This window comes from Gorilla gorilla, chromosome 3 (assembly GCF_029281585.2).
Source record: "Gorilla gorilla gorilla isolate KB3781 chromosome 3, NHGRI_mGorGor1-v2.1_pri, whole genome shotgun sequence".
Lineage (NCBI taxonomy): Eukaryota > Metazoa > Chordata > Mammalia > Primates > Hominidae > Gorilla > Gorilla gorilla.
Window position 1 is genome coordinate 209,185,721 of NC_073227.2, and position 72,089 is coordinate 209,257,809.

General features: G+C 41.7%; 1 long non-coding RNA gene across 1 annotated transcript; it reads left to right on the forward strand.

Annotated features, from left to right (window-relative positions):
- Positions 1-38,250: 38,250 nt before the first annotated feature.
- Positions 38,251-52,758, forward strand: LOC129533161 (uncharacterized). Its single transcript, XR_008679205.2, has 4 exons — positions 38,251-38,304; positions 41,169-41,310; positions 52,456-52,517; positions 52,617-52,758. It is a non-coding gene; the product is annotated as an uncharacterized lncRNA (long non-coding RNA).
- Positions 52,759-72,089: the final 19,331 nt, after the last annotated feature.

A 72,089-nucleotide genomic window follows, 5' to 3' on the forward strand; every position in this document is an offset into this window, starting at 1 on the left:
TCATTCATGTGGGGTGCTTAAGTCTCAAGTTTCCTTACATCTCAGGAAAAGTGAGTGGAATACTTTCCTAAATTCATTCCTTCATGGATGTTGTGCCGGAGAGTCACAACTGCCTCTGCACATTGTGTATGACTGATTTCCTGATACTGATTTCCTGATACTGATTTTCTTTTCAGAAAAATCCTAGCATTTGGAGGTAACAGTTCTATGGGAAGCTTTCATAAATTCTTCCAGTCAGGCATGGTAGCTCACATCTGTAATCCCAGCACTTTCGGAGGCCAAGGTGGGAGCATCACTTGAAGCTAGGAGTTTGAGAGTAGCCTGGGCAACAAAACAAGACCCTGTCTCTACAGAGAAGAAAAAAACAGGCTGGGCGTGGTGGTTCACGCCTGTAATTCCAGCACTTTGGGAGGCCAAGACGGGTGGATCACCTGAGATCAGGAGTTTGAGACCAGCCTGACAAACATGGAGAAACTCCGTCTCTACTAAAAATACAAAATTAGCTGGGCGTGGTGGTGGATGTCTGTAATCCCAGCTGCTTGGGAGGCTGAGGCAGGAGAATCGCTTGAACCCAGGAGGCAGAGGTTACGGTGAGCCAAGATCTCATCATTGCACTCCAGCCTGGGCAACAAGAGCAAAACTCCGTCTCAAAAAAGAAAAAGAAAAAAGAAAGAAAGAAGCAAAATTCTTCCACCTTCCATTCCAAATGCCTAATACTGTGTAGGTCTGCTGCTATTTACATATGCAGGAGACAAAAGACAGCAGAAATGAACTTGTATTGATGAGCTCTAATTAATCCTAAAATGCTGGTTTATCTTCTTTGATACTGTAACTGGCAGGATAAAGTCCTTCTTTCTCCACAAGGCAAGGAGTGCAGAGAAAGCTGGTGCTTATTCAAGAACTCAAGAGGGTCCCGACAAGCGAAAAACTGTTGTCGACGGTCACTTGAGATTTCTCTTTGACGGTCACTTGAGGGTTCTCTTTGTTTTGCTTATTCTTTTGGGTTTTGTTTTTCTTCTGAAATTGTATTACTAGTTCGGTGCCAAGAACTTTTCACAACTAAGTTTTTGTTCTGTGTTTCTCCCTTCCCCTGAAGTAGCTTTCATCATTCATTTATTCTTTCTTTCTTTCATGTATGTTCTCATCAATGTTTCTCATGATGAACCGACTCCTTCCCAGGCACAGGAATAAAACAGTTACAGTCTCTGATCGCAGAGTCATGGTTCTGTGGAGAGCGAGGGCAAAGAGGCAAGACCTGGGCTTGACACAATGCAGCCATAAGGTTTGGTAAATATTTGGTTAATATCATCCATGTCCAAAACTAATGTAAAACCTGATAGCTTTGCTGCTTCTAGAATAGGATTACGAAGACTGATAGTAGTACCTATTTAATCTTTTTTTTTTTTTTTTTGGACAGAGTCTTGCTCTGTCGCCCAGGCTGGAGTGCAGTGGCGCGATCTCGGCTCACTGCAAGCTCCCCCTCCCGGGTTCATGCCATTCTCCTGCCTCAGCCTCCCGAGTAGCTGGGACTACAGTCGCCCACCACCACGCCTGGCTAATTTTTTGTATTTTTAGTAGAGACAGGGTTTCACCATGTTAGCCAGGATGGTCTCGATCTCCTGACCTCGAGACCCACCGGCTTCAGCCTCCCAAAGTGCAGGGATTATAGGCTATTTAATCTTTATGTTTGCTTCTCAATATCATGAGAATCCTGTCAGACTCTTGTTAGAGAATGAAATTAATTAAAAACATGGAGTTTTAAGAGTCCTTAGGGAATCTTCAGGCAAAAAAATAAAATTTGTTTTTTACAGTAGTTGTTTCACCCTTGCTCTCTAAGTGGTATCTATAATTCGCATTAGAACTTGTAGCCAACCATCGTCTAAACTGAGTATCTCTTGTTAATGGAAGTAGCATATCTGTGTCTCAAGTGGTAATTGAATGAAGAAAAGCACACACCTGATTCTATGAAATTCTATGAAAAAGTTTTCAACAAATAAAGCATATTGTTCAAATTAAGGGAACTCTATGAGGATTGAATTTTTGAGTAGATTAAATGTTGCCTGGGGAAATTAGTGAAGAATATATCACAGGAAGAAATCCTGCTTTGGGAAGTCGGCCCCAATTTACATCGTCTGTTTCCGGTTACCCCCTCATGGAACTGACCTGGGGCAGGTGATAACTGACCCTGCCTCCAGGTGTTCATTCGCTTGTTCGCAAACCCCTAGAGGAATATCCAGGGCACCCATGGATCCAGTGGCCTGTCCCACATAATGATGAGTGTGATAATATGTTACCTTTGAGTTATTTCTGGTATTTTCACTTATACATGAACCTCTTTATTGACTATAAATTCTTTAAGGGCAGGGACAGCAACGTTGGTCTATTTTATACCTCACTTAATAAATTTCAAAAAGCCGACTGAAAACAAGGCTAGGGCCAGGCACGATGGCTCACGCCTGTAATCCCAACACTTTGGGAGGCCAAGGCTGGTGGATCATGAGGTCAGGAGTTCGAGCCCAGCCTGGCCAACATAGTGAAATTCCGTCTCTACAAAAAACACAAAAATTACCTGGGCTTGGTGGCGCACACCGGTAGTCCCAGCTACTCCGGAGGTTGAGGCAGGAGAATCGCTTGAACCCGGGAGGTGGAGGTTGTGGTGAGCCAAGGTCACGCCACTGCACTCCAGCCTGGGCGACAGAGCAAGACTCTGTCCCCTCCGTGGCAAAAAAAAAAAAAAAAAAAAAAAAAAAGGAAAACACGGCTAGATGATCAATATTCAGAAAAATGATTTTACATTTAACCTATGCTTTTTTTTTTCTTATTTTCAGCCTTTTTCTTTCTTCCAAATCTCAGGAATTCGTTAAACTTTATTATTTATGAGCTTAAGTCAAACTTTTACCAGCTCAGCTATAAAAAATACTGAATAATAACTTAATTAAAAGCTTGAAAACATTTTAGAAAATCATGACAGATGGCAACTATTCCACAGTTAAGGGGCATTTTAAAATCACTGACGAGATATAGGGCTAGAAATAGTTTGCAACTTCGATCAATTCTCTTTTTATTTGCTTAAAAGTGGGTGTCAGACTCATTATAATGCTTTTAGAAGGTTGGTAATAATTGATATCTGATTGTAAAAAAAAGCTTGTAAGCAATCTCATTTTATTCAGAAAACAATAATTGTCTGGAAATTCAATTTAATGCTATGATTATAGTCAGAATGCTTTATTTGGAATCGCAGACTCAATAGAAATTAAGATTTCACTTTCATACACTCATTATTTTTTTCTTTAAAAACAAAAGAAAAGCTTTCCCCAAATGTAATGAAGCTATTACAGAAGAGAAGGGGGTAATCAATTTCTAATATATAATGCCATGGCAATGAAATGAACTATAATTTAAATAAAAGCATCTTCTGTTAGGTCAGCAAAAATGCAAAGAAAGCATTTTACTAGCATCCCATTTCTCTCACAGTCAGGAAGATGAGGCTAATGAACAGACTATAAAGGTTAACAACAATCTCATTTTGTTCTATTTATTCTCTCAAAACGTATTGCCATATTTTGACAAAGTCTTCTTGCCCCTTGAAAAAACAATTTCAAAGTAACTTTAGGAAATCAATCAATTTCTCCAGACAAGAAAATTGTATGTTTGGTTTAAAAAAAGCACTTCACACCTTGGATTAATTTGGTTTGATTTGTAACTCTGAAGAGCACATGCCACTTACCTTTTATAATCTCTGAACCTCAGTTCACAATCTGAAGAAGTTTAGAGTGTCAGACCAATAGTACATGTGACTACAGTGGGGTGATTACTGAAGTGAGCGAGATCACCCAGGAGCTTGTGTGCAATGCATTTTAGAGGTTTGTTCATTTTTGGCAGAGATAAGAGGTCACAGTCTTTTTAATACACATTTTTTGTGGCTTCTCTAACATATTTTCCACAGTGACTATTCCAAGCCTCCTCTCCTCCTCAGTTTTCAATTGCATGTTTCTTCTGTGTTTAGCTTTTTTATTTGGAAGAATATAAATTATTTATTTAGGAGGTTACTAAATTTCCCCCACATTATTCTTGGCTTTTTTTTTTGAGATGGAGTCCTGCTCTGTCGCCTAGGCTGGAGTGCAGTGGCATGATCTTGGCTCACTGCAACCTCCACCTCCCGGGTTCAGGCGATTCTCCTGCCTCAGCCTCCCAAGTAGCCAGAATTACAGGTGTGCACCAGCACACCTGGCTAATTTTTGTATTTTTAGTAGAGACGGGGTTTCACCATGTTGGTCAGGCCGGTCCTGAACCCCCGACCTCAGGTGATCTGCCCACCTTGGCCTCCCAAAGTGCTGAGATTATAGGCGTGAGCCACCGCGCCCAGCATGTTGGCGTATTTTTTGTCAGCTATTTTTCTGGTGTCCTTTCTTTAAAAAAAAATTAGAGTGGGGTAGAGGGAAGAGCAGAAATTTGAGGTTGTGCTAAACTTGGCTAACTAAGTCGGTAATTCAACCTTGTAAGCTTCAGTTTTCTCATTTTTAAAATGGGCATAATGGGCTGGGTGCAGTGGCTCACGCCTGTAATTCCAGCACTTTGAGAGGCCAAGGCAGGAGGATGGCTTGAGCCCAGGAGTTCGAGACCACCCTGGGCAACACGGCGAGACCCCCTTTTCTTTGGGAAAGTAAGGAATTAGCCAGGCTCCATAGTGCATGCCTGTATTTCCAGCTACATGGGAGGCTGAGGCTGGAGGATCTCTTGAGCCGAGGAGTTCAAGGATTCAGTGAGCTGTGATCACACCACTGCACTCTAGCCTGGGTGACAGAGTGAAACCCTGTCTCTAAAACAATAAAAATAAAAATAAAAAAGGGCGTAATGGTACCTACTTCACTAGATTGCTGGGAGATGCCTTACAGAAATGCTTAGCAAAATGTCTCTATATAGCTGGTGCAAAATAAAAATCAACATTCGTCCTCTTTTTAATGAAAAAGTACAAATCTCTGCATTCCTTATTACTCCTTTCTTTTGCATCTTAAATCTTTCTCCTGCCCCTGGCTTCTTCCTGTGGGCCTTCAGACATACAGCAGCCTTTCTCCATCCTCCCAACAACCTGCCCCTCATTTGATTCTCTGATCTGATCAAAAGCCGCCATCCTATCTTGCTGCCTTCATTCTCTGGCATGTCAACAGCCACTGCCTCCATTTCTTCCTCCGTGTTCTCTATTCATTCACTGCAATGTATCCTCTTTCCACGGAACTCCTCAGAAACTGCACTTTCAAAGATTTCTAACAATCTATTAAATGCCACATTAAATGACCTTTTCTCTGTCCTCTGACTATTTAATATCTGCAGAAGGGGTATACTCATACCTTCTGGGAGCAATCTTCTTTCTTGATGAATGTGGCTCTCCTTGGAATTTGTGGTTATTCCAGACGATGCAAAAAATATATATATATATTTATATCTATATTATATATAGATATATCATGGCAATAGCAATTTCTGTCAAAAAATGTTTTCAGGGAGAAAGTGAACATGCATTTTAGTACAGAGTATGTACTGGCTTGGTAATGTCATTTATTAGATGATTTAAATCCTCAAATTAAACTCTAATTATCAAAGTAGCAAGTACATTTTCTCTAGGAAATTACACAATACAGCAGTGGATAGAGGTTTTTTTATTTTGTTTTGTTTTGTTTTTAAACTTCACCTCTTCTTCTAGTCTTGCCATATAGCCTCGATTCATCAAATAAAATACTCAGGTCAAGAAATGTGAAACTCTGAGCTTGGCTTGGCCATAAAACTTTTCTTCTCCCAGATCAGGGCTGCTGCAGGCTGGAAGTGTGCTCTGTGAAAGGGGAGTCTGCTTGTCCCCTCCACATCTTTGCCTTGTGCATTTCTTCCTCTCTTCCTTAGCGAACTGGAGCTTCAGCTGGTGCAGCACAGGTGGAAAGGTAGGCAAAGTGGGAGAGGCCAGACCTGACCAGCACCGAGTCAGCAGCACAGAAACGCTCCCCAGTGCCATCACCACTTGTCAGCCATTCCCTTTCCCTCTACATCTTCTGGGCTAGCTCCAGGCCCCAGGCCACCAGCTCCTCAACTAAAAAGCTTGCAACTAAAAGCAAGCTCTCCATTGGCCCCCTTGCAGCCGGCCCTCTCTCTGCAATCTAGAGGACAGAAGGAGGGGGCACTGCCCTCCCCAGGGAATGACTTGGGGTTGGTAACTCAGGGATGCTTTCTAAAGAAATAACGGCACGGATAGTCTCCTCCTTCCTGCCAGATCTCTGAATGTCCTTGGCCCGATTGAAGAGTCCAATAGCTGTGGAGATGGAGCTCAAAAACTCCCTTTGAATGTCTGCACACATTGATATAGGATCTCACTTGGGAGCACCAACATAATTGCCTTTTGGTACCTAGCAAATCATTACTTTAGAAACCTATAGCACATACTCACATGCACACACTCACATACATATACTCACATACACACACTCACATACATATACTCACATGCACATACTCACATACATACACTCACACACACACACTCACATACATATACTCACATACACACACTCACATACATACACTCACATGCACATACATACATATACTCACATACACACACTCACATACACACACTCACATACATATACTCACATGCACATACTCACATACATACACTCACATACACACACTCACATACATATACTCACATACACACACTCACATACATACACTCACATACACGTACTCACATACATACACTCACATACACACACTCACATACTCACATGCACACACTCATACACTCACATACACACACTCACATACATATACTCACATACATACACTCACATACACACACATACATATACTCACATACACACACTCACATACATACACTCACATGCACACACATACATATACTCACATACATGCACTCACATACACACACTCACATACATACACTCACATACACACACTCACATACATACACTCACATGCACACACGCATACATACACTCACATACACACACTCACATACATATACTCACATACATACACTCACATACACGTACTCACATACATACACTCACATACACACACTCACATACATACACTCACATACATATACTCACATACACACACTCACATACATACACTCACATACACACACTCACATACATATATTGTGGACATCTTTTCATCTTACGATATTCTTCTGTTTTTATTTATTTATTTTTTTGGAGACAGAGTCTCGTTCTGTCGCTCAGGCTGGAGTGCAGTGGCACGATCTTGGCTCACTGCAACCTCTGCCTCCTGGGTTCAAGTGATTCTCCTGGCTCAGCCTCCTAAGTAGCTGGGACTACGGGTGCGCACCACCATGCCCAGCTAATTTTTGTATTTTTTAGTAGAAATGAGGTTTCACTATATTGGCCAGGCTGCTGTCCAACTCCTGACCTTGTGATCCCCCTGCCTCAGCCTCCCAAAGTGCTGGGATTACAGACGTGAGCCACCACACCCTGCCTCTTCTTAACTTTTTGTAAGGGAGGATACTGGGTCTCAGAGATGTTAAGGATCTTGCTTAAGTATATACAACTAGAGAAATTTGTAAAAGTGGGATTTAACCCTATGTCTGCCTGATGTCAAAGCCCATGTCTATATCCTAACTGTGTATCTCTTTCCTACATTTATGTAGTATCTCCCAGCTTCTCAAAAATTGCCCCAACCTCCTAGGCAGTGTAGATTTAGGTAAAGCTTACAATTTTTGTTTAAATGTTACTGCGTCTCCAGGGCAGGGCCGTGAATGTTGACACATTCACAGAAAGTATGTAAACCCAGCTAGTTACAAGTTATGTCGCCTACACACATAGGAAAGAAGGGTGAACAGACCGGGCTTCTGCCCAGGAGAGGTTGTGGACCTCTGAGTTTCTCATTCATTCATTTCTTCAATTATCCAGTGAAGGGAACTGAGCACTCTGCCATAGCAATGAACAAGAAAGACAAAGTCTATCATCGAGTTTATTCTTCTGCTGGGAGAGATGAATACGTACAAGAGAATTCAGGTTGTTACAAAGTTAGATGTCTATAAATCAAGGTAATGGGGGTAATATGTCACTGGGATGTTGAAGGAAGCCTGAGCTCCTGCGTGAATGGAGCCAAAGAGCTAGTCCTGTGAAAAGTCAAGGGAAGAACCTTGCGGTCAGGAGTGTGTGGGAGCCGCATTGAGACTGGATGCACGTGGCCCCACTTAGCAATTGTTGGAAGGTGGGTTCAGGGCTCTGGGTTGCAGGCAGCCCATGGTGGACCCCTGGGCTGGAGCCTCAGAGGGGGGTGCCTGCATTGGCTTCCATCATTTAAAGCTCCTGAGGCCAGGTGTGGTGGCTCATGCCTGTAATCCCAGCACTTTGAGAGGCCAAGACAGGAGGATCACGAGGTCAGAAGTTCGAGACCAGCCTGGCCAGCATGGTGAAACTCTGTCTCTACTAAAAACACAAGAAATTAGCCGGACATTGGGGCATGTGCCTGTAGTCCCAGCTACTTGGGAGGCTGCAGCAGGAGAGTCGCTTGAACCCAGGAGGCGGAGGTTGCAGTGAGCTGAGATCAGACCATTGCACTCCAGCCTGGGTGACAAAGCAAGACTCTGTCTCAAAAACAACAACAACAACCAGAAAAAAAACTCCTGAAATAATGGGGTGGGGGCTGTCCACAGACATCCTCTTCCCTGTGCATCCCACCTGTGCCTGGGGGGCTGCTCCGTTCACCCCACCCCTTCACCATCATACCTAGGTAGACTGCCCGACCTTCTCCTTTGTCTCATGTCATACTTCACAACAGTTTTCAAGGCCTGATGATCTCCATGTTTCAGATGAAAATCTAATGCTTGAAGCGGGTAGAGGGACAGGCTTTCCCGACTGGATTTTTGATTCCACTTGCTTGTGATTTCAGACGTAGTGTCTATAAAGAGACTTACGGATTGTGCCTGGCAGAGTTCTAAGATGGACCCCCAAGACTCCTGGCCCCTGGAAACTCCTTCCAGTTATTCAGTCAAATACTCATGTAGTTACTGCTGGGAAGGGAGTGTGAAGATATAATTAAGAGTCTAAATAAGTTGATTTTAAGAACAGGAGATTATCTACATGGGCCTGACCTAATTACATGAGCCCCCTCTAGAAGAAGAGAATTTTCTCTGGCTGGTCACAGAGAGAAAGTCAGAAACGTCCTCCGGCTGGTCTGAAAGAGCCAGCATTCACATACACGCTGCCCGTGGAGTAGGTCATGTGGTAGGAACGGTACCTGCCTCTGGGGCATAGGAGGCATCCCTGGCTGACAGCCAGCAGGAAAATAGGACCCCCATCCTACAGCTGTGGGGAAATGACCCCATCAATCTGCCTCTGGGGCATAGGAGGCATCCCTGGCTGACAGCCAGCAGGAAAATAAGGAGGCATCCCTGGCTGACAGCCAGCAGGAAAATAGGACCCCCATCCTACAGCTGTGGGGAAATGACCCCATCAATGCCGGGGAGGTTGGACCAGGACCTCATGCTCCAGGGAGTGCCACACCTGGCCAACACCTGATTTCAGCCTGGTGAGCCAGCTCCACTTTGCCCAGACTTCTGACCCACAGAAACTGTGAGGGAACCGGTTTACATTGTGTGAAGCCACTATTTGTGGTAATTTGTTACACAGTATTAGAAAATGAAAACACAGGCCAGGCGTGGCGGCTCACACTGTAATCCCAGCACTTTGGGAGGCTGAGGCGGGCAGATCACCTGAGGTCAGGAGTTTGAGACCAGCCTGCCCAACATGGTGAAACCCCGTCTCTACTAAAAATACAAAAAAATTAGCCAGGTTTGGTGGCAGGGGCCTGTAATCCCAGCTACTTGGGAGGCTGAGGCAGGAGAATGGCTTGAACCTGGGAGGTGGAGGTTGTGGCGAGCTGAGATCGTGCCATTGCACTCCAGCCTGGGCAACAAGAGCAAAACTCCGTCTCAAAAAAAAGAACAAGAAAACACATAGACTGTTCACAGATTTTAGGAGCTCAGCTTATATGAAGAAAACTATTATGGCTTTAAAGAGAGGGTTCGGAAGCAAGTCTTCAAGTCAGGAATCAGATGGTCAAATCATCATGTGAAATCACAGTTAAAATCAGTAATGTGATGGTTTATGGATGGCATGTGCAACCCATTCTGTATCTTCTTATAACTCCTTTATTACTGCAAATATTTGAAAGCAAATAAAAATACTGTATCATAAACAATACCCTTGGGCCAGGCGTGGGGGCTCACTCCTGTAATCCAAGCACTTTGGGAGGCCGAGGTGGGCAGATCACCTGAGGTCAGGAGTTCAAGACCAGCCTGGCCAACATGGAGAAACCCCGTCTCTACTAAAAATACAAAAATTAGCCGGGCATGGTGGCAGGCACCTGTAATTCCAGCTACTTGGGAGGCTGAGGCATGAGAATTGCTTGAACTTGGGAGGCAGAGGTTGCAGTGAGCTAAGATCGTGCCACTGCACTCCAGTCTGGGGGGCAGAGCGAGACTCCATCTCAAATAAATAAATAAATAAATAAATACCACCCTTGTTCTGAATGCTTGTGCCCACAAATCCCTTTATTATTTATCAGGAATGCACATTTTATCAGACCACATGTTTCAAGTTCAAGGCTCCACCTAAACACTGACATGTTAACACTCCTGCTATCCTCCAGAAAATGTTAACATTCAGCATATAAAAGATAATACGGCAGCACAGGCATAGATTTCTTGTTAGCCTGCAGAATTGTAAGTATTTAGCTTGATAAGCTGCAGAATTATAAAATGGTAAAATATTAAATAACTCTGAGTAAAGGAGAAGCATCAGAAACATGTACCAATTCTGCCTATCTTCATTAGCTATATGCATACAACACAATGTGAATCACTCTTTGGCAAAGATGCAGTTCATTTGATCGCTGAAGGACACCAGCTTCAGATGGAAAAACTATAAATTTCACCTAAAAATCAAATACATCTGGTGCATCATCAGAGTGTTGAAATGTAAAAGACGTGTCTTATACTGATGTTCATTTTGGGGAAGCTAAAATGGAGGAGCTTGCCACTGTATCCATAGAATGTTGAAAATATACTGGGTGTTACCATTAAGAAATAGCACCTTTCTGAAGGTTCTCCTGAGTTGCTTTCAGTAGCAAGTGAGTACAAGAAAACATTGGCAGGTGAGCAAGGTGGCTCATGCCTATAATCTCAGCACTTTGAGAGGCTGAGGCGGGCGGATCACCTGAGGTCAGGAGTTTGAGACCAGCCTGATCAACATGGAAAAACCCCGTCTCTACTAAAAATACAAAATTAGCCAGGCATGATGGTGCATACCTGTAATCCAGCTACTCAGGAGGCTGAGGCAGGAGAATCGCTTGAACCCGGGAGGCAAAGACTGCAGTGAGCCGAGATCGCACCACTGCACTCCAACCTGGGCAATAAGAGTGAACCTTCATCTCAACAACAACAACAAAAAAAAAGAAAAGAAAAGAAAAGAAAACACTGGCTCCTGTTTCTGCCATCACAAATTGGGAAGAAGCTAGGAAGATGTGCAGAACATTTTCTGGGTAGGGTGGGCTGGGCCATGTCCACATAACAAAAAGGAAGCCGACCTTTGAAAATTATCTAGCTCAGGCGACCGAGGAAGCCAAACCAGATAACTCAGACTCAAAATGAATCTCTTCCAGAGTAATTTGTACTGCCAGTTCGTCAGTGCTTGCACAAAACAGATGTTATGAAATGCAGATTTCAGAGGTCAATAATAAAATATCTACAGGGTATTTCCGTGATCATCGATACAAGATTTGTGCTGAGGAATGTGGAATCTTCCAGGACCTAATCATGCACTAATAATTTCAGCCTATTCTTGAATGTGATTTAACCTAGAAAATAAAATGCTAAATGGAAAACCTTATTCAAACCGAAATTGTACATGATGGAACTGGTCTATTTTCTGTGACAGTGCACTTGCACATTTTAGTATCGCACTTTGCTGAAAAGTTCCTTAGATGGGTTTCAGTCGAAGGTGCTGTAGAAGTTTATTTGTACTGTACTCAAAGTAAATGCATTCTCTCTAGACTGCAAGACTGCAAGCACAGTCAATAAGATGAATGAGTTTCTCGAACTCATTTAGTGCCTTGTCTATAATAGTCCCATTACCAAGTCCCATGTAACTTGGCAACTTTTCATCGAGGTGGCCTCGGGACCGAATAAGCAAGGAGAAAATACAGCTTCTTGCCTTGGCACTTCATGTAGGACCTGATGCTCCTGGCGGGCTGTGATTGAAGGTAGGTCTTACTGCCCGGCCCTCTGAAGACGCCTTTTCTAAAAATGTTGTACTTTGAAAAAGCACTTCCACATTACAACTGAAAAGGCAAAGCTGGACTCAAATATCTAGTTCCGCATTAACCTTTAGGATTGCCTCTGGATTTCTGAACCAGTTAACTCTATTCCCTTTCTACCTGGACATTTTAATGGAAAATGGTTTTGGCTGGTTTCCTGTACTTTGTGTACTGCCCAAGGGATAATAGCTTGACATAGGCAAATAACAACGGAAAGAGTTAACTCTAAGCTGAGGTTCTGTGTTTCGGTTGCCAGAAAGAATGGATTAATTAGATGTGGTTCACTAGAATAATTTATCTAGAAATCTAAAACCTTTCTTGCATAAAAATTCAAGCCCAAAGAGGCTTCTGCCATAAAGAAAAACAATATGGACTTTCATATGGCTTGTGAGGGAGACGTATACATCTGATCAAATGCATCGGGCTGAACCAGCTACTAAGTGTACACAGGCTGCATTTAAATGGGAGAAGTATCTTGACTCTGGCAGTCAAATTTGGCCAAAGCACCACTTTATCTGTTCAGATGTCAGGTTGGTGGAGTAAACTTGACTGGGCTGCGGTCCCTGGTCCACACAGCCACACAGTGATGGAGACGGCCTGAGTCTGGTATCCATGGATGAATTCTAAAGCATCTGTAAATCCCCTTCAAACTAGAAGCAAATTTTTGTATCTGTGTGCAGATGTGGGCTTCTGTGGGAATTAGGTACTTAGCTTTCATCTAATTCTCAGACAGGACAATTGACCTTAAGTGTTTAAATATTTTATAATTTTTTATGACTATAAACACAGACATAAATACACTATTTTCACAGGTGAGCTATCAATGCTAGTTTTTTTCCTTTGTTCCCTTGCTCCTGCAATCTTTCCATATTCACCTGTATTATCCTCCCTTATCCCAGCTGTCATTCCAGGTAACCCATAGTAACAACATGATGTGGATGATTCTGTACTTTTCTCAAAACTCATAGTATCACATGTAAAATTTGTATATTTATACTAATGTATATGCATATATTTGAATTTATAGAGTATTTCTGGTCATTGTTTAAAATGTGTCTTCTATTATATACACTCTGTATTTTATTTTTCTTATTCAGTAATCTGTAATGGAAATCTGTTTAAGTTAGTACAGAAAGCAATTTCTTCGTTGTTTTGGCTGCATGGTATTTAGGGCACGGATGCGACATTACAGTCCTGTGCTGCTTAGTGAGGGGTATATATTTGGAGAAATGTGTCCTTTAGTAGTGATTTTTGTTATATGACCATGATACCGTGTACTCACACAAACCTAGATGGCAGAGCCTTACACACCTGGGCTATATGACATACCTATTGCTCCTAGGTAACACACCTGTACCGCAGGTTACTGCACTGAAAACTGCAGAAGGTTGTAACACAATGGTAAGTACTTGTGTGTTTAAACATAGCTAAACGTATAAAATGTGCAGTAAAAATATGGTATTATAATCTTATTGGATCACGGTTAGATATGTAGGTGGGCCCTATAATCTTATGGGATCACGGTTAGATATGCAGGTGGGCCCTCATTGACCAAAATATCTGTAGTCAATCAGTCCCTGCTGTAGTGGGTGTTCACTTTTCTTCTTGATCTTGTTTTGTCAGTATAAACAATGTTTCAGTAAACATCATTGCACGTATATCATTATCAACTGTTGTTCTCATTGTTTTGGCAAAGATTCCTAAAGATGGCATTCCCAGGAGAAAAAGCATGTTCTAAAATTTAATAGATGCAGTCAGATGCAAAGCTCATATGATACCAGCATTAGATAAGAACACTCTTTTACCTGCCAGGTGCGGTGGCTCACGCCTGTAATCCCAGCACTTTGGGAGGCTGAGGCGGGCAGATCACGGGGTCAGGAGATCAAGACCATCTTGGCTAACGCGGTGAAACCCCATCTCTATTAAAAATACAAAAAAATTTAGCCGGGTACGGTGGCTCACACCTGTCGTCCCAGCACTTTGGGAGGCCGAGGCGGGCAGATCACGAGGTCAGGAGATTGAGACCATCCTGGCTGACACGGTGAAACTCCGTCTCTACTAAATATACAAAAAATTAGCCAGGCGTGGTGGCGGGCGCCTGTAGTCCCAGCTACTCGGGAGGCTGAGGCAGGAGAATGGCGTGAACCCAGGAGGTGGAGGTTACAGTGAGCTGAGATCGCACCACTGCACTCCAGCCTGGGCGACAGAGCCAGACTCCATCTCAAAAAACAAAACAAAACAAAAAACAAACTCTTTTACCTTCTCACAATAGGTTTAATGCTTCTTTTAATTTTTTGCATGCATAGGTGCTATAAAATAATATTTGTGTTTTTTGTTTGTTTCTTTGTTTTTTGAGATGGAGTCTCGCTCTGTTGCCCAGGATGGAGTGCAGTGGTGTGATCTCGGCTCACTGCAACCTCTGTATTTTTAGTAGAGATGGGGTTTCACCATGTTGGTCAGGCTGGTCTTGAACTCCTGACCTCCTGATCCACCCGCCTCAGCCTCCCAAAGTGCTGGGATTACAGGTGTGAGCCACTGCACCTGGCCATAATATTTGATTTTTAATTTAATTTGCATTTTGTGACTACTAGTGGGTTGAAACATCTGGTGAAAGATCTACCGGCCATTTGGAATTGTCTTTTTAGGACTTGCCAATTCATACCCTTTGCCCATTTTCCTATTGGTTTCTGTTGTCTTTTTCATATTAATTTTAGAGCTGTTTATATATTTATTATAGGTTATTAACCATTAAGTATCATCTGCAGAAAAAAGTACAAAAATTATTTTCCAATATTTTAAAGTTGTATGACATATTTTGGTGCAATTTTATTTTTTGGAAATACAATTAAATATGTCTTTTATGGTTTTTTTTCTCTTTTTTTGAGACAGAGCCTCACTCTGTCACCCAGTCTGGAGTGCAGTGGCATGATCTCGGCTCACTGCAACCTCCGCCTCCCAGGTTCAAGTGATTCTCCTGCCTCAGCCTCCCCAGTAGCTGAGACTACAGGCACATGCCACAATGCCTGGCTAATTTTTGTATTTTTAGTACAGACAGGGTTTCACCATATTGGCCAGTTAGGTCTCGAGCTCCTGACCTCAGGTGATCAGCCCACCTCAGCCTCCCAAAGTGCTAGCATTACAGGCGTGAGCCACCGCGCCTGGCTGGGTTTTTAGTTTAGAAGTTTTCTCCAACCCCAGAATATTTTTATGGCAAATTTTTAGGATAAAATCTTTGTAGAAAATATGTGGAGAGTGAAGATGTGGATGAGGAGACTTTCTACCTATTTATCTTGAAGGCTTAATCTGTAAAATGCGTCATTTTATTAAATATTATAATGACTTGCAAAAAGTTTTATCCCAAATTTACTGCCGCTGTCAAAAAATCACCATAAAAATCTTACATATGCCCTAATCAAAGTGAACGCTTCACCTCAGTACTGGTGAGGGGTCCCCAAGGGTGCTATGATGTCTCGTGCTGACATTTTAAAACCTACTGAGGCCGGGCACAGTGGCTCATGCCTGAAATCCCAGCACTTTGGGAGGCTGAGGCAGGAGGATCCCTTGAGCCCAGGAGTTTGAGACCAGCCTGGGCAACATAGTGAAACCCTGTCTCTACAAAAAACAAAAACCAACAACCCCAAAATAGCAAGGAGTGGTGGCAGGCACCTGTTCTCCCAGATTGTCAGGAGGCTGAAGTGGGAGGATTGCTCAAACCCAGGAGGCAGAGGCTGCAGTAAGTCGAGATCACGCCACTGCACTCCAGCCGGGGCGACAGAGAGAGACCCTGTCTTATAAATAAATAAATAAATAAATAGGCTGGGTGCGGTGGCTCATGCCTGTAATCCCAACACTTTGCGAGGCTGAGGCAGGCGGATCACAAGGTCAGGAGTTCGAGATCAGCCTGGCCAACACGGTGAAACCCCGTCTCTACTAAAATCACAAAAATTAGCCAGGTGTGATGGCGCATGCCTGTAATCCCAGCTACTCAGGAGGCTGAGGCAGGAGAATCGCTTGAACCCAGGAGGCGGAGGCTGCAGTGAGCTGAGATCATGCCACTGCAGTCCAGCTTAGGTGACAGAGCGAGACTCTGTCTCAAATAAATAAATAAATAAACCTATTGTGCATTTGTTTATCATCACCCCTGCTTTCCCTAGCAGCTTAGCCCTCCATATGTCTTAGTGTTTGCTTCTGCCGGGCTTTTGGGGATACAATTTAGAAAGTATATTTAGTATCTTCACTCGGGAAATTACATAGCAATATGTGTTTACTGTGGTCGAGAAAGAAACAATTCTGGCCTCTTAAATATAAACTTCCACAGAGGATCACCCATGCAACGGAGTGGTCAGCATCCCCTTCATTCACTTTAACATTTTCACAATTATATAACTTAGCATCACACTCTGTTGTTGTTATAGCTCTTTGGATCCATGTAGGAATTTGTGTGTGTCTGTATCTTCTGAGAATAACTGACATATTTTGCTTGTAATCAATGGCAATGTATGAAATCCATTGAGCAAAACTTGCTAAAAACAATTGTTTGTAAAATTTTTCTTTAAATGTTGAACAGAAAAAAAAAACACACAGAAAATTGTGTTACTCTCTTTCTTTCCCTTTTTTTTTTTGGGAGACGGAGTCTCACTCTGTCGCCCAGGCTGGATTGCAGTGGTTTGATCTCAGCTCACTGCAATCTCCGCCTCCTGGGTTCAAGCAATTCTCCTTCCTCAGCCTCCCGAGTAGCTGGGATTACAGGTGTGCGCCACCACGCCCAGCTAACTTTGTGTATTTAGTAAAGATGGGGTTTCACCATGTTGGCCAGGCTGATCTCGAACTCCTGACCTCTGGGATCAGCCCGCCTCGGCCTCCCAAAATGCTGGGATTACAGGCGTGAGCTACTGCACTGGCCCTCTTTATATATGCATAGATATTGACAATCTCATTTTTCCCCTCATTTTTGGGGGCTTAAAAATAATGACATGGGAAATATAAAGTTACTGGGAAAATAAAAACACCTCAGAAACGTACCACAGAGGAAGGAAATAAAATTGCTCTCCAACTGAGGAATGCTAAGGCTGAGGTCAGCGATCGTTAAAGCTTTGTTTGGGAAGTTAAAGAAGAGTTTTAAGGCCTTTGATTCCCTCTTCCCTTTGAAGACATCAGAGTGAACAGAGACTGTTTTGTTTTAGACCCTAATAAAGGTGACATTTAAAAAGCTGTATAACCACAGAGTTTAGGCTTATTCCTGGGAGTGCAAATGGGATACACCAGTATTTAATGCCTGCATCACAATTATGCCAAGGTCAAGGACAGCTTGACTTCTGGATATTCCCAACCCTTGTGAAATACTACCTACTGGAATTTCCCAAAGCGATATGGTGTGTACTATGGGCATTCACAGGCCAGCCCTTCCAGCATTGTTCCCATGATTGGAGCCACAGTCTCTTCCCAAGCCCCAGGTGGCTGGAGATACTGCCACTGTCCTCAAAGCTGCCTGAAGGAGCAACATCACTGCACTGTTCCATGCATGAGGCTGCCAAGGCCATGCCAAGGTTTCTCCAGTGCCTCCACCTCCATATGCTTCCCTTGACGACAGGGCTGTGAGCACAAATTTCTTGCAGTGATAGGCAGAGAGACCCTCTGCCCTGCCGGGCTGTGCTGCCAGCTGGGTGCAGACCTAGAACACTGGGATCAGAGTCCCCCAGGGCTCTGCTCATGCGCCCGTAGCTTCCTCAGGACTCTTAGCTTCAGATTTTCTACTGACATCAGCTTGAAAAGATAAACTCTTCACTTGAACAATTAATACTTTTTTTTTTTGAGATGGAGTTTCACTCTTGTTGCCCAGGCTGGAGTGCAATGGCGCGATCTCAGCTCACTGCAACCTCTGCCTCCCGGGTTCAAGCGATTCTCCTGCCTCAGCCTCCTGAGTAGCTGGGATTACAGGCATGCACCACCAAACCCGGCTAATTTTGTGTTTTTTTTTTTTAGTAGAGATGGGATTTCTCCATGTTGGTCAGGCAGGTCTCAAACTCCTGACCTCAGGTGATTCATTTGCCTCGGCCTCCCAAAGTGCTGGGATTACAGGTGTCAGCTGCTGCGCCTGGCCTTTTTTTTTTTTTTTTTTTAAGACGGAGTCTTGCTCTGTCACCAAGCTGGAGTGCAGTGGTGTGACCTTGGCTCACTGCAACCTCCACCTCCCAAGTTCAAGTGATTCCCCTGCCTCAGCCTCCCAAGTAGCTGGGACTACAGGCACCTGCCACCACACCCAGCTAATTTTTTTTTTTTTTGTATTTTTAGTAGAGATGGGGTTTCACCATGTTGGCCAGGATGGTCTCGATCTCTTGACCTCATGATCTGCCAGCCTTGGCCTCCCAAAGTGCTGGGATTACAGGTGTGAGCCACCACGCCCGGCCACAACTAATAGTTTCCAGGAGCGCGGTGGTCTCAGTTTATACCTAATGCAAATTTCAGTTTGTTGGTAACAACAGCAACAGTGTGCATAGATGCAATTCAGCCCACTACTCACGCGACTTCTCCCCATGCTTGTGCAGAGTAGTTTTTCTCCTTGGAGCCACAGATATTGCTCCTTTTCATTTGCATAGCTAAATTATTCATTCGAGTGATTTCCCAGAACAAAGGTATGATGTGTGTGTGTGTGTGGGTGTACCGAATGTTAAATATATATATATGCGTGTATGTATATACCTATTATATCTATGTCTACATCTAATAACCTTTGGTCAACAGAGCATTGCTCTCAGTTTTGAAAGTATTTTCTTCTTGTATCTCCATTCATATTTCAAAGATCAAAGTGTTTTGGACTTCTCCACTCTCCACTTCATAATCTTCCTTCATTTGCTTAAGCCTGCTTCACAGATTACCCCTGTGAAGATGGTATGGCAGGTCAATATCCCTATTGAAAAAATTTGTTTTCAGCTTTCTTGAAATATGATTGACAACTAAAAATCCTATCTATTGAAGGTGTACAATGTGATGTTTTGATATACATTCACATTATAAAATGATGACCACAAGCAAGCTAATTAACATATTCATCACCTCACACCGTCTCTTAATGTGTGGATTTATCCTTTCAGCTATTTTCAAGTAGATAATGTATTGTTATTAACTCCAAGCTGTATGTTTCAATGTCCAGAACTTAATTATCTGATGCCTGCAAATTTGTCCCCTTGGACTAACATCTCTCCATTCCCGCCCCACCTCCTGGCCTCTGGTATCACCCTCTGCTCTCTGTTTCTATGAGTTAGACTTCTTGAGGTTCCACGTACAAGTGAGATCAAGCAGTATTTGCCTTATCTCACTCAGCACAGCGGCCTCTAGCTTCATCCCTCTTTTTTTCTTTTTTCTTTCTTTTTTTTTTTTTTGACAGAGTCTTGCTCTGTCACCCAGGCTGGAGTGCAGTGGCATGATCTTGGCTCACTGCAACCTCCACCTCCCGGTTCAAGTGATTCTCCTGCCTCAGCCTCCCAAGTAGCTGGGATTACAGGCCTGCACCACCACACCCGGCTAATTTTTTATTTTTATTTTTTGTTTTGTATTTTGAGTAGATACAGAGTTTTACCGTGTTAGCCAGGCTGGTCTCGACTCCTGACCTCATGATCCGCCTGCCTTAGCCTCCCAAAGTGCTGGGATTACAGGCGTGAGCCACTGCGTGCAGCCGGTTCATCCCTCTTTAAGTGAGTTACCACGTGAACAGTACTTAGGAGAGTGCCTGGAAGCAATGAGTGTTCACATAACTTCAGCTCTTGCTGTTCCCTTTCTCATCTAGGTCTTTGTAGGGATCCCTGCCCCATCCCACCACACCCCTGTTATTCTCTCACACAAGCATTATGTAGAGAAAGAAGACTCAACTAGAAGGCCTTGCTCTGAGATGCATCATGCCAGTTCTGGAATCCAAAGGTCTCTCCAGTCTTTCCCATGTTCCTGGAACTACTGGAAAGAGATACCTTGTCACTAGGTAGCACACACAGCCAGGAAGTCACCGTGCGGGGGTTAGATGACAGCATCGGGCTGTCTGTCCAGACAATATGTTCATGGGGTCAAAATACCGCGCTGTGGTGTGGCTCAGAACGGCAGGTCTACACCAGGATCCTGCAATGAGCATTGTGCCACGGTTCGGCAATAAGGATTACAGGGGCAGAAAGGCATGATCCCTTTCCTCACCTGTCATAACGGTCATGGCTGACATTCCTACAGCAAAAGACAGTTAACAAGGGAGGAGCATAACAAACTTATTTAATCCACCTTTTATGCGACGCAGGAGCCTTCGGAAATGAGGATCCAAACACTCAGGAAAAGCCATTTTTGTGCTTCAGTTAGATGACGGACCGACAGCCGTGCAGCAGTGTGACCGGACAGGAGGGTCTGATCTGATGGTAACAGACGGAGACCTGTCGGTGCGGGCTCTTCCTGGCCTCTTTGCACAGCGCTCCTTCCTCCTCGTGTGGGGCAGGGCCCTCTAGAATGAGGGTCTTCAAGGGAGGAGAGAGAGAACGACTGTTTTAGGTTTTATGACTGTCCTTTGCGGAGAGGGGTCCTAGTTTGTAAGACCTGCCTTGGGGAAGAGGAATTCTGGTTGCTCTGACTGGCTTTGGGGGAGAAAGAGCAGTGGGAGGCAGGAGGACGGGAGAAGGTCAGAGAGCCACTTTGCTGCTGAGGCTGCTCCTGAGGCCTTCCAATCTCCTTCAGTTCAATGTACTCCCAGGCCAAGCACCACAATTGAGGGATTGTTTCCTGAGACCTGTCAGGACAAAAGACCCAGTCCCTGGTACCGCATCACTCCTAGATCAAAAGACAATATAACAGCCTTCACTCATTCCAACCCGTTCAAATGCCAGTCCTGCTTCTTACTTATGTGTGACCTAATGCAGTGTCTAAACTGTTTCCTCCTCTGTAAATAAGGGATGTTAACAGTGACTACTTCACGGGGTTGTAGTGAAGATTAAGTGTATGTTATGTATGTAACATGTGGTGGATTGGTGCATGGCATGTTGTGAAAGATTAACGTGTTAACATGTCAAGTATGACAGGGTCTTAAAGAGAGCGGGGACGCAGGGCAGGGGAGAGAGCTACCAACCCGGTCATAGGATAAAGGTCTGGATGGAAGAGGGGGGCAGAAACTTTGTGGAAGGCTGCAGTTGGGCAGTGCTGCAGTTGGGGGAGGCCGGTTCACAGGGGTGGACCCAGGCAGCGGTGCATTTCCTGCATTAACCATGTTTACTTAAGGAAAATCTTTATCTTAGGCACCTGCTGATGTGAACCAAGGTCCCCTCACGGAGCCCTTCCTGCTCCCCGTCTGAACTTCAAACAGGCCCTGTCCCCAGCTCCTGCGGTTTGTACTTCCTACCTCTGCGTTAGGCACTTCTTGCACCTGCCACTAACCTAATATTTATTTTGCCCGTAGGACGTGTTGATTGACTGCACGGAAGCTTCACAAGGAGAGGATTTTGCATGTTTCGTTCACGGTGTTGTCACTGCCATCATCAGCTGTATAATGGATGCTGGCACAGAGTAGATGCTCAGTATGTCTTAACAGGGTGCGTGGCTGTGTGAATTAGTGGGAGAATTGTGACAGGACTCTGAGTCGACTTAGGGAGGCACAACTATGCCCCTCGCTGGAAGAATTAGGGAGGGCAGGTAAGATAAATGCACTCCTCTTCTGAGAGGGCTTATCTGTCAATGGAAGAGATGCCGTTTAGTTTACCATATTTCTTTTCAGCTCTCTCCACCCAGAGTTAAACAAGCTGGTCCTCATAGCCACCATCCAAGATTCCAAGTTTCAACTGCCCCATCTCAGGTGTGATGTCTGTGGAATATTGAGCCTGACACATTGAGCCTCCAAACCCAAACTTGAAGAATGATGATGGCTATCACAGGAAATTACATTCTAAATGGAACATGATACAGAGGAATTTAAGTCTGTCTCGCTGTCTTGACACATAGATGCCACCAGTATCTCCTTCAGAAAATGTGCACTTCTAGGCTCTAAGCTTTATGAGGGCAAGCACCACATCTGCGCCATCGTGACTTTGGTACCTGGTCTCCTTCGCTGCTCATTACATAGGAGGTGACAGGAATGATTTGATTAACGAATATATGCATTTTAGTGGGTCATTTAACTCAGGTGGTATATTGAGAAAAAGATATGTCTTTTTCATAGCAGGCTATTAGTGGTAAAAGCCTGGATTAGACATCAGAAAGAAAACTTTGGCTTTAGTCAAACCAATTATGAGAAGTTGACTACATTCCTCAGTCTCTTCAACACTTTTATGTTTGTGGTATAAATGAACCATAAAATTATAGTTCGTAATTTAAGATGGAAAACATCACTTATTTTTGTTCCTTAAGTGAGTCAGAATGTAAGTGACCTAAAGCATTGAAAATTATCACTTTTGTTGCATAAAGGATATTTTAAAGAACGATTAAATAGTTTATCTGTAAAGTAGTGATAATTTCTGTTTTACCTTGAGTATAAAAGTAACGTGAATTTCGTAAACTGGGAAATACTAATAAAAAGTAACCTGTTATATTACATTTCAACTTTCTTTATCTGTCCAGTGATTAGTGCAATTGCAGAAGTTTTGCTTTAATACTCTTTCACCTTTTTATTGGTTTTGTTTTGTTTTTGCCTTTAGTACTTTGACTTTGTCGCTTTGTAGTTACCACACAGTGAAGTTTTTCTTTGTGCTGTTGTCTGTACTAAATGTTGGTGAACTCTCTGTGCAGTCGTGGTTGTAGTGGTTCTTGGGTTGTTAAGTTTTTCTTTGTGCTGTTGTCTGTACTAAATGTTGGTGAAGTCTCTGTGCAGCCATGGTTGTAGTGGTTCTTGGGTTGCTATAGTTAAATACTTTAGGCCAAACACTTTATGGGATACGCTTATTCCAAGTAAATAACTCAGTAGGAAGCTCATTTCTGCATATTTCTTTACTGCTTGCTCATCTAGTGTGACAAATGCCCTTTCAGAAGATGAACAACACCGAATGCTTAGTACCTTGGGCGAGGTGAGACCAAATTAGCTGGAACCGCAGATTTTGAATATTTAATAAAGCATTAATGAACAACCTACCAAATAAGAAACATACAGTTTGTTGTTTTGACAGACCTCAAACCAAAAAACTCGTTTTAAATTGCTGCAGTCTTTTCATTTTCACCATTATGGTTAAAAATCTACCAGTAATTTCATTATAAACTCTATTTCCAGAGAGATTCTATTTGGCAATAAAAATTAATTCTGATTTAAGAAGTTTTTTTATGTTGCTGTAATATACCACAAAATTACAGTTTCTAAATTCATATGACTGTAGGGAATATGAGTCTGCTAGCAATTCCCTCCCCTCCCCACTTTTTTTTCTCCCACAGTATGGAAGACAAATGACCAGAGAGATTTTTAAAATTTTTCTTTCTTTGGGGCTATACAAAATATTTAATCAGTGATATCGTTTGTTACTCCTGGGCATATATAAATATTTGATATGCTTTCTTAAAGGAAGTAACAACCTGATAATAATTACTTTCCTGTGTAAGTCTTATCTATATAAATAAATTCAAATTATTAATATAATCCACAAGAATGAACACATTTTGCATAACTGGGAGATACTACTCTAAGCCTTGGATATTTCTGATCCAAATCCCTACATAATTGTGTGCATATGTTAGTCATCATAATGCTAGCTGCTGCAACAAAAAAATCCTCGCACAGAACAGTTCATCTGAAGCTCATGAAGCAGTCCTGGATGGGGACGTCTATTGGGAGGCTCTCTCCTACATAATCGCCTAGGCAGCTGGTGTGGAAGAGACTGTCATCTTCAAAGACTGTCATAATGGCTTCAAAGATTGCCCTAATTGCCTTCATCCCTAGTATCTGGAAGAGAAAACAAACATGGGTGAGTGTGCTTGTGAGTTTTATAGACAAGATCTGGAAGTGGAATGTGTCCCTTGCACTCAGATGTCATTGACTAGAGCTCGTAGCCGCAAGGGAGGTTGGGAGATGCAGGCTCATTTCTTACATAAAAAGAAAATGGGCCAGGCATGGTGGCTCATGCCTGTAATCCCAGCACTTTGGGAGGCCGAGGAGGGCGGATCACGAGGTCAAGAGTTCAAGACCAGCCTGACCAACATGGTAAAACCTGTCTCTACTAAAAAAAAAAAAAAACAAAAAAACAAAAAAGACCTGGTGCGGTGGCTCACGCCTATAATCCCAGCACTTTGGGAGGCTGAGGCAGGCAGATCACCTGAGGTCAGGAGTTCGAGACCAGCCTGACCAACATGGTGAAACCCCATCTCTACTAAAAATACAAACATTAGCCGGGCATGGTGGCAGGTGCCTGTAATCCCAGCTACTTGGGAGGCTGAGGCAGGAGAATCACTTAAACTCAGGAGGCGGAGGTTGCAGTGAGCAGAGATCATGCTATTGCACTCCAGCCTGGGGGACAAGAGAGAGACTTCCTCTCAAAAAAAAAAAAAAAAAAAATTAGCCAGGCATGGTGGCGCACACCTGTAATATCAGCTACTCAGGAGGCTGAGGCAGGAGAATTGCTTGAACCCAGGAGGCAGAGGTTGCAGTGAGCTGAGATTGCGCCACTGTACTCCAGCCTGGGTGACAGAGAGAGACTCCATCTCAAAAAGAAAAAAAAAAAGAGAGAGAGAGAGAAAATGACAACACAGATTTGGGAGAAAAATGATTAACCTTTGCCATAGTATGCATGCTTGATTCACTAGCTAAGATCAAAGTAGTATTGCTACGTTTAAACTTTCGATGTAAAATAAAGGCATTGCTGTTTCCTGTCTGTTTTCTGTAAATTATCTACTGTGGGCAAATGGGTATCTAGTCCAAACTTAAGCAAAGTTGAATTAGAGAAGAAGTCTAGTTAAATACTGTTTATTTGAAAATATATTCAAAGTTAATCTTTTTCCTAGGAATACTGATTTAAAAAATTAAAGTTACCATGATTGAATGGATATCTTTGAGGAAACAGATAATTTAAGATGTATTTCATCAGCCTTCCAATACTCCTCTGTAATCGATCTGAGCCATACGACAGTGACTGGTCTCTAATACACTTCACTTGTCATAGTCAATGTCTTGGAAATCAAAGTCTTTGTTTATGCTATAGCTTCCTAAATTAAGTATTATAATGGAAGTCACATGGGATGAGACAATGATCCCTAATTTATAAAATATGAAACCAATAACTATCTCTTTAAAAAAATTGATTGGCCAGGCATGGTGGCTCATGCCTGTAATCCCAGAGCTTTGGGAGGCCAATGCAGGTGGATCACTTGAAGTCAGGAGTTCGAAATCAGCCTGGGCCGCATGGTGAAACCCCATCTCTACTAAAAATACAAAACAGCTGGGCATGGTGGCAGGCGCCTGTAACCCCAGCTACTTGGGAGGCTGAGGCAGGAGAACTGCTTGAACCCAGGAGGTGGAGGTTGCAGTGAGCCAAGATCATGCCACTGCACTCCAGTCTGGGTGACACAGCAAGACTCCATCTCAAAAAAAAAAAAAGATTATTATAATATGGTTTTGTCAAGTAGATCATTTCAGAAATCGTGTCTCTAGTGACCTTGGTAAATCAAATCCTTATTTTTAGCAAATTCATTAAGACCAGAAACAGACCTTGGAAGTCCTGGAAGCTGCTCCATTTGCTTCTAGGGCCTGCATGTCACCATGATCCATTAACCTCCTCTGTAACATTAATGAGTGGCTTGTATGCATCAGAAATAGGGGCACAATGATGAATAGGAGCTTACAGTCTAGTGAAGGGACACACATATGGCACCATCACCCTCTTCCACTGCAGAGCTGGCACTGCATACATTCATAGCAAAGCAAAAAGCAAAGGATGCAGGGTGGGCTGCCTACCTTTAGTAGCAGAACTGAAAATCAGTTCGTGAGTAGATGGATTGGCGAGAATGACACCTAGCTTTGACTGGCGAAAGATTCTCAGTCCTGGGCCCATACATGCTGAACAAGGCATTGTTGTCATCCTGAGTTCGCTAACCCAGTCAAGCATGCACTGGCTGTTTGGTAAAAATTAAATATTCATCATAGGCAGAGCCATTTTTAAAGAGCTAAATGATAATTCCTATGGAAAACTGTAATTGGCATTTCTATTCTTGAAGCTCTGACACCACTCATCTCTCTCTCTTAGCTTGTAGAGTGGGGCATGATAAAGAAGCTCCCCCATGGTTCCAAATTCTACCCATCTAATCACCAGTGACAAGCATAGAGGCACGAGTGGCAGAAAGAAATACTAAGGGACCACGGCCAAGCTGGTTTTAGGGGTAGCCTTATCCTTCATATCTTGGCTGTATCGGACAGTCAATAAAGACTTCAGGCTACCTCTCCTCCCATTTCCCTTCCTCTCCATAGGCTATGCTCCAGGCCCATTCTCTCAGCCACCATCTCGTATTCCATGATACATATTTTTTTTTGTCTCTGCATCTCATCAAAGGTTTTCTTTCCTGTGTCCCACAGCTTGGCACTTCCTGGAGAGCTAATAGTCTAACCTAGCCACTGTAGTATACTTTCATAATAAAGGTTGCCTTAGAAAACGCAGGTTTACAGTGCTCCAAAGCGACTCCACTAGTCAAGGTCTTAGAGAGCATGGATTACTGGTGGTGAAAGTAACTGTGGGATGGAGATCATTTTAGTGCCTTTGGTAGACAGACTCCTAAAACAGCCTCCAGTAATCTCTACCTCCTGGTATTTACGCCTGTGTAATCTGCCCTTGTGGGTGGACTGTAAGTAATAATTCAATTCTAAACCAATACATATAGCAAAATAAATGAAATGTTGCTTATGTGGTTAGTTTATGAAAATCCATGATTTCCAGCTTGTTAGCAGGCTTTCTCTCCCGCCTTCTTGGCTTGCATGTAATAATGAAGAAAGCTGCTGTGTAGGAGGGGCGCACATGGCAAGGAACTGAGGGTGGCCTCTGCTAGAAGACAGCAGACACTGCAGCCCTCAGTCTAGGAGCCCACAGGAACTGAGTGCTGCCAAAAATCACTGAGTAAGCTTAGAAGGGAATCTTTCACAGTTGAGTCTTCAGATGAAGCTGCAGGCCTCGGGCTGACCTTTTTTTTTTTTTTTGAGATGGAGTCTCACTCTGTCACCCAGGCTGGAATGCAGTGTCATGATATCAGCTCACTGCAACCTCCATCTTCCAAGTTCAGGAGATTCTCCTGCCTCAGCCTTCCAAGTAGCTGGGATTACAGGCACCTGCCACTGTGCCTGGCTAATTTTTTGTATTTTTAGTAGAGATGGGGTTTCACCATGTTGGCCAGGCTGGTCTCGAACTCCTGACCTCACGATCCACCCGCCTCAGCCTCCCAAAGTGCTGGGATTACAGGCATGAGCCACCTTGCCCAGTCGGGCTGACGTTTTGATTGTAACCTTGTGAGAGACCAAGACACAGGACACTGCTAAGCCATGCCCTTATTTCTGACACAGAGAAACTCTGAGTCACTAATGTGTGCTGTTTTAAATGGCTACGTTTTGGTGTGATTTGTTACTCAGCAATTAATAGCTAACCCATGCCTTACACTGCTGCATTGAGATGGCTACACACTCTGCTAACTTGGGAGTGATCTCCTAGAGGCAGGAACAGTGTCTTTTGTATTTTAATATCATTACTACCTAACAATAAATACTTGTTAATTGAATGTATGAACAAATATATTTGTGTATGTAAAGCCACTGATCTCCAGTCCTCCGTACTGTTCAGCTTGGGACAAAAGTGTGTTCTTGTGGTCTCCTTTTGCTTGGCGGGGGCAGGTGGAGGGGAAAGGCTGGTAATTCCATTATGTTGGAAAGCTAAAGGGATATGACCATGTGGTCTTCTATGTCTTCATACCAGTTCCTGTCAGAAGCCGTGGCCCGGCTCCTGTTGAAGCTGTTCTGCAAGCCTGTGTCCTGTAACTTCTCTGCACAGCAAAGTTCTTCACTGTGTAGTTTCTATCAATCTAACTGTCTTTTATAATTCACAATGTTTTAGATTCCAGAAGCACTTTATTGGCTGTATATATCAGTGTTTTATCTGCTTAATTATATAATAATTACAAAGCTTTATCACTCTATAGATGTATTATATGTTGTATTACAGCAAAGGAAAAATTGTAAATTTGGAGGCACAATAAATGTGCAAGTGTAAAACCTGGGGCCTGTGCTTGTGTTACTTCATGTTTATTGTTAAACAGTTAAACTCTAAAGCCCACTCTGCTGATGCTGATAGAGTGTGTAAATTGATAATAACGAATAATAATGACAAAAATCAATCGCTAGGCTTTAGGGCTTGCCAAACAATGGAAGCTCTTGATATTTTGAAATGAGGGTATGCAAGAATGAAGCAAATTCAAACCGATGTGTTTGCTTTCAGCATGAAGAATATGAATTGGAAAAATCTGGAGGTGGAGAAATGGCATTTGCTGCCTCTCTCTGAAGTTAATATTCATTCAGCAATAAACCACTCCATTGTAAAGCAGATGTCTGGAGGAACTGAGAGATCCTCTGGTTTTCCAAGCATGGTGTGGACACATGGGCATTGTGAGATTCTTAGCTCTTCTGTTTTTCTTGTATTTTGTAGCTGTTTTGAAATACTTTATGAACAAAGAAAGTAAAAATAGAAATAGGTAGAATATAAGAGTAAAACATCCAATAATTATTGGCATCAAGGAATTGAAATATTTCCCAAAGTAGAAAAGCTAGAATGCTCTCTGGGGGTTTAATTTAAATTATAGTTTTAGTTTTTTTAAACCTGTAATCAGTATACCTAAAGCAGGTGTTTGTTTTGAAGATAATAGTTTAAAAAGGCTTTTCTCTGTGCATCGTAATCAGGGTAATATTTGAGTCATTTTAATTTATGTTATATGGTGATTATTAGCACATTACATGAACGTAACACAGACCAGGTCTGTATTGTTCTTTTTATTATAGATTTAACTTTGATATAACAAATTTTGAAGAAAGAAGAGGGTTGCCAATTACTTTTCTCATTGAAATTGAACATTTAAATTTCTAGTACTTAATACCATGAAAGCTGCATAATGGCAAAAAGCTTCATTATTCACCAGAAAGAATCCGAGAGCAGAATAATACATCCCTTGAAAGGATAATTATTTCAACAGAATTAGTGCATATTTTGTCTCTAAATTGAGGATAGCGGTAGAACTTAACTCATACGGCTGGAGTGCTAGATGATACTTGGTATTAAATCAAATGGGGGTTATAAACTGCTTAGAGCAGTGCTAGGCACACAGTAATGGCTTGCTCACTTCAGATGCCATTCTTCTGCACAAGCGTCCTCATCTTGCTCATGCAATACTCAGATACACACAATTACACCTCTGTAGCTCATCTGATCTTCTCTACGAACACTTGAGTTCATTTTCCAGTGCTTCTGTAACAAAATACCACACGTGTGTGGCTTAAAACATCAGAAGTGTATTTTCTGACAGCACTGGAGGCCAGGAGTGCAAAAGTTAGTCATCAGCAGGGCCACACCCACCCCCAAGACTCTGGGTAGAATCCTTCCTTTCTTCTTCCTAGCTCCTGGTAGTGCATGTTAATTGGGGGTGTTCCTTGACTCACAGCCGCATGACCCTAATCTCTGTTTCTGTCATCCCATAACGTTCTCCCTGTGCGTCTCTGTCTTCTTATAAAGATACCAGTTAATTGGACGAAGGTCCATCCTACTCCAGAATGGCCTCATTTTAACTAATTACATCTGCAACCACCCTATTTCCAAACAAAGTCACATTCTTAGGTACCAGGGTTTAGGATTTCAGCATATCTTCTTGGCAGACACAATTTAACCAGTAAGATCCCCCATCTGCTGACAAATATTTTAAAGCATATATGAAAATATAAAGTACTTTTGGGTCAGGCACAGTGGCTCATGACTGTAATCCCAGCACTTTGTGAATCTGAAGGGGGAGGAGTGCTCAAGCTCAGGAGTTGGAGACCAGCCTGGGCAACATAGTGAGACCCTGTCTTTACCAAAAGTTTTTAAAAATCGGCCGGGAATGGTGGCATGCACCTGTAGTCCCAGCTACTTGCGGGGCTGAGGTCTGCGTAAGCCTAGCAGGTTGAGGCTGCAGTTAGCCATGATTGCACCACTGCACTCCAGCCTGGGTGACAGAGTGAGACGCTGTCTCAAAAAAAATAAAAAGAAAAAAAGGAAAAGTATGAAATATTTTGGTAGAGTAAATACAACCCTTAGCAATGAGGAAAACATCCCCTTTTTGTAAAAGCGCATTCTCTTTGGGTAATTACATAGTCTCCCAAATATTCTTTTTTGCTCTTGCTCTTTCTTTTTCTTTCTTTCTTTTTTTTTTTTGAGAGGGAGTTTCACTCTTGTTGCCCAGGCTGGAGTGCAATGGTGAGATCTCGGCTCACTGCAACCTCCACCTCCCGGATTCAAGAGATTCTCCTGCCCCAGCCTCCCGAGTAGCTGGGATTACAGGCATGTGCCACCACACTGGGCTAATTTTGTATTTTTTTTTAGTAGAGACAGGATTTCTCCGTGTAGGTCAAACTTGTCTCAAACTCCTGACCTCAGGTGATCTGCCCGCCTCGGCCTCCCAAAGTCCTGGGATTACAGGCATGAGCCACCGCACCCGGCCTCCTCTTGCTCTTATAGAAGAGGTGTCAGGTATGTGGTAATGTGTCCCAGTGAAGGAGGGGGTCCTCAGAGCTTCGTGGTGTCTTCTAAGACAGCAGTCCCTGCTGCAAAATGGCTGGCCTGGATGGAACCTCAGACTCAGCTCACTGAGACACAAGTGGTTCTCTCCGTTATTTTAGGGTGGCGTGTGATATATGTGTATATTTATTTATTTTATTGTAATACTATAATTTTTATGTTGTAACAAACATATAAAATTACCATTTTACCATTTTAAAGTGTGTAATAAGTGGCATTAAAAACATTTACAGTCCGGGCGCAGTGGCTTATGCCTGTAATCCCAGCAGTTTGGGAGGCCAGGGCAGGTGGGATCACGAGGTCAAGAGATTAAGACCATCCTGGCCAACATGGTGAAACCCTGTCTCTACTAAAAATACAAAAAATTAGCCGGTCGTGGTGGTGTGCACCTGTAGTCCCAGCTACTCAGGAGGCTGAGGCAGGAGGATCTTTTAAACCTGGGAGGCAGAGGTTGCCGTGAGCTGAGATTGCACTACTGCACTCCAGCCTGGGGACGGAGCAAGACTCCATGTCAAAAAACAAGCAAGCAATCAGAAAGTCCTCCTAGTGAGCATGAAATGGCAGCACACTGCTGTGATTTGCATTTCCCAAGAGATCAATATATTGAGCTCTTTTTTGTATGTGTCGGTCATCTTGTCATCTGCATGTCTTTCTTTGAGAAATGTCTACTCAGATCTCTGACTCATTTTTTAATTGGATTGTTTGTCTTTTTATCGTTGACTTATAAGAATTCATTATATATTCTTGTTACGCGTCCTTTATCATACACAGTATTTGCAAATCTATTTATGTATTTATTTATTTGAGGCGTGGTCTTACTCTGTCACCTGGTCTGGAGTGCAGTGGCACGATCTTGACTCACTGCAACCTGCATCTCCTGGGCTCAAGAGATCCTCTCACCTCAGCCTCCCAAGTAGCTGGGACTACAGGCGTGCATCACCACGTGCAGCTAATCTTTTGTATTTTCAGTAGAGACGAGGTTTTGCCATGTTGCCCAGACTGGTCTTGAACTCCTGAGCATAAATGATCTGCCCGCCTGGGCCTCCCAAAGTGCTAGGATTACAGGTGTGAGACACCACGCCTGGCAGTCTTTTTACCTTTTGATGGTGTCCTTTAATACACTAAAGTCTTAATTTTAATAACAGCCAGTATAGCTATTGTTTTTCTTTTGTTGCTTGTGTTTCAGTGTCATACTGCCAAATACAAGCCATGGATATGTACTCCTATGTATTATTTTAAGAGCTTTATGGTTACTAGCTGTTATATGTAGATCTTTGAGCCGTTTGAGTCCATTTTTGTGAGAGAAAAGCTCGACTTTTTTCTTTGGCATTGGGATATCCAACTGTCTCTACAGCATTTGTTGAGGAGACTCTCTCTTTCCCCATTGAATCGTCCTGCTGAGAATCAAGTGGCCACCGATGGATGGTTTATTTCTGGACTCTGAGTTCCTTCCACGAACCTGTATGTCTATCCTTGGTTGGTGTGTGACACTGACCACTGGAATGGTGACTCTGGCTATTAGTCTCCACTCCTAAATCCACATAAACTGCAGTCTCTTCTCCCAGTCTCAGCCATCAGTCCTCAAAGTCTGTATGCACCTTTTTATTTATTTATTGATTTTTTTGACAGAGTCTTGCTGTGTCATTAGGCTGGAGTGCAGTGGCGCGATCTTGGCTCACTGCAACCTCTGCCTCCCGGGTTCAAGTGATTCTCCTGCCTCAGCCTCCCGAGTGCCTGGGACTACAGGCATACACCACCATACCCAGCTCATTTTTGTATTTTTAGTAGAGACAAAGTTTCACCATGTTGGGCAGGATGGTCTCGATCTCTTTCTTGACCTCGTGATCCACCCCCCTCAACCTCCCAGAGTGCTGGGATTGCAGGCATGAGCCACCGCGCCCAGCCTGTTTGCTTTGCATCTTTTTTATAAGAAAACATGCCTTTTTTTTTTTTTTTTTTGAGATGGAATCTCACTCTGTTGCCCAGGCAAGAGGGCAATGGCACGATCTTGGCTGACTGTAACCATTGCCTCCGGGTTCAAGTGATTCTCCTGACTCAGCCTCCCGAGTAGACGGGATTACAGGCACACCCACCGCACCCAGCTTTTTTTTTGTATTTTTAGTAGAGGCGGGGGTTCACCATGTTGGCCAGGCTGGTCTTGAACTCCTGACCTCAAATGATCCACCTGCCTTGGCCTCCCAAAGTGCTGGGAGTACAGGTGTGAGCCATCGTGCCCAGCCAAAATATGATATTTTAGATTCATTTATTTGTCACCCTTTGTAACCAACTCTTTGTCCTTTGTTTCAACATATAGAGATGAGCTGGGATCTAAGTAGATCTGCAGCCTCCCTCTTGTACTACCTTGGGAAATTGAGCTGAAAATCCAGAATGCCTTGTTTTTCCATTCCTCACTGGATGTTTCTAAAGTTTTGACTGCCTTTCGAACAATGACATTTTCCTCCTGTTCTACTTTCTTCTTTTCCTCTCATCACTTTTCCTACTCCACAACCTGCCATGCAGAGTGGAAGATATGGATGGAATATTTTTAATTTGTTTAGAGTGCTTATATGATTTAGTGTTTAACAGCTTAGGTCTGTAGCTAGTCACCCTAGCGTAGGAAACTGACTCTGATATTTTCTAGTTGTGTGTCTTGGAACAAATTATTTAACTTCTGTTTTCCAGTCTTTCATGGCGAACTAATATTAATGAATTCAATGAAAATATAGGAGCAGTAAATGATTCTGTACATGTAAAGCGCTTGGAAGAGCCCTGGAAAATGGTAAGTACTCAGTCACCTCAGGCTGATACTAACTAGCATTTCTGAATGCAGCTGAGCTTCATAGCCTCGCCCGGGCTTTGGCTTTTTGCTGTCTTCACAGCAGATCTTCCTCCTGACTCCGAGGTATTCATTGTCCAGTTTTATTGGAAGACAGGGTAAGCGTAAGAGAGACGGAACGGCTAACTGTAAAGGAAAACTAGATCAGGAAGTTATGTGATCAAGAATACAAAGCTGTTCTCCACCGGGTCTGGTGGCACGTGGGAAAAGTACAAAGAACCAAGAAGAAGCCTTAGAGTCTAGAGCCACGGGAAAGGCTGTGCTGATATATTCAGAGGGAAATCAGTAAAGGGAAAGAGTGGGAAAGAGTCTACATTATCTTTAAGGCTCTTAGACTCTTTTTAAAGACGTGCACATACAGTCAGCGATAGGCCACCTAAATAGTAATGGTCCTATACGATTATACAGAGAGCTGCACATTTTCTATTACCTCATGGCATCATAGCTGTCATAATGACATATCACAAAGCATTACCTGTTCTATGCTGAGATATGGTAATATGCACAAATATTTACCGCTGTGTTACAGTTACCCACAGTGTTGAGTACAGGTTTGTAGCCTAGAAGCAGTAGGCTGTAGCACGTAACCCAGGTGTCCAGAGGCTGTACCATCCAGGTTTGTGTACACTCTGTGATGTTCACACAAGGACAAAAATTGCCTAACGATGCATTTCTCGGAATTTGTCCCCATCATTAAGCAATGCATGAGTGTATATGGTGTTGAATTTTTTAACTTCTTGAAGTTTGCAGTTAAGCATAATTTATAAAATAAGAACTTTTCGACTCAGATGAATTATCTATGCAACATAAGCAGCAAATAGTTAAGGTTTCATAAATAGCAAACTCAATTGTCGATATTTTTAATGTTATATACGTTTGTTTTTGTCTCCATTCAGACCCAACGTTTGGAATTGAGGAAGACTCATTAAAGTTGGAAAAAGTTCTAAATGATTTGTCAAATATATTAACATGAACTGTGGTGAATAAGAAGAATTATATCTTTATTTGTTGTACAAAGGGCCTTAGAATAGATCAGTAGAGGCAGTTATCAGGAATTGGAGTCACGTCTGAGTTTCTCTTCTGAGGAACTTGCTTTTTAGGAGGGCTTGTCCTAAAGCCCTCATTTAGCCACATTCTGTGATATTTTTATTTGAATTCCAAGAGTACTTGTGTAATCAGATGCCTGTGTGATGGTAAGAACTCTGGGTTTTCATTAGTAGTATCAGGACGTTCTTTCAGAAACAATGGTACTTGGAGTTAGCAAAGTAAAGACTGAAGCCTATCTACTCTTCATTTACGTACGGTACTCCCCCATCCTCATGCTTTCACTGTGGTCTCAAGACACAAGCAATGTGACATCTTAACTTACATAAAAGGATGGTAGGGAGCATTGTTGGAATAAATGGAAAGTGAGTAGCCGCTGCAAATGACTGTGACTTTAAGTTGGTGACTCTTCAGAACAGAGGTCTCCTTTTATCTTCTTTTTATATTACTTGGCATTTTGTGCAACTACTTAGCACCTGTCCATGAGGACTGAAAACTCTTGGCTTAACATTGAAGACCAGATTTATGCATGACCCATATCTCTACTTGGGGAAAGCTGGAAAGTGTCTGAAGATTGTTACTGGGAGGCTCTGTTCGATAGATAAAAAAATTCAAGCTGCATATTGAAGAGCTGGGGAGAGGAAAATAAAAACAAAACAAAAGAACACTCTAAAAGATACAAAATATTAAAAAAGGAATAGAAAGGAAAAGAAAAATGCAGGCTGCAATCAGGCTGGGACATTCCCTTGTTCAGGAGAGTAATGGTCATTATCAGTATCAACCGCAGTAGCTATGGCTCTCAATACCTCACTTAACTGGGAAGTTTAATCCAAATGTTTGCAACCCCTTTATTAAGCCAACTTAGAAGCATCCTCTTGAACTGGAAAGATTGCCAAAGAATATTGTAATTTTTCGATTGAAGGAAAGTTTGTATACAATTGTTTCCTTATGTTGATCTCAAGGCACATACTAGATGGTATGGATATGTCAATAAAGCATTCCTGGCCGGGTGCGGTGGCTCACGCCTGTCATCCCAGCACTTTGGGAGGCCAAGGTGGGCGGATCACCTGAGGTCAGGAGTTCGAGACCAGCCTGGCCAACATGGAGAAACCCTGTCTCTACTAAAAATACAAAAATTAGCTGGGCATGGTGGTGCATCCCTGTAATCCCAGCTACTTGGGAGGCTGAGGCAGGAGAATTGCTTGAACCTGGGAGGCAGGTGTTGCAATTAGCCAAGATCACACCATTGCACTCCAGCCTGGGCAACAGAGTAAGACTCCATCTCAAAAAATAAAATAAAATAAAATAAAATAAAATAAAATAAAATAAAATAAAATAAAATAAAAAAGCATTCCATGTATCCCTCAAGTAGAAGGCAAACTTTATTTAGTGTCAGACAAATGAGCTACATTACTTTTTCCCTTGATTATTCTGTGTGCAAAGATGTAGGGAGAAGTTATTTTTATCTAGTTCAATCTCAAGTCACAATGTAACGCACTTTGTCTCACAGCTATGTGCTATTTATTCTGTGTATTAAGTTCTTGTAAACCACGACGTGACTCCTAAACTAAGCAAAATGCAGCATGAAATCTCTAGTGCCTTTCTCATTTCTACGACTACAAGATTCCAACTCTTCACATTTTTCTGTTGGGAAATATTCGTAGTATTCATATTTAGCTATTTGTATAAAAATAGCACAGCCTCTCTTGAGAGTTTCAATCAATATTTTTTAGCTATAAGTTTCCAAGAATGAAATCCTTTACTTAACAGAAAATGTTTTCAGGATATTATACCAAGTTACGTGAACATAAATTTCATGGCTAAGTCCTGGTGGTACAAGGGACCTCAGATAGTATCCAACTCAATTCCCTCCTGGTTTAGGGAAAGAAACTAGACCACAATAAAATAACAGCATATCCTTAGGTCACATTGCCAGCTGAAAAGCTAAGGCATTTAAAATGAAATCTAGAGTGGTACTTTTTGGGATTATTTATTATTTCTATGTTTAATAATTTCCTGCCTCATTTTTGCCTTTGTCTACCCAAGCATTTTATAAACAAGAACATATGCAATAAAATATTAAATTATAAATGAGTAAAAACAAAAATATAAATAGAAAGTCAAAACCAAGAAAAAGAAGAATATAAAATGCATGCTGAGGTCAAGAGTTTGAGACCAGCCTGACCAACATGGTGAAACCCATCTTCACAAAAAAAAAAAAAAAGAAAGAAAGAAAAAAAGAAAACAAAAGGCCGGGCGCAGTGGCTCACACCTGTAATCCCAACACTCTGGGAGGCCGAGGCGGGCAGATCACGAGGTCAGGAGATCGAGACCATCCTGGCTAACACGGTGAAACCTCGTCTCTACTAAAAATACAAAAAATTAGCCAGGCGTGGTGGCAGCCACCTGCAGTCCCAGCTACTCGGGAGGCTGGGGCAGGAGAATCGCTTGGACCCGGGAGGTGGAGCTTGCAGTGAGCCGAGATGGCGCCACTGCACTCCAGCCTGGGTGACAGAGAGAGACTCTGTCTCAAAAAAGAAAAAAAAAAAAAAAAGGAATTATCGTCCCCATCGGGGCTCCCAAACGGGTTTGCTGGAAGCTCTTGCAAGGCCATTGCAGTTCCTCCTGCCATCGCTCACCCTCGCTGCTCTCCCTGCGACCGCTCCCCTGACTGCTGCCTCCAGCGGTGAGTTTGGGCTGTTTCAGAACTTTATGTGTATGGAATACAGAAGTTTGCTTCCTCTTTAGCTGGGCTGCTGTTGCTCAATAGTGTGCTTTTGGGGATCATGTGCAGCAGTGGTTCGTTTTCGTTTCTGAATAATATTTCTATTGCATGGGGTATCTAAGAATCTATCGACAGTATTGATGATGAATAGAGAGCTTTCCTCCAGTTTCTTTGACTGTTATGCATAATACTAGCATGGATAACTTTTGTGCATTTCTTTGCGTTCCCATTAGCACACAACTCAGTTGAGCATATCCCTAGGACTAGAACTGGTGAACCACAGGAAATGTATATTTTACTTTGGTAAACAATGCCAACATTTTCCAACATATAATTAGCCTTCCTGCAGCAGTGTAGGAGATTTAGTTCTACCACATGCTAGGCAGCACTTGGTATGACTTTCTTTTACATTAGGTATTCTGGTAATGGTATTACATTGCGGCATTGGTTGACATTTTACTGATCCCTAATTAAGTTGAGACTCTTCATATGTTTGCCGGAAGGCTGCCCAAGAGAGTTCCGTTGACATCAGTTGTCATGGTAAAATAATCTACCACTCCTCTTTCCAAGTCCTAAAGTGTCCCTGATTGGCCATTTCGGTCTTCTCTTTGGGGTCTAGCCAGGTTTGTGTCTTTCGTTTATTTTTATATAAGGTTGTTTGCATTTTTCTTATTGATTTGTGGGAATTTCTTGTATATTCTGATAATGAACTTTCAGTTATATTGATGACATATATCTTCTCCTACTTTGCAGCAGGATCTTGATAAACAGAAGGTTTTAATTCAATTCTAATTCTCAGTAGTGATTTTTGGGTCCTGTTTTTGTCCACTTTATGGACACATGATATTTTTCTATTTTCTTCTCCCTTCAAATTGAGGTCTTGTATTCTTCTGCTTATGGCTAATGTAGAAGTCAATATTAACTTTTTTCACACAGATTTCCAATTTATGTCCACTTATTAAAACACTGCTTTCCCCCACGATACCATCTTTGCTATACATTGAATATCTATACCTGTTTTTTGTGTGTGTGCGTGTGTGTGTTTTATTTTTTGAACTCTCTCTTCTGTTCCTGTGGTCTATTTATTACTCTTTCACCAATAACCCACTGATTTGAATAGTTCAACTTTAAAATAAGGTCTGATCGTCAGTTTTGTAAGCCTTCCAACTTTGTTATTCAAGATTCTCTTAGCCATTCTTGGCCTATTGCATTGGGCATTTATATTTTAGAATCAGTTTATCCAGGTGCACAAAAAAGGTGGAGCTTCTCATTGGCGTTGCGGTGAAATTTGTAAATCACATTGGGAACATTGATATTTTGCAGTACTGGGTCTCCCAGCCTAGAAACAATGTATATCTTTGCATTGATTTTGGTCTTCTTTAATATCTCTCAATAATATTTTGCAGTTTTCAGAGAAAAGGTGTTTTATACCTTTATTTTTAAAATTATTTATTTATTATTATTATTTTTTGAGATGGAGTCTCACTCTGTTGCCAGGCTGGAGTGCGGTGGCGTGATCTCGGCTGACTGCAACCTCCACCTCCTGATTTCAAGCAATTCTCCTGCCTCAGACTCCCGAATAGCTGGGACTACATGTGCACACCACCACGCCCAGCTGATTTTTGTATTTTTTTTTAAGTAGAGACGGGGTTTCACCATATTGGCCAGGATGGTCTCGATCTCTTGACTTCGTGATCTGCCCACCACACAGTCCCACAGTGCTGGGATTACAGGCATGAGCCACCGCACCCGGCTGTTTTATACCTTTTTTTTAAAGCCCATCATAGACTGCATGTATGACAGCAGTCCCATAAGATTTTAAAATACTGTATTTTTGCTGTGCCTTTTCTATGTTTAGATCCTTTTAGATACACAGATACTGACCATTGCGTTACGAGTGCTTACAGCGTTCAGTGCAGTAACCTGCTGTACAGGTGGGTGTGTAGCCTAGGAGCAATAGGCTGTACCACACAGCCGAGGTCTGAGGTGTGTAGTGGGCTACACCATCTAGGTGTGTGTAAGTGTACTCTATGTTTGCACAATGACGAAACTGTCTGATAGTGCATTGCTAAGAACGTATCTTCATGGTGAAGTGGCACAAAAGTAGCACTGATATTTTCAATGCTATTTTTAATGAAATTTAAGAAGATAATTTTCTAATTGTTAATTGCTGGTATACAGCAGTCACTTGGTTTTGTCTATTGACATATCCGGCAACTTCTCCAAAATCACTTATTAGTTACATGTTCATCTGTAGAGCCTTTTGATTTTCTATGTGTATAATCAGTCAGAGTTAAGCATGCCAACACCAGGAGCTTGAAGCGTGGGTATTAGACCGGAAGTGTCTAAAGACGAGCCGCCTGCTGCTGGATAGTGCACGGTTCAGGAAGTTTGCCTGCTCTCACTGCTGAGGAAATCCACAGCCCCTGGCGTGGAGGGTAGAACAGTCCTACGCACCTATTATGTGATGGGATTAATCACCTTGAAGGGAGCTAGCAAGTGCTCAGCACTGAATTCCTTTATGACACACAGACCTGTATTTTCTGTTTGAATCATTACAGAAAAATGTTATTTCAGTGGAAAGCTTGAGATTAAGCAACTTCTTCTGTTGTTTGTGTTTATTTTAAGTAAATGGAACTTGCCAGAATGTTTTATTACAGAGGCCCAGTAACTACCAGACTAGTAAATAAATTTCGTGACGATCACTGTAGGAAAGTCTGCAGTCTTTGAATGAAAAATTGTCATTTTTACAATGAGAAGCAAGAATTTTGAAACATTAAGTCACAATTTTCCAGTCTATAATCATCGATCAACTGCCTAATTAATAAATAACCTTTTAAATGGTTTGGACTTCATTTTGGTTAGAATCACTTAGGCAAATGGCAAATATTAATGTGAAATTAGAGCTGGCAAGTAAGTAGTTATGAATAATTTGATAGATTATGACAGCCCTTTTGTAATATTTTAAATCACTCTTATTGCAGTTAGCAGACAATAATTGTCAGAGTATTTGCATATTACTTTAGTTAACACATGGGCTGTTTTAAAATGAAGTATTTTTGCTCTTATCCTTCCACTGGAATTAATGGGTGATGTCATGTATTTGCTTTGCTTCTTACCATTGTATTGATTTTATCACCTGATTATATACTGTACAACATAAAATTATTATTATTTTTGCCATCAATAAGAAATTTACTTGTTTTAAAAAAATCCAAATGCTTTTTAAAACTAGCGTAGGGGAAGAAAATATACCTAATGATGCCTGCTCACTTGGAACCTGCTTTTTAGAAAGCAGCACATAGGGTTGAGATAAGCTGCTGTGACTAGAATTTGTAATCTTACTCAGCTGGTATTCAAAGGCGGTAAATGTGAAGGGGCTACTGAAAGCAATGAACTTAATAACCACATACCAGAGAGGACATTAGCTGTGATATTACAGATGAATGCAGGCTGCTATGTAACTTTGTGTCTTTGCTTTTTAAAGTGATAAATGGAAGCCCTGCGAAAATCCGTGAGGTGAGCACGTGATAGCCGCTGACTCTAGAATGAACAGTATTAACCCCACTGGTTTGGCGCATGATGAAATGAAGGACAGATCCATTGTGTTTTCAGTAAAGGACAGGATGGTATGTAAATTCAGTGTCAGATCTTGATATTTAACTCAACAGCTAAAATATTTCCACAACAACTTCAGCTCTCAGAAAAAAAAATGTAATCCTAATATTTCCTTCAATTAATCTAAATTCTTCTTTAAGACAAATATAATTTAAACTTGCCATAAAAATGATGGGTACTTGTGGGAACATTCAATCACTCCTATTTTAAAATTTTGTAATTTTTTGTGTCTTATTATTTATAATCACTTTAAAATAACTATAATTATTTTTCTCAAGGTTTGACACGTTATAGCTATTTTTAACATCATTCAATCTTTACTGTCAGGTAATTTTTGTAAAATTGAATAATATACAACATATGAGCTCAAGATATTGATTAGAAAACTAAATTATTATAATTATGGTTACTCGATTTGTAACGAGATGTTAAATTTCTTCTTTGGTATTTAGTGAGACTTTAAATATTCTGTGTTCTGTATATGGTATATTATAGCTCACATGTCTTAATTTTATTGATAGGTTTCAATACCTCTGTTTCTTTTTTTGCCTGCTTGATATACTACTTTCTGAAAAGGGTATTTTGTAATCTCCAACTACAATTGTTGATGTCATGATTTCTCCCTACAATTTAATTGTTGCTTGATACAATGTAATCCTATAGTCAGTTACATATGTGTTTGTGGTAGGCATGGTGGAGAATCTGTTCTATTATTCCCTGAAATATTTTATACATATTTAACATTCTTTTTTCCAGCATGACATTTTTACTGTAAAATCTTTGTCAGATACTGAGATTTCTACTCCTGCCTTCTTTTGGTTCGTATTACCTTAGTCTCTCTTTTTCCATCCTTTGAGCCTCAGTTATCCTGTTTTTGATATCTACCTCTTCCTTTTCCTGAATCAGAAAATACTTTAACATATATTTATGTCCTACGGTCTACTGGTCCACACCCCCACCACAGCCATATCATATTGATAATGTCTTCATTTTAGTTTTGGATTAACTTGAATACATTTTCTTTTATTTTGTCCTGGCTTTATTTTTTTTTTAGACAACAATTTAAAAAATAACTTCTACTTTCCATATTACTGCGTATAACCTCTACTTTCTATATCACTTATAACATACTTGAATATTGTGTTCAATTTCTTGAGGATACTCTTAAGTACATATCTGTCCATTGCAAACATTTTAAAAACTGTATGCCTGAGAATATTTTTATTACAATCTTACAAGTAATGGACTATTTAGCTGGGTAGAAAATTCTAGCTAAAATGATTCTCCTTCAAAATGGTAAAAACGGGTTTCCATTATCTGTTTGCATTCAATGTGTTGGTTTGCTCATTTGTAGATGATCTTTTCTATTTAAAAGTTTTTTTGAAGTTTTTTCTTGTATACAAATATTTTCAAATTTTCCTAGAATTTATCTGAGTGTGCTTTTTTTTTTCCTTTCAGTTGTTTGGTCCTCTGTGAGCTCTTTTACTTAAGATCATTCATCTTTCTTGAATTCTGAGAAATTCATTTCCATTATTTCTTATATACTTCCTAAGCTTCATTTTTATTTCTCTACTCTTGAGACTCATAATTTCGATGCTGGCACATTTATTTCTAGCCTGTATTTCTCTTAGATTTTCTGTTCTATCTCCTCTGTGTCCTTTATTGCTGCCCTCTGGAAGGTTTCACCACTTAGCTTATGTCTATCCTACTATTTATATGAACCATTTCTTCTTCATTTCAACTGTGACGTTGTTCATACTTCCATTTTTACCTAGTTCAGGTTTAGAGATGCTTTGCTCCTGTTTGATATCGTTATTGTCCTCCCTATCTCATAAGCATATTTACCATGCTTAGCTGAGCTCCTTAATCTGTGTGTTCTTGTAATTATGTTTCTGATGCATAGATTGTCTCAAGGATCAGTTTTGAACTTCTCCTTCTTTCTTTTATTTTTTTTTTAGACAGAGTTTCGCTCTTGTTGCCCAGGCTGGAGTGCAGTGGCACGATCTCGGCTCACTGCAACCTCTGCTTCCCGGGTTCAAACGATTCTCCCGCCTCAGCCTCCTGAGTAGCTGGGATTACAGGTGCCTGGCACCATGCCCAGCTAATTATTTTTTCTATTTTTAGTAGAGATGAAGTTTCATTGTGTTGGCCAGGCTGGTCTTGAACTCCTGAACCTTAGGTGAGCCACCTGCCTCGGCCTCCCAAAGTGTTAGGATTACAGGGGTGAGCCACCGTGCCTGGCCTGAACTTCTCTTTCTATCTATACTCTTTCTCTGGTGATCTCATCGTGCTTCATGGCTTTAAATATTATTGTTATGACATGATTCCCACATGTTTACCCCCAGTTGGAACCTCTCACTGAGTTCCAGACTCAGATATCCCACTGCCTATTTCTTATCTCTGCTGTCTGTATAACAGGCCTCTTCAACCTCAATGTGCCAGACTGACATCCATGCATTCTGCACACGTGCCAGCTGACCTGTCGTCTTCTCCATTTCAATGAAGACATTTCATTCTTCCAGTTATTCAGACCAAACGTCTTTCTACCTTCCACATTCTTGATTCCTTTCTTTCGTACACATTCTGCATCCAGTTTACCAGAAAGCTGTTGGCTTTACACTCACAATATATCCAGGATGTGACCACATTATACCACTCCACTGCCTTATCTCTGATCCAGACCACCACCTTTTGCCTGGGTTGGCCCTGTAGCTGGTCTTCTTAGTGTACTTTTGCCTCTTTCTACTCAACACAGCAGACAGAGGAGAGTCTGTTAGCAGGCAGGCCAGATCATGTCAGCCTTTTGCTCCAAACAGTCTAACAGCTGTGTCTCACTCACAGTGATTGTCAAAGCCTCGCTGTGACCTACGGGGCTCTACCTGATGCCCATCCCCCTTCACCTCTGACTCAACCCTCTGACTTCAGCCTCTACCTCTCTCTCTTACTCACCCTGTTTTGCCCACATTGATCTTATTCTTCCTCAATATGCCAGACTTCTTTCAGGACTTCTGTTAAAAGTCATATTTCTTCCCTCACCCCCATCTAAAATTTCACCAACATTGTTGACCATTTTAGAGCTCCCCTCCCTAATTCACTTTTCTTTCTTAGCATCCATCACAACCTAATATTATATATACCTGTTTATCCTATTTATCAATTAAGGTACATCTACATACAGTAAAATTCTCCCTTTTTCGTATACAGTTTTGTGTGTTTCGACAGATGTATACAGAAGTCGAAACACCATCACAATAATGATATGAACAGTCTCATTGTCATAACGCACTGCCAGACTCTTTCTGAAACTGGCTGTACCATTTTGCATTTTTATACAAAACGTGTGAGTTTCAGGTGCTCACCGCTGACAGCTGCAATTGGCATTATGAGGGTTTTCTTTTTTTTGGCCATTCTAATTGGTATTTAGTAGTATCCCATGGTTTTAATTTGCATTTCTGTAATCATTAATGATACTGAGCATCATTTCATGAGCTCGTTTGCCATTTTGATGTTTTTCTTGATAAAGAATCTGTTTGAATATTGTGCCCATTTTCTTACTTAGGGTTTTTCTTATTAAATTTGAGAGTTCTTTATATGCTCTGGATGTAAATTCTTTATCAGCAAAATGATTTGCAAATGTTAGTTTTCAGTCTACAGATTGTATTTTTACTCTTTTTTTTTTTTGAGACGGAGTCTCGCTCTTTCGCCCAGGCTGGAGTGCAGTGGTACGATCTCGGCTCACTGCAAGCTCCGCCTCCCGAGTTCATGCCATTCTTCTGCCTCAGCCCCGAGTAGCTGGGACTACAGGCGCCCGCCACCACGCCCGGCTAATTTTTTTGTATTTTTAGTAGAGACGAGGTTTCACCATGTTAGCCAGGGTGGTCTCGATCTCCTGACCTCGTCATCCGCCCACCTCGGCCTCCCAAAGTCCTGGGATTACAGGCGTGAGCCACCATGTCTGGCCTGTATTTTTACTCTTAATAGTAATTTTCAAAGAATGGAGATTTTTACCTTTGATAAAGTTTAATTATCACCTTTTTCTTTTATGGATTTAGTCAAAGTTCAACCACAAATGTAAACACAGTAGAAAATCTATCTATCTATTGTCTATCTATGTATCTATCCTCTATCTTTCTATCTAGATCATCTATTCTCGACAGCAAGAGAGAAAGAGATTTATTACAAGAAATTGGCTTACCTAACTGTGGAGGGTGGCTAAGCTAGTTCAATATACGTAGGGCAGACAGTCATGAAGATGAAGCCCCTCATCAGGTTGAACCGTGGGCACGGGCGTGGGCAGTATTTTTACAGAATTTCTACTCTCCAGTTGTTTATTCCTGGTATATAGAAATCTGATTGATGTTTGTACATTGACCTTGTGTTTTGCAACCTTACCGAAGTCACTTATTTTGTTCTAGCAGCTTTTATTGCAAGTTCTCTGCGATTTTACACAAAGACAATTATGCTGCCTACACATTGTGACGTGTTTCTTCCTTTCCAATCTGCATGCCTTCTGTTTCTTTTTATTCACTTACTGTGCTAGCTAGGACCTCCAATGTCATGTTAATTTGGAGCGGCTTGAGTAGCGTCCTTCTGTTGTTATATATCTTATGTACTGACTTCCCCCGTTCCTCGCCAGGGTTAGCACCACGGGGCGGGATGTGGAGGTAGGGCTGTTTCTTTTTAGGATTCTTGGCTCTTTCTCCAATGCCAGTAACAATGCTCTAGTAAGCAGTCAATAAATAGCTGATCTTTATTATGCTGTTTAGTTTGTTTTCTTTCTCTTGAGGGAGTTTTAGTTCTTGTCTTGGAATTTGGGCCTGTGAACACATATTTGCAAGGCCATACCACGTCCTAAAGACCAGATCCCACTTGGTGGGTTTAGGAAAGAGAGGGAGGGTGAGTCCCAGTGTGGAGAGCCCAGGCCCCTGGAACTCTGGTGGACCATTGCCATCTGCTGCCACTGCTTCCAGCACATCACGGCCCTTGAGAAGAAGTGGTGCTGGAGGAGGCTCCGCCTCAGGGGAAATGCACCAGTCTGGGGACTTGGAGGAAGAGGATGGAAGGGAAAGGTCTAACAGCAGGTGGCCATTCTCTTTGATTTTTGCCCCAGGTAGGATTTCCTAAACCTTCACGTTACCCCAAGGACACCTGCATAGGTGGTGTGGGCTGTCCTTTGCATTTTTGCAGTGTAGCGTCACGCAGGAATCATTGAAAAGCATTTTCTTCCACCTTTTGACTGCTCCGTCCAGTGACTATGCCCAGACTACCACCTTCAGCCTTCCACCCGCCTCCTCCCTCCTCCCTATGCCCAGGCTACCACCTTCAGCCTTCCACCTGCCTCCTTCCTCCTCCCTGCCACAGCTTTTACTTTTCTCAGGTATTCTCTCTCTTTCCTTTTCTTTCTTAATAACTTTTTTTTTCTTTTTTTTTTGAGATGGAGTCTCGCTCTGTCACCAAGGCTGGATTGCAGTGGCGCGATCTCGGCTCACTGCAACCTCCACCTCCCTGGTTCAAGCGATTCTCCTGCCTCAGCCTCCCGAGCAGGTGGGATTACAGGCGCGCGCCACCACGCCCGGTTAATTTTTGTATTTTAGTAGAGATGGGGTTTCACCATGTTGGTCAGGCTGGTCTTGAACTCCTGACCTCATGATCCGCCCGCCTCGACCTCCCAAAGTGCTGGGATGACAGGCATGAGCCACCGCGCCCGGCCTTAAATAACATTTTTAATTGCAGGAAGTTCCAAATCGATGTGCAGAGAATATTGTCATGCCCCCATGTCCCCTTCCTCCCAGTTAAACACTATTTGCTCGTGGCCAACACTGCTAGGCTCCTGATCGATGCTGAAAGCCACCTCCGGGCATCACACCAGTGGTGAATTTGCATCGCGTCAATTTAGCAAAGTCGCTATTGCACTTCCTAGAATTTCTTCTGCGGCACAGTTCCAGGGAGCCTGGCCCACAGGAGAGCTGCGTGAGATCCGGAAGGCCGCAGAGCGCTGGGCCAGGTTGATTTGATGCGTGGGGGGTCGGTCCGGGGCATGAGGCTGCCGCCTCCAGACATGCTGTTGCTTCTCTTCCGTCACAGGCAGAGCGGGCCTTGCCGCTCCCCGAGCTCCGTGAGATCCTCCTTCGGCTTCTCTGGTTTCTGGTCCAGGCCAGGGTCTAGCTCCATGTGAAAAGTCACCTTCTCCTGCAGGCACCTGCGCGTTGAGGGTGAAAGGCTGGAAGGTGGCGAGAGATGAACCCGGCTCACAGCTTGTCCTTGTGTGGGCTCTGGCCCATTCTCCCAAGTTCCAGTGTCGCCCCTCTTCACCCACTGTACATCGCGTTCCCTGCCCAGCTACCCGCCTGAACACTCAGTCTCCAGCAGCAGCAGCAGCAGCAGCAGCAGCAGCACCAGCAGCAGCAGCAGCACCAGCAGCAGCATCAGCAGCAGCACCAGCACCAGCAGCAGCAGCAGCAGCACCAGCACCAGCAGCAGCAGCACCAGCAGCACCAGCACCAGCACCAGCAGCAGCACCAGCAGCAGCATCAGCAGCAGCACCAGCACCAGCAGCAGCACCAGCACCAGCAGCAGCACCAGCACCAGCACCAGCAGCAGCAGCAGCACCAGCACCAGCAGCAGCAGCACCAGCAGCACCAGCACCAGCACCAGCAGCAGCACCAGCAGCAGCATCAGCATCAGCAGCAGCAGCAGCAGCAGCAGCAGCAGCAGCAGCAGCAGCAGCAGCAGCAGCAGCAGCAGCCTGGCATAAATGGTGTGACCAGCTCCCCTAGGAGCTGAAGGTCAAATCTCCAGAGTAACCCCTTACTGTTTACCTCTCCTAGGGGTTCTGCTTCTCTCATTGAACCCTTACTGGAAAAATATCATTTCATCTATAAATATCAGTATGTATCTCCAAAAACTACAAACTCATTTAAGTAACGAAACTTGCATGTCCTTTTCTAAAACACACACAAAATTAAAAATGACTTCTCTCGAGTCTCTTTCACCCTCCCAAACACACTTTGAGAATCTATTTTCTCAGAACTGATCTTTGGGGGAGAAACTCATGTAACTCCCATCTTCCTGGCCCACTAAAATATACCATCTGATGAAATCTATTAGCATATTATTGTTTTAAATACTGGTATCTTCGATAGAGAGCAGATATCTTGTAAAAAGATAGGCTATTATAAATTATTTGTGAAAAGCACTGGCTTGTCTAGAATATCTTTTGATTGTCTGTTTTATAGTCACTTTAAAGTCACTTTTAAATGTATTTCTTTCTTTCTTTTCTTTTTCTTTTTTTTTTTTTTTTGAGACAAAGTCTTGTTCTCTTGCCCAGGCTGGAGTGCAGTGGCACAATCTGGGCTCATAGCAACCTCTGCCTCCTGGGTTCAAGCAATTCTCCTGCCTCAGCTTCCTGAGTAGATGAGATTACAGGCGCCCACCACCACGCAAGGCTAATTTTTATTTTTATTTTTAGTAGAGACGGGGTTTCACCATGTTGACCAGGCTGGTCTTGAACTGTTGACCTCAGGTGATCCACCCACTTCAGCCTCCCAAAGTGCTGGGATTACAGGCATGAGCCACCTTGCCCGGCCTAAATGTACTTATTTCCCAATGATATTAGAAAGTTTGTATATTAATGTGTTGGCACAGAGTATGCACCTATGCTAGTATAGGGACAATTATTGTGATGGATATAATTTTAAAAGCCCTTTTATGTATTAGGGAATCTAATATATTGGTATTGGTGAAATTTCTTGACAAAATTTCCTGGATTTTACTCCATCATCCATTAATATTTGACTGAATTTATGAGCCACTAGAAAAGTAGGTAGATTATATCTGAACCTGTTGACGTAATGATTGTGAATCTGTTTAGCATTGGAAGTGACTTTTGAGCAAATCAGATTGTAATTACTAACTTGGTAATCAATTGATCATTGTTCAGGGAGATTAGTGTAACAGGTCCTTCCATAATCAGAAACTGAAGTAGTCATTTTCCCAGCATTTATTTTTATCAATACTAGTAACACCAAATGATGCTTTATAGCAGAAATAAGTAAAGAAAAGAGAAAATATATCCTTTTTGGAATTTGAAGAGAGTTTTAAAGTTAGAGCCCATGGTTGAAATAGCCATCACAAAGGAACCGAGGATGAAATTAAGGAGTAGGTCAGGGATGACATTAAGGTTGTGATAATAACTGAAAATTCGAATCCTCGCCCTGCAAGAAACATTCCCACACACAAGCAGGAAGACTGCTACACAAAACCCATTTGTTGTTTTACAAGACACACATCTGCTAACATATTGTATTTGGTTGCCAGTTACCAGGAATAGTTTTCTGTTTGTTTTATAACCAAAATGTGATGATTACTCTGAATTAAGGTAGGAAGAAAGCTTGTTGGTTCAGGTTTCATGACAAAGAAGTTGGTACTAGTAGTTAAGGCCCAGACTCCTAACTCATACTGATAATTCTTACCTTGTCTATGTGTGGTAAGGAGATTCTTCCACAGTCTTAGAATTTAGGATAGGATTACAACACCAGTGTTCTGACTATAATGAGCAATCATTTATTTTTCACCAGAAAGGGAAAACAACCTTTCTGAGAAATATTTGCTGGAAGCCTGGAAATTAAAATCTTATGGGACAAAGTAAGATAATTATTTTCCTCCAATATGCAGACTTGATTATATTTCTAGTCCTATTTAAAGGTATGAAAAATCAGTCATGTTATTAATGATTATTTCAAGTTGTTCCATTTTTCAGTTAAACTGATTATGTGTAATAATTTTAGAAGAGTGGCATCATTACCACAGTTAAAATTCATAGACTCTTCCTGTTTGCCTGAACATTTCTAAGCATATATTTTAAAAAATAAAACTATTCAAGTTTTTGCTACAAAGATGTTTTTCTAATTGATTGTCTTGTTTCTGTATTGTAAAAGCATTTTGAAAAACATTTTTTAGAGTTAGGTAAGTTTAGCTGTATATTCTATTATTTACTTATTGGCAAGATGTTAAAAAAAGTTGATATTTCAGAATTATTGAAACATAGCTTGTGTTCTTTTTTTTTGAGACAGAGTCTCGATTTGTCACCAGCCTGGAGTGCAGTGGCACGATCTCGGCTCATTGCAACCTCCACTTCCCAGGTTTAAGTGATTCTCCTGCCTCAGCCTCTCGAGTAGCTGGGACTACAGGGTGCGCCACCATGCTCAGCTAATTTCTGTATTTTTAGTAGAGACGTGGTTTCACCATGTTGGTCAGGCTGGTCTCAAACTCCTGACCTCATGATCCACCCACCTTGGCCTCCTGAAGTGTTGGGATTATAGGCATGAGCCACCGCGCCCGGCCCATGTGTGTTCTTTAATAAGTGAATAAAGCAAACATAATATGGTTTTTAGAAAGACATATTTGTTTAGTTTGTAAATTAACTTACATGAAAGCATTGCTTAAAATGTCCTAATGTCATGTAAAAACTTCAAATCCATTTAGTTATTAAATTCTTCCATAAATATTTAAATTATATTAATGTATAATATCCAACACCCAATCCGAGAACATTTATATATAATTGAATACAAGCATTGAAAATGCTTTTGCAATAAAGTAAAAAAAAGTTTTTGCACATTTTCCAAGGCTAAGGAAAACTTACATAGAACTGGAGAAGACAATGTTAAGAGGTGCAGGTGAACTAATATAAAACTGAGTTGCAGTTGTCTTACGTTTTCCATCCTTCCTCACTCAAGGCTAGGGGAATTGCAGCCACTTAATTGAGATTTATTTGCAACACACTATTGCAAGGGAAATAAAGAGTTTAGCTGGAGTCACCTTTTAGTTTCACAGTTTAATCTATTGTTGTTCACATGATATGTCTTCTCCAGCTCATGACGTGTCCTGTTCTTCCAGGTCCTAAAGTAGGATCCCCAGAGAAAAACAAAGGCAGTCCGGGCACGGTGGCTCATGCCTGTAATTCCAGCACTTTGGGAGGCTGAGGCGGGCGGATGACGAGGTCAGGAATTTGAGACCAGCCTGACCAACGTGGTGAAACCACGACTCTACTAAAAAATGCAAAAATTAGCCGGGCGTGGTGGCGGGCGCCTGTAGTCCCAGCTATTTGGGAGGCTGAGGCAGGAGAATTGCTGGGACCCGGGAGGCGGAAGTTGCAGTGAGCCGAGATTGTGCCACTGCACTCCAGCCTGGGTGACAGAGCAAGACTCTCAAACAAACAAACAAAAAAAGCAAAGTCAAAGAAGATAAATACCTATGCCCGTATTTGCACATGGGTTAAATTCCTCCTGGGACAAAGGGAGATCAGTCAGTCTTCAACAGTCTGGAGCAGTGTGTTAACATTATAGGGTGGCAGTCATATTTATGCTACAGGTCAAAAGCTAATAGCCGCTGTAGAATTCTATCCATTTCAACGGAAAACTTAGTCCCATAATATAATATGATGTAACCTAGCACAAAATAGCATAGAATAACACAACGTATCAATCTAAGATCCAAGTAATAGCCAACAAAACTAAAGAGTTTACAATCTTGTTATATTTTTCTTACAAACATAAAATAATTCAACATTTCTAATATTTTCAAATAGCCCCTTCTAGTGAATAGCAGCTATTTCAAATACTACACTCTTATTGCAAAGTGTAATTTTGTATTACCTAATGTCATAAAATACAGAAACTTTTGACTAAGCCTGTCAGCCAATTAAAAAAATATATACACCTAGTGTTTTCATTATGTACAATGGAGTTTAAAAATAAATATGTAATGAGAATAAAATTTAACTTCACAGTTTGCTGAACTTTTGACCAACTGTTTTTGGGTAATTTGGATATAGACGATCTCCTCATTATTAAATTCATTCAAAATAAAAATTAACTAAAAGGTATAAAAGTTATTTATTCATTTAACTGGCATACGTGTATGCCCATGACTGCCAAGCGGTCGACTAGGTACTGAGTATTACACAATGGTAAATAAACAGGCAAAATTGTAGTTTCCTGTGTGGAAATCAGTCTAATGTAGTGCACTTACCTATTGTAATTAACTAGTAGAGTGTATATGTGTGTTTTGTTTTCCTTGTTTTTATATAGAACAAAAGGAAAAATACATCACCATGATAAAGACCAAGTCTTTCTTCTCTCTTTCCCCGTTTCCAGAGGATTCCAGAAAAGTGATGAGGAACTAATTTAGGGAAACATGGCTTCATCGCAGGAAACAGGTGAATACATCCCCATCCTGTGTGGGAAGGAAACAGGACAGCCATTGTTGGGTGGCAGAACCTACAAGGGGCATTACCCTGTTGATTTACTCACTACAGGCAAGAATCCCAAATGCAGGTGGAAAATTTTACTGGGCACCGATGACTCAGAAGAGTTCATTGTGGTTAATAGAAGTAAAGCCAGAAGTCACCATAGATCATCTACTGACCACATGGGAAAAGCTGAAATAAAATTGATAACACTAGAAACGCTTTACTCAACCTCTGCTGATCTGATTTATTGAATCAAAGCTTTCATTTGCTTGAGATATGAAACATACTGATCTCAACACACTGACCACGGTCTACGCAGTGGTGCATACCTGTGGCTCCTAGAACACGTCCTCTCTAAGACTCCCCCACATCCTTCCATTCCTGCCTGGTGACAATGCTTAATAAGAATGGTTGCTCCCAAACTGATTTACGTTGGTTATATTTCATAATTACAACATTTTATTAAATATTATGTAAGTAGGCCGGGCATGGTGGCTCATGCCTGTAATCCCAGCACTTTGGGAGGTCAAGGCGGGTGGATAACTTGAGGTTAGGAGTTCGAGACCAGCCTGGCCAACATGGTGAAACCCCATCTCTACTAAAAATACAAAAATTAGCCGGCTGTCATGGCGCACACCTGTAATCCCAGCTGCTTAGTAGGCTGAGGCATGAGAATCACTTGAACCCGGGAGGCGGAGGTTGTAGTGACCCGAGATTGTGCTACTGCACTCCAGCCTGGGGGAGAGAGCGAGACCTTGTCTCAAAAATAAATAAGTCAATAAATAAATAAATATTATGTAAGTAACAAAATGAGTGTGGAAAAGAAAGTTGTTTCTATACCAGCTAAGTAAAATGTATTGGAAATATTTGATAAAGCAAGTAGGTAAGAAAATCATGAGTGGTGTAGAAGGCACGTGTTACGAAGGAGGGTCAAACCCCAGATGGGTTCTGCATTCAGATCGCTTCTCAAGTGGCTCCTTTCCAAAGGAAGCTAAACTTGAATTCATACATCAAGAATTACGGTTTTAGTTTAGGTCAGAAAAATAATACCTATTGCCAGTCAGAATCACATATGCAAAAGGCCTCAGCCCTATGACAAATGTTTGGCAAATGATTGCAAATTTATTTGTTTTGAGTTAAAATAACATGTTTAGGAAATGTAGGTATATATTTTAAAAATAATCAATTCATTTAACCACAGATCTTGATAGTTTCAAATAAAGCTATTTCTCATATTTACATAAATCCTTGAGACAGTCTGAATTATTATAACTTAAACGGTAAAAGAAGTAAATAGATTAGAAATGTGTGAACAAATGAATGGGTGTAATGAATAAATGTTTCTATTCTAAAATTCAAACTTTGGCAGGGTGTGGTGGTTCACACCTATAATCCCAGCACTTTGGGTGGCTGAGGTGGGCAGATCACCTGAGGTCGGGAGTTCGAGACCAACCTGGCCAACATGGTGAAACTCCATCTGTACTAAAAATACAAAAATTCGCTGGGTGTGGTGGTGCACACCTGTAATCCCAGCTACTCGGGAGGCTGAGGAAGGAGAATTGCTTGAACCCAGGAGGTGGAGGCTGCAGTGAGCTGAGATTGCACCAGTGCACTCTAGCCTGGGCAACAGAGTGAGACTCTGTCTCAAAAAATAAAAAAAAGTTACTTTCAAATAAGAATTTTAAATTATTATTTTCTATAGGGACAATAGAAAAAAATGCCTTGCTTCTTGCATGGTTGATCAAAATTTGAATTTCAAAAAGAATTTTTTTGAGACATTCTAAAAAAAATAATTTTGCATGAGTTTTCTTAAAGAGGACCTCCAAAATTGTACAGCCTGGGCTGAAGTTCACTGTTGCAGTCACGGCTTATTACAACTTGACCTCCTGGACTCAAGTGATCCTCCCACTTCAGCCTCGTGAGTAGCTGGGACTACAGGCATGTGCCACCACACCTGTTTAGTTTATTATTTTTTGTAAAGATAAGGTCTCACTCTGTTGTCCAGGCTGGTATTGAACTCCTGGGCTCAAACAATCCTTCTGCCTCGAGCTCCTAAAATGCTGGAATAACAGGCATGAACCATCGTGCCCAGCCTAAAATAATTATTTTAGCTTTTTAACTCTTTATTGGCAATGTGAAATTTTTAGGATTGTTGTCAAAGTTTGGAAACTTCTATCAACTTGCTTTTGCATAAGCACTGTAAGATCGAGAGCACTTTTGCTGTGTTAGTGACAATTCCACACCTCTTGCAGTATGAGGTAGGCTAAGATATGTGACCGGAAACAGTGGGCTCTGAAAAGCATGTGGATGCTCATAGAGTCACGCAGCTATGCCTGCTGACCGTAGTGTTGCCACAGTGCTTCACGGTTGCAAGAATTCAGGAAGTCACGCTTCACCTGATTCCTTTAAAAAAAAAATCATAACGTGTTTATATTGTTTATAGTTGGCTTTTTTTTTCCCCCTGAGACAGTGTCTCGCTCTGTTGCCCAGGCTGGAGTGCAGTGGCACAATCTCGGCTCACTGCAGCGTCTGCCTCCCGGGTTCCAGTGATTCTCCTGCCTCAGCCTCCCGCATAGCTGGGATTACAGGCATACGCCATCACGCCCAGCTAATTTTTGTATTTTTAGTAGGGATGGGGTTTCGTTATGTTGACCAGGCTGGTCTCAAACTCCTGAACCCAGGTGATCTGCCTGCCTCAGCCTCCCAAAGTGCTAGGATTACAGGCGTGAGGCACCGCACCGGCCTATAGTTGGCTTTTGGAAGCAGCTTATGCAATAGATGGTCCTGACGCTTAAATTTGATTAGATTCACAGTTGACCTAGCTGGAAGAACCAATCATTCACAGATAGGTGAGGGAAGGAACTGGGTCCAGAGGAATAACATCCAAAGAAACTTCATGTTTTCACAGAGAAATATTCGCTCATGCTGTGTGCCAAACTGTCTAGGATTCTGCACTGCTGTTGATGGCCACTGCTGCACTCCCTTCTACTCTGTGTGCTCAGGTGTCATTGTTTATTGATGTTTTCATCTTTATCATAACCATAAGACTACCTTAAGTTACACAGTGCTTTTGATTTTTGAGGAATGTACACACACACACACACACATACACACACACACACACACATTATCTCATCAGTTTTTGCTTTTTTGTTACATCCCCATCAGGCAAGTGGAGTAAGTAGGGTTGACTCGCCCAGGGTCACCTGTTTCAACTAGAACATTGTGATACCACATATTCAGGGTTTGCTTCAGGCTGTATCAAGTTCTTTTCTGTATCGTATTTATGATATTATGATATTTGAACACGCTCATAAGTCTGCTAGCATTTTAGGTTAGTTAGTGAGAACCGCTGCCACAGATGACCTCTAGTTGTAGTAATTACAGTAAATGCTTATTTCTCAGTCCAATATCTTAAAGGCCAATGAAGGTACTTCTGATGCGATGGCTCTCACCCTTCCTGAGGGGCCCAAGCTGCTTTTGTCTCATGGTGCAGCCATCTGAAATGCAGTCTCCAGTAGAATGAGAAGGCATCCAGGAGAGGGCACGCAGGCATCAACCCCGCGACACAGATGGCTGCTGTCACACGCTGCGGTAGTGGTCACATGGCTGTGCCTACATGCTGTGAAGTAGGGAAACATATTCCCTGGCTTGGTAACAGCTTTCTGTGCAGGGAATAAGTAAGGAAAAAATGTACTTTATTTCAAAAATCAGTTATTTCAGTCAAGTTTTTAAAAAGACAAGGCCAAAAGAAGAGACAAACTTATAAATAGTTTCTTCTTGGCTACCACACCAAAACCTTACTTTTAAGCTTAAACCATGAAGAAAGATGCTCAGGATATGAAACTAAAAAGACATTCAGAGGGCAGAGTACCTATATATAATTCTTTTACATTTATATTTTCCATATCCACATCTTGTGTGAATGCATTTTTGTTTGGAAACCTGAAATATAATTTATTATAGATTTCTATTCTAATGTATATTCTGATTTAACCCCCATATATTTTTAGAAGCATATTATTAAACATTTTGAATTCATTCAGGAGCATTTTTTTGTTTTTTCTTGTGTGTTTGTTTTGTTTTGTTGCATGTGGTATTTCAGAATACCTTATGGGACATGAATCCCTTTCCAGGGGGCTGCAGTTTAGTGGGCAGATAAACCGCATTCATGAAGTCAAATGCAGTGGGAAAATGCAAATGCCTGAGAGATGTATGTAGAGTACTTGGGAAGTCTGGGCAGGAGGAAGCAGGAAGGGGGTTGAAATTTGAAAAACTTTGGTGATAGCAAGATAGGCTTGTCCGTTCAATTTTTATGTTTTCCCTCATTTAAAGAAAAAGTTAATAATCCAAGTGCATTTTTAACTACCAGAAAATAGAAAACGATATAAATGTTTTTGACAGAGTAAAAAGCTATTTCTTGGCAAAACAAAGTTAGTATTAATTTTTCTTTTGTAGAAATCATTCTCAGTAACCAAAACAGTATGGTACTGGTACCAAAACAGAGACATAGACCAATGGAACAGAACAGAGACCTCAGAAATAATACCATACATCTACAGCCATCTGATCTTTGACAAACCTGACAAAAACAAGAAATGGGGAAAGGATTCCCTATTTAATAAATGTTGCTGGGAAAACTGGCTAGCCATATGTAGAAAGCTGAAACTGGATCCCTTCCTTACACCTTATACAAAAATTAATTCAAGATGGATTAAAGACTTAAATATTAGACCTAAAACCGTAAAAACCCTAGAAGAAAACCTAAGCAATACCATTCAAGACATAGGCATGAGCAAGGACTTCATGTCTAAAACACCAAAAGCAATGGCAACAAAAGCCAAAATTTACAAATGGGATCTAATCAAACTAAAGAGCTTCTGCACAGCAAAAGAAACGACCATCAAAGTGAACAGGCAACCTACAGAATGGGAGAAAAGTTTTGCAATCTACCCATCTGACAAAGGGCTAATATCCAGAATCTATAAAGAACTTAAACTAATTTACAAGAAGAATTGAAACAACCCCATCAACAAGTGGGCAAAGGATATGAACAGACACTTCTCAAAAGAAGACATTTATGCAGCCAACAGACACATGAAAAAATGCTCATCATCACTGGTCATCAGAGAAATGCAAATCAAAACCACAATGAGATACCATCTCACACCAGTTAGAATGGTTATCATTAAAAAGTCAGGAAACAGCAGGTGCTGGAGAGGATGTAGAGAAATAGGAACGCTTTTACACTGTTAGTGGGAGTGTAAATTGGTTCAACCATTGTGGAAGACAGTGTGGCAATTCCTCAAGGATCTAGAACTAGAAATACCATTTGACCCAGCGATCCCATTACTGGGTATATACCCAAAGGGTTATAAATCACGTTACTATAAAGACACATGCACATGTATTTTATTCTAGCACTATTCACAATAGCAAAGACTTGGAACCAACCCAGATGTCCATCAATGATAGACTGGATTAAGAAAATGTGGCACATATACACCATGGAATACTATGCAGCCATAAAAAATGATGAGTTCATGTCCTTTGTAGGGACATGGATGAAATTGGAAATCATCATTCTCAGTAAACTATCGCAAGAACAAAGAACCAAACACTGCATGTTCTCACTCATAGGTGGGAACTGAACAATGAGAACACTTGGACACAGGAAGGGGAACATCACACACCGGGGCCTGTTGTGGGGTGCGGGGAGTGGGGAGGGACAGCATTAGGAGATATACCTAATGTAAATGATGAGTTAATGGGTGCAGCACACCAACATGGCACATGTATACATATGTAACAAACCTGCACGTTGTGCACATGTACCCTAGAACTTAAAGTATAATAATTAAAAAAAAAAAAGAAATCTTTCTCATTTGCTCACCAAAAAGATTTAGTGGAGATATATGTATCTCCACTATAATATATGCAGTGGATATATTTCTATTTCCTATATACATATAATAGGAAATAGAAAAATATGTTGATAAGCACAGAAATTATGTATTATGAAGAGTTTCAGATAGTTTTCACTAGTTTTATAAATTACTATTGCCTTCTCACTGTCTAAGAATTTAAACTCCGTAGAAATATTTCTTTTTTTTCTTTTTTTTCTTTTATTTTGAGACCGAATCTCGCTCTGTCTCTCAGGCTGGAGTGCAGTGGTGCGATCTTGGCTCACTGCAAGCTCCACCTCCCGGGTTCACACCATTCTCCTGCCTCAGCCTCCCGAGTAGCTGGGACTACAGGCGCCCGCCACCACGCCCAGCTAATTTTTTTGTATTTTTAGTAGAGACGGGGTTTAGCCGTGTTAGCCAGGATGGTCTCAATCTCCTGACCTCGTGATCCTCCTGCCTCGGCCTCCCAAAGTGCTGGGATTACAGGCGTGAGCCACTGTAAACTCCGTAGAAATATTTCAAACATTTAAAAATTCAAAGTGACAGCAATTAGCCCGGCAGAAACAAATCTGACTGTGCTTTCCTTGTCCCTTGAAAGTGTCATTAGAGCTCCTGTCTAATGAAGATTGTGGCATCAGTATTCAGGCTTGTCACCTGCTCCTCGGAAGAACAAATAGGGATACTTAGAGGGAAACAGTTTGCTGCATGGTAGTGTTCTACCAGAGAGACAAAATGCGAGGGCCGAGTTGTATAATCAGGTGTGCTGAAACTCCACGGGGCACTGCTTAACAACGTTGCTTTTTGTTTTTGGTTTTCCTCAGTGTGGTTAGCAAATTAATTGACTGGAGAAAAATGCACATTTAGAAACAAGCTAATGTGCGCGGCATGCAAAACCGAGCCTTCTGCACCTGCCAGTCTCTCCTCCCCGCTGCTGCCGGGAACTCCCCGCGATCCCAGATCGGCCTGCGCTGCCTTCCTCCTTCCCTATCCCCGGGACTCCCGCGCACCCTCAGCCTCCCGTGCACGGTGCACTCCCGCCAGGGCCGCTCACGCCCTGATTTCTGTCCCGGCCCTACTCCCCTCCCGCTGAGTAATTAAACAGGTGATGGCTGAGCACCTGCCAGGGCGCCGGCGGTGTGCAGGGCCCCGGGCTCCAGGCCTTGCTAAGCGGGCTGGCCCGCTCCCGGGGCTCGGTGGAATGAGGGGCAGGACTCGGTGGCCCGCACCGCCACTGCCAGCTCCTTGTTTGCAGACACTCCTCTGCGAGTCTGACGATTGTGCCCTTGCTTAATCCTCGGACCCGTTCTCCGTTCTCCTCCGCAGTAGGAAACAGGGATGCCGCAGGCCCCATCTGCCCGTGCCAGACACGGACGAGGCCTTCACGCAGCCCTGGCCCTTTCCATTTCCCAGGGACTTGCTTCTCGTTGGCTCAGCCCCAGGGCCCTGGATTCCTCTGTCCTCGCGCTGGCCCGCGGCCAGGCCGCTCCCTTTGCTCGCAGTGGGTCTTGTAGCTTGCTGCTCGGCTGTGACGGCCACCTTGCACCTGTCGGTGCTGCAGGGCGCTCTCCCTGGGCCTGGGACATCGGTCTCTGCTTCACTTCACCTCACGGGTGGGCCCGGAAGGCTTCGTCCTCCTACGCCTCACCTGAAGCTAGGCTGTGATTTTTTAATGAGATCTTCCATACATTTATGGAGTCCCTGCTACAGGCTCAGAATCGCTCTAGGTGTCAGAGATGCAGTGGTGAAAAAGAAACGAGTCTTATCATCCAGCCTGTGTGTGGACAGAAAAGATTTAAAGCCAGGCCCTGTTGTGCCTCATTGCTCCAGGAGACGTTTTCCTGGCTGAGTCAAAAACAGAAGCTGCCTGGATTGCACCTATCATAAGAATAAAAACTAGCATTTATTCTGTATTTACTATGAATCAGACTCTTGTGACTGTTATATGTATTAATTTAATCTTCTAAAAGTCCCACAAGGTGGATACTCATGCCATCCCATTTTACAGGTGAGAGCACTGAGGTTCAGAGTGGTTTAAGGCCACCCAGGTAGTAGGAAGGGCCAGATTCAGTGTTTCCTCTTAAGCAGTCTTCACAGATGCTTTATGCCTAGTCAGTGCCTTTGAGGACAAAAGAAGAGAGAAGCGGGGAGCTGTGAAGAATAGAGACGTGGCCAGAACAATTTCCCTTATGCTGGGAAGGGGCGGTAGGCTTGTGAGCAGGGAAGACCCACATGCCACATGCTGGTGGTGCCTGGGAAGTTGACAGGACCCCAGAAAGAGGGTATGCCCAGGGAGACTGCAGGCTGTCAGCTTCTCAGCACTGGCCACCACTCTCATACATCACGCGAGGCACAGAAATAGAGCCGTCAGATGCAAGGGTCCTCCTGATCCTGAACCATGCAGTTGTCAGTGGTGAACAATGAGGCTGAAGAATAATGGTCCTTTCCCATTTATTTAGGTGGTCACAACTGGGTCCCAGTATGATCCTTGGAGGGGGAGAGGGCCCTATAATGTTTGTACTTAAATGTCCTGACATTCCCAGGGATGGAGGCTCAGAATGAGGACTGCATTCTTTAAAGGAATAAAGAAATGGTCGTGTCTTGCACCTGGGTTTCTGGTTTGATTCATAGCTACAACATAACCAATGTCAATGAATACAGACCCTGTGTCAAGGGGTGTGCTATTTCCTTGATGCATTGTGGTGAATAAAAAAGCCTGACTTGGGCCGGGCGTGGTGGCTCATGCCTGTAATCCCAGCACTTTGGAAGGCCGAGGCGGGCAGATCATGAGGTCAGGAGTTCGAGACCATCCTGGCCAACACGGTGAAACCCTGTCTCTACTAAAAATACAAAAATCAGCTGGGTGTGGTGGCACGCACCTGTAATCCCAGCTACTTGGAAGGCTGAGGAAAGAGAATGACTTGAGCCAGGGAGGCGGAGGTTGCAGTGAGCCAAGATTGCGCCACTGCACTCCAGCCTGGCGACGGAGCAAGACTCTGTCTCAAAATAAATAAATAAATAAATAAATAAATAAATAAATAAATAAATAACCTGACTTGGCTGGGCATGGTGGCTGACACCTGTACTCCCAGTACTTTGGGAGGCTGAGGTAGGTGGATCACCTGAGGTCAGGAGTTCAAGACCAGCTGACCAACATGGTGAAACCCTGTCTCTACTAAAAAAAAAAAAAAAAAAAAAAAAAAAATTAGCTGGGCATGGTAGTGCATGCCTGTAATCCCAGCTACTTTGGAGGACAAGGCAGGAGAATCACCTGAACCTGGGAGGTAGAGGTTGCAATGAGCCGTGATCACGCTATTGCACTCTAGCCTGGGCAACAAGAGCGAAACTCTGTCTCAAAAACAAAAACAGAAACAAAAAACACCTGACTTAATAAAGTCCACAGTTGAATGGGCAAAGCCAATATTAAGTAAATACAAAATTTAAATACAAGTTGTGCATTATAAGAAACCAGGATGCTCTGAGAGGAGATAATGGGGAGATCCACCATGACCGGGGTCAGGGAAAGTCCGTCCTGAAAACTTCACACAGAAAGTGGAGGTGAGGTGCTCAGGAACACAGGGTGGGGAGGAGAGATTCTGAGCACAGAGGACAGACAGCACAAGCAAAGAGTAGAAAACAGTCACAGAATTGAAAAGACACCTGGGTGCCCGAGGCATAGTAAGGGAGGGGCACGTGGGATTCAGCTGAAGATGTAAGTCAATCGGGTGGGGGTCAGTCCTATCCAACCCATGGCCCGTGGGCCGCATGCCACCCAAGATGGCTTTGAATGCAGCCCGACACCAATTCATAAACTTTCTGAAAACATTATGAGAATTCTTTGCGATTTTTCTTTCTTTGGCTCATCAGCTATCGTTACTGTTAGTGTATTTTATGTGTGGCGCAAGGCAATTCCTCTTCTTCCATTGTGGCCCAGGGAAGCCAGAAGACTGGACGCCTCTCATGGAAGCAGCAGCCGGAAACTGAAGAACCTCACGTGTCTCATCAAGGGCTTGTAGTTTAATCTCACCTGAAGCTGGAAAACATTGAGGGCTTTACAAAATAGAGAAAACAATTAGATTTACTTTATACAAGATCATTTGAATGGAGAGAGGAAATGGCAAGATCAACTGAGAAGCTATTGCTATAGGTGAGGAGAAACATGGAGGTGGCTTACGGTGGAGACAGGCAGCGCAAAGAGAACAGGATGCACCAGCAATGGATTTTAGAAGCATAACTGATAGGACTGGGGGAAGTGTGGTGTGTAGGGGGCAATGGAGAAGGTGATGTCCGGGAGATCCCTAGCGTGCTGGAGGTGATGTCTACCGAGATGGAGTAGAAACAGATTTAGGATCAAGATTAAGAATTCAGATGTGCGGCTGGGAGAGATGGCTCAAGCCACTTTGGGAGGCTGACACAGGCAGATTATCTGAGGTCAAGAGTTCGAGACCAGCCTGGCTAACATGGTGAAACCCCGACTCTACTAAAAATGCAAAAATCACTGGATGTGGTGTCATGCACCTGTAATCTCAGCTACTGGGGAGGGTGAGGCAGGAGAATTGCTTAAACCCGGGAGGTGGAGGTTGCGGTGAGCAGAGATCACGCCACTGTACTCCAGCCTGGGTGACAGAGCAAGACTCCATCTCAAAAAAAAAAAAAAAAAAGAAATCAGATGTGTGAGCTCCAAGAAGACATTTAATCACACTGAATATCTGGATACTTACTTGTCAATTTAAAACCCACACTTAATTTACAGATAGATAGATAGATAGATCTAGATAGATCTTATATACACATAGATAGGTCTTTTATAGTAGATCCTATGTATATTTTATAGTGGATCTTTTATATGTATCGATATATATCATATATATCTGTTGCTATTTGTCTAAAGCAGGAGAAATCTGAAGATTAAGCTCATATGTGCTGATTTTATCTTGAGGTATTGACATAAACAACCGGAATGAATGCAAATAAAGTCCACAATGCTTCTGGAATGTTCTATAAAGGCAGATCTACATCTGCAGAATAATATGCTTATGTTAGTCAGCAGAGCTTTAATTATTTAATTGTCTTACCACACTAGCCCAAGAAAGATTTTAAGCCTAAGCCTTTAAAATAAAAATAATTTACAGATGCTATAGAGAGAGAAGTAAAGTCGTCCACTATTGATCCTGTGTCCTTGATCTGCCTTACCCTCATGATCATAAAATAGAAAGTACATAAATTAAGGTTTTCAAATAAATATTAACGGCATGGTGATGTCTAGGCAAATTTCTTTGAGTAGAAAAGCTATACACTGGCTTCCTCTAAAATATTGAGAGGCTATGGTCACGAGCTGGAGGGAGGCAGTCCTCCTGTAGGTGATCAGTGATTTTTTTAATGCTACAGACTTGGACACCATTTTCATTTTGATTGTAAGGATTTTCATTTTTCCTCTGTGTTTTACATATTTTCTCTCGTTTCTACACCCTAGATACCAGACTGAAAGCTGTGAGCAAATGAGAACTCTAAAGTTCTACCTTTCACTGTCACACACCATTTCTGTAGCCTAATCAAAATGCGGCATCTTTTTCCTAAGGCAATGCCATATTTTTCTCTCATCATGACACTTAATTTAAAGGTGGCAGACTGGAAGATGCAGTGTCCTGTGACAAATTTGTAAGCCGTGAATTGATCCCTGCTCCACACACAGCAATATCCAAGCATGGTCTCTGGCAACTTACCATAAATCATCTTTTACTTCTTTGCTCTTAGACTTTCTGAGAGCTGAATGGCAATGTGGAGATGGATGGGGGTCAGCTCTTCACTGTCATACATAGCTGCTGGTAATTTATGGGCAATATAGAACACCTGTGAGTTATGGTGTCTTTTGTTTGCCTGAGTTGTCCTTTGCTGAGGACTGCAATGCCTACATCATAATGTTTGAGTGTTTACTATCATGTACTACAAAAAAATACCTAAGTCATAGAAGCATGGCATTATACCCATGAGCTTTAAGGTTTATCCAATCAAAAAGCCATTTCTCTTTTGGCTTGATGCCCTGCATCTGATGTACAAGGATGCTGGAGGAATATGAATGCCAGTAAGCCACATAGAGCTACAGCAAGCTCTTCATTTCATGGTCGTTAAGAGAGCTGAGAGGGACTTCATTATAGTAGGTCTTTGACAGATGAAATGGTTCTGCCTGTTCCCCGGCTCTCCACAAACAACCGCAGGAGGTACTGTGCCCACGTTGTTATGAAAATGCACGGTATAAAAAGTAAACATAAGCACCATATTAAGAGGAATGGAAGAAATAAGTACCTTGCTGTTTGGAAAATCTCAAGTGCGAGTTTATTTCTATTAGATCCTTTTAATTTGTGTAAGAAAGTACAGTCTTAATTGCATGAACATTATTATCATTAATTAATATTAATCAACCAGATATACTCTCCCAATTTTTCAAGTATTTTCTGCACTCTTTATAATCATTGATGTTTATCACTGGCCTAAGAAGTGAAACACAAACCTGCAACATCAATTAAGAGATGATGGATTATGGCCAGGCACCGTGGCTCACACCTGTAATCCCAGCACTTTGGGAGGCCAAGGCGGGCAGATCATGAGGTCAAGAGATGGAGACCATCTTGGCCAACATGATGAAACCCTGTCTCTACTAAAAACACAAAAATTAGCTGGGTGTGGTGGCGGGTGCCTGTAATCCCAGCTACTCGGGAGGCTGAGGTAGGAGAATCACTTGAACCTGGGAAGCAGAGGTTGCAGTGAGCGGAGATCCTGCCACTGCACTGCAGCCTGGAGACAGAGTGAGACTCCGTCTCGAAAAAAAGAAAAAGAAACAAAGAGATGTTGGATGATATAATAGTAGAAGGATCAGTTATTATGAGTGGCAAGCATGAAGGAGCTGTGATGGGCCATAAGAAAATGTTAGCATTTATTTAACGCCGGTCTAATGATCCCCACCTGGCAAGCATAGGCATGTCTTCATTTTCACTTTTAATTTACCTGGCACATACATTCACTTATCATACTGTGAGATAATCATAGGTTTATACATCTGTACTTCTATTGATATAAGTTCTGAAATAATTAAGATCATTTGAGATGGGGTGGTGCTTTTTAAAAAAAATTAGCATTCTAAACTAATTCTAGACTAGTTCTCATATATTAGGCTTTCACCTTTTAAACAAATAAAGGAACAGATAAATAAGTGGAAATGGAAAAAAGAAATAGGGTAACAGAAATACATAGTTCAGGGGCCAAGGTGTAGGTCTATGAATATAAAATCAGTGTTTTCACAGTTTCGTATAATTTAATAAATTTGAAATAGAAACCACATAGGGTGCTACATGAACTTTTAAAATTAAATGTACAGTCTCTGATTTACAATGGTTTGATTGAGGATTTTTCAACTTTGCAATGGTGCTTAAGTGACAGGCATTGAATAGAAACCATACTGCGACCATTCTGTTTTTCACTTTCAGTAGGGTCATTAGTAAGTTTATATGAGATATTCAGCCCTTTATTTACTACAAAATAGGCTTTGTGTCAGAGGATTTTGCCCAACTGTAGGCCACTGTAAATGCTCTGAGCACGTCTAAGGTGGGCTAGGCATGGTTGTGATGTTCTGTATGGTAGGTGTATTCGTGCACTTTCCACTTAGGTTGTTTTCAACTTAGGATGGGTTTAATGGGGAGCAGGGGGTGCACAGAACTCCATTGTAAGTTGAGGAGAATCTGTGTTGTTTTCAAAATCCATACGTTAAAAATGATTGACGTCAAATAGGCTTCCAAAACATATTCTAAAATAGGCAAATCTGCTGAAGTATGGAAAGAGCACGACACAGTTTTACTGCACATTCCCCTGGAAACCTTTGTCTGAAATTTTCCAAATATTCAAAATAAGGTCTTATAAGTTCTCTGGAGAGGGATTTATTTTTAGGAAAAGGCTGTCATTGCTTGTGGAATCCATATTCATAAGTGGTTTTTGAATTTGGTATTAATTCCTCTATACTATAAGACCCAGAAAGACATGTTCTGTAGGGTAAGTATACTAACTCTGATACGGTTTCTTTCAACAGATTGTTCTCAATAATTAAAACGGCAACAATAACAATAGAAAAATCAGATGTGAATAGACTCTATGTCTTCTAGTCTTTATCACAATAACCTGATATTTTAATCCTGTTAAGTACTATATTATTCCAGAGTATACAAAGAGAAACAGTGGCGGTGTGTAGGCGGGATAGATTAGGCTGGTATAAACTCTTTTCATATAAATGTATGCGTTGACGTGCAGGCATTGTAATGCTTCCTAAGTCAATTCAATTAAAGTCATAAAAACTTCACAAAGCTGACCACACCTGTCAAAAAAATGTCAACACTCATCAGCCTTCTATTTCTTCTTCTTTTTTTTTTTTTTTTCTAGCCTAATTCAGGCCACTCCCCATTTAAGGAATTTCTAGATTGCAAGACTTAAACTTAATGATTTCACTGAACTTTGCCTATTATAGTACATTTTCCTTCTTTGTGTCAGAAAGGCATATAATAGTGAGAAATGTGATTTAGAATAAGGGAGAGCAGTGATTTTTAATAAAAAATAACATGATAGATTCCACAAAATACAGCACCATTTCAGAGAGCCTGAAGGTATAATAAAATTCTAGAGTGAATAATTATATAACGGCTTATGAGCTTTCACAAAGCAAATGGTAATCAGGTTAAGATAAATTAACTAAGATTAAGAAATACCAGAATATTAAATACTTTTTACAATAGTCTTTTTAGACAGGAAGATTTGGAAAATGCTATCAACATGTCATATATGAATTTCAATAAAAAATGTGACAAAGACATTCTGGGGAGTATTTTGGGCAAGCTAGTGACATGTAGATTGTATAGTCACCCACGTGAATTTGTAATTGACTGAAGGCCTTCTTTCACAGATGCTGCTGCTGGTTCATGGCTGTCCTGGACAGATGCCTGCAGAGTGCTCAGGCCTATGTGTTCAGCCCTGCCGTGCTCACTATTTCATGGACTGGTGATCGAAAGAAGAGATGGAGCCACTCTAATGAGATAAAACAATAGGAACTGTATAGAAACAGAGCTGGGTAGATGGAGTGTAAGAGTGGTACATGTGGCCAGGGAGGTGGCTCACGCCTGTAATCCCAGCACTTTGGGAGGCCGAGATGGGTGGATCACGAGGTCAGGAGATCAAGACCTTCCTGGCTAACACAGTGAAACCCCGTCTCTACTAAAAATACAAAAAAAAAAAAATTAGCCAGGCGTGGTGGCGCGCGCCTGTAGTTCCAGCTACTTGGGAGACTGAGGCAAGAGAATGGCTTGAATCTGGGAGGCGGAGCTTGCAGTGAGCCGAGATTGCGCCACTGCACTTCAGCCTGGGCGACAGAGGGAGACTCTGTCAAAAAAAAAAAAAAAAAGAATGGTCCATGTGAAAAGGACTTATAGCCCCTCTGCTTTTATTCTTTTGTAATTTTGTAGTTTATATTTACAGATTGTCCTTTTCTTTTTTTTAAAAAAAAATACTTATTTAAGGATAGGCAATCTGTTTGCTTGAACTGGCAGTGTTGTAGAAAGGTTCCAGCAAAGAGCGTTTTCCTCCAGTGGAGCTGACTTTGTGCTCAGTCTTTGCACCACGAAAGTAAGGGTCATGTGGTTGTGGTAACTGGGGAAAGAGAAAAATGTCAAATTCAGACATAGCTCCGTAACTTGAACGTAACTTCCTCTTTTAAAAATTATTTTTAATATAACATAGTTTTCTGTAAAATAAAGTAAAAATATTAATAATAGTGGATTTAATGTCGAGCAGGATACATAATTTACACTATCTACAATACTTACCCACTGATAAACTCCACACGATTACAACTGATTCATGAAAATGAATAAATAAACAATTCAGCTCAGTTGAGTTAGAAACATTTCCAAAATTAAATGGAAAGCAAGTGTTATAAGCAAACAAAAAGTGTTACATGAAAGTGAGGATAAATCTTTTGCAGCAAATTATTAATAGATACCCATTTTTTATTTTGAAGATTGAAATACTACCACATTTTAAATATAGTAAGTTCAAGCACAATTTAATGAGGAATAGTCAATAATATTCAATATAACTATAAAACCAGTGATGTATAATAACTGGTACATAAAATGCTAATACAGAGTTTTAATTTTTTTGGTAAAATATAGTTAAACAACAATCATATTAAATCAGATTGGCATTACCTACAGTGCCAATTCTTTCCTGAGTTAGAGGTTAAATAAACATGTGATTGAGAATTTCAAGTTGAATCTAAGGACAAAAAGTTAGTCTCGCCCAGTTGTGTTGACACAATCTGGCCAGGTGGGCTGGCTGGAACTGGATTTGACAAAAAGTAGTGGGGACTGCTCCAAACCTCCGTATATGCAGCAAAAGGTTAAAAATGCGTTTCAAACATTTCTGCTGAATAAAGTTAGAAACGAGCAGACTGTGTCTCGAAGTCGACATTTCCATGAAGATGAAGGAGGCATTGAGTGCCTGTCCGCGTGCCTCCATGGCCAGTGCATTGAAAGGAAAGTTACACCTTTGAAGGGAGCTGGTGGACCTTTGGCTGATTATAGAATACAATCATGGCGACTAACAGAGCCACATAAATTAAAATAGGAACTGCCTGGATGGTTGTTTAAAACCTCCAGAAAAATACCTCAAAGGCAAGATGTTAAATGCTTGAATCAGACATCTCTTGTTATAAGTGAAATCTCTGTTCCTGCTACATTTTAGTAACATTATTGCAGGAATTTGGTTAAGTGTGGATGCAAAGGACAGTTATATCGTTAAACAGGGCTAACTACAGTTGCAATATTTTAGACAAAGGATCACGTAGAATCAGAACCTGGATTTTTACATACTGTGGCCTTATCTGCAGTCCATCTTTGTGTTTGCTTGCTTAGCTTTCACAGATGTAAACTACATTTCTAATAAGGGCTCATAAATTTGATCATAAATGTATTTTCTTTAAGAACTTCGAGACATTCATTGGCAATTGATTATTTATTTTTCACTGATCTTATGGCCACACTTATTCAGGTGACATCCTTTAACCTGATTTGTGCATTTAAACTTGGCAATTAAAAAGTGGAAAACAAAACACAACTTTGCATTAGATCGGGTGTAGTGAAGTCTGTGGGTTAGCCCATATGTTACTTTACCTTTCACACTGAATTTGTTTTTCTATTTCTGAATAATTCGGTAAATCCATATAAATTATGTAAATGACCAATACCTGAAACACAAGCTAAACCTACACAATAGATAGTCACACACACATATATACATCTGAAATGTAATGAATAATTCAAAATTTGAATTGTAAAAAGCATTACAGAATAGATTTCAATGACAAGAGATTTGATCAACACAGCAAAATAAGTCACCACAGTCAAAAGTTTGCCCCCATTTAATGCTGGTGCCTGAGCCGTCCTAACAGGTACATGAAAACTTTGACAGAAGACCATGCTTCTTTTTATTTGCTTTGAGCAGTGCCGTATATACCTGTCTTGTACTTTTTACAGACAGTTTCAGTTAGAACCACTTTTATACAAGAATACTACTGAACATTTACATTTTTAGCAGAGGTGCTTTCTTTTCTTCAACCAGCAACAGGCATAGCTGCTGCAATGGTTCTCTCTCCAAGGTGGCTGGAGCTGGCACTTCCAGGAGGGTGGGAATCAAAGCTGCAAAGAGAAGCCTAAAGAACTGGACTCAGCCTCTTGCCCATGTGAAGCATAAAAGTAGAGAGAGGAGGCCGGGTACGGTGGCTCACACCTGTAATCCTAGCACTTTGGGAGGCCAAGGTGGGCAGATCTCCTGAGGTCAGGAGTTCTACAGCAGCCTGGTCAACATGGTGAAGCCCTGTCTCTACTAAAAATACAAAAAAACTAGCCAGGCATGGTGGTGGGTTCCTGTAATCCCAGCTACTCTGGAGGCTGAGACAGGAGAATTGCTTGAACCTGGGAGGCAGAGGTTGCAGTGAGCCGAGATCATGCCACTGCACTCCAGCCTGGGTGACAGAGTGAGACTCCGTCTCAAAAAAAGAAAAAAAGAAAAAAATTTTAGTCAGATGCCACGTACACGGAGAACAGAATCTTGAAGCAAAGATTTAGAAGCGGCTAATTTATGTCTATTCAGGGTAGGCACAGAAGTTTTTTGGTAAGGTGCATTACTTCTGGCAGAGCTGTATATTGTAAAGTAGACAGAGGATGATGTGCTATGTGAAGAATAAGGTTTCCCAGTGGTCATGGTAGAAAATAATATAACAAGTAAATGAATGTTATCTTCAGGTTGAAGGAAATTTTTCATATGGCTTTTTTTTTTTTTTTTTTTTTGAGAGAGAGAGAAGGGAGCCTTGTTATCTTTCCCACGCTTCAGCCTCCTGAGTAGTTGGGATTACAGTCACCAGCCACCGTGCCCGGCTGAATGACTTTTTAAAAGCTTTCCATTTAGATCACCATATTATTTATACAGTGTTGGGATGTTCAAGTAAATTATCTCTTTGCCTTTTCTTTTTTTTTCCAGTGAGATAAACTTAACAATGCAGAGCAGGATTTCTTTAGTCTTGGTGGCTTATCCTAAATCATACTGCAAATGAGGTGGATTTAGTTTGTCTTCAGCATAGCATGTTTACCACCTGAGAATGATAATGCAGCAGCAAATAGTTACTATCTACTGAGAGTGCAATACACCGACTATGCCATGTGTTGAGTTCATTCATTCCGGGGTAGAACATTTCAGTAACTTAGACTGTAGGATTCGAGTTCTTTAACATTAGAGTCATTGCTCCAAACTCCTATATTAATAATTGCAAATTGCTCATTCACACAATGATTTACAATTATTAATATTCTTTGTTCCTTCACTTTTCCTGCAAATACTTATCAAGCATCTTTTCTATGGCAGGCACTGTTTTTTAGGGCACAAACATTGCCCAAAATCTTTCCCCTTGTTTTGTGTATGTTCTAAGGGGGAAACAGACAATACAATATGTGTAATGAAGAAGCAAACAATAATAAGACACAAGGTCAAATACTGTTGGTAGTAGCGCAGCTGTGAGGCAGATATACAGTATAGTGGATACATAATATAGCAGTTTGCTATATTAAATAGGATTATTCAGGAAGGTGACATTTGAGCAAAGCCTTGAAAGCCACAGACACTTTTCATGATGCTAGAACAAGATTGAAAACAACCCCTTCCTTCCTGTCAACTTACCTATCCCCAGGCTGCTATGGGTATTGGAGGACATGCTACCATTGCCATACCCCTGGGACACAGTGACAGGATAATAGATGTTGAAGTGGTGGCTCTTTACCCAAACAGAGCATTTACACTTAGAGACCTGGGGCTAGATATGTCAGGCAATATTCCCCATGGTCTGTCTGACTGTTTGGTCCTGCCATTATTGGGGTAGTTCGTTGGTGTTCATGTTGCATTTTCCTCTCTTCTGAATGCAGTATCAGTGCCTTATTCCTCTTTATATACCCATGTCACCACTTCCACAAGCCCAGTATTTATGCCAATGCATTGCAGAAAAGTACTAAGTAAATTTTTAAATATTGCAAAAATGTTTTTTATTTTCAAGATA